The 58,296-nt window shown below is 43.3% G+C and overlaps 2 protein-coding genes across 2 annotated transcripts; one reads left to right on the forward strand and one right to left on the reverse strand.

Moving 5' to 3' along the window:
• The first annotated feature begins 5,763 nt into the window (after positions 1-5,763).
• Positions 5,764-12,899, forward strand: XPA (XPA, DNA damage recognition and repair factor). Its single transcript, XM_064642497.1, has 6 exons — positions 5,764-6,014; positions 6,421-6,549; positions 8,658-8,763; positions 10,358-10,523; positions 11,164-11,281; positions 12,647-12,899. The coding sequence occupies exons 1-6, from the start codon at positions 5,837-5,839 to the stop codon at positions 12,793-12,795; spliced, it is 846 nt and encodes a 281-aa protein (XP_064498567.1). The 5' UTR covers positions 5,764-5,836; the 3' UTR covers positions 12,796-12,899.
• Positions 12,900-17,392: 4,493 nt separating this feature from the next.
• Positions 17,393-49,049, reverse strand: NCBP1 (nuclear cap binding protein subunit 1). Its single transcript, XM_064643290.1, has 23 exons — positions 48,431-49,049; positions 48,210-48,295; positions 47,529-47,629; positions 46,203-46,359; positions 45,022-45,129; positions 44,507-44,628; positions 43,934-44,003; positions 42,200-42,415; positions 41,192-41,289; positions 39,922-39,985; positions 36,808-36,918; positions 35,517-35,581; positions 34,716-34,778; positions 32,998-33,072; positions 31,817-31,920; positions 30,866-30,988; positions 29,579-29,681; positions 28,147-28,240; positions 25,526-25,629; positions 25,084-25,198; positions 21,105-21,248; positions 20,598-20,711; positions 17,393-19,776 (listed from the first exon to the last, which is right to left on the reverse strand). Exons 1-23 carry the CDS (start codon positions 49,032-49,034, stop codon positions 19,663-19,665), a joined length of 2,955 nt encoding a protein of 984 aa, XP_064499360.1. The 5' UTR covers positions 49,035-49,049; the 3' UTR covers positions 17,393-19,662.
• Between the last annotated feature and the right edge of the window lie 9,247 nt (positions 49,050-58,296).

Consider the following 58,296-nt stretch of genomic DNA (forward strand, 5'->3'; position numbering starts at 1 on the left):
TCTTGCTACATGAGACTTTGTCAGCTGTTTTATGGTTCTCCCTTCCAGCTACTCTCACAAGGAACAAGTCAGGCTGCCTTGGAAGCAACAGTAAAAAAATAAATCTCTTTATGGTATAGCTTAAAAATAAAGTATAATACACTGAATGATATAAAGCAGAAATTTGAAGAATTTCTTCGTAGATACTTATCTTTCCCATCTCCTTAAATACTTCAGGAAGGCCAGAATTTTACACTTTTCTCCAGAACACTCAGTCTTTCACCTTCAATACAGCTAGAGCTCGTGTCTTGGGGATTAATATAACAGATGATGTACCTATCTTCTGTCTCACAAATGCTCAACATCCTCTAAATAAAAAGACAAAGTGACAAAAGCCTTGGGCAAAGTTTCTTAATGTTTCTAGTTGCTACAGGAAAGTTCTTGCATGGATTAAGTAACTGTCCGGATAGGAATATTGAGAGGGAGAATAAATCTGCCAATATATAGATTCCTTTTACGTGATATGTGAATATTCCTACACATGATAAGCCTTGCACGTTTGAAAAAAAGGCCCCAAAACCTGAACAGTTCGACTTTATTACAGTTGAGACAGGTCTTCAAAGCCCATTTCTGGTGGGGCAAGAATAATCCCAGTACCTTAGTTTCAGAAAAAAGGAAGTATTTTCCTCCAGTGGTTTTATGCTTTGTATTGAAGATACCAAATCGTCAAGGCTGCCGTGCCACAGTTACAGAACTTGTTTGGTGTTTGGACACAGTTTCCCACTCTTTGTGTGCATGGAAGAGAAAGATGAGTCTTTTCTGGTAAAATACTGAAAGAGGATATCTCTTTCTGGATTGCCAATCAACCACAAAAGTGTGTAGCCAGCTTTGTAGCAATCTCTGAAGCAGTAAAAAGCAGCACTTTTTCATCATGCCTTGACACTTTGCTGTTCACAGATATGAAACCAGTGTTTTTTATTGATATTAAAAGCAAATATATTAAAGTCCTATTCAGTAAAGAGAATAAAACAGAAAAGTCACGTACAACGCTAGCAAATAAAAGATATTTACACTTTAATTTCACATTCTGTCATCTCCTGTAAGGAGAAAATGATAACAAACTTGCATTAAGATCTCCTGTCAGAGAAGAATGCCGATTTTTGTCTCTAAACATTTGCACTTTGGTTCTTGCCTACCTGTTCTTTTCAGATCTGTTGCTCAGGCATTCAACACTTTAGGTGTTTACCCCATTATCTGTCTGTTCAACCAAGATTACATACATCAATTGGGGTACAATAAATGGAGCATGAAGACAGGTCACATTACTAAGAAAATCCCCTCCTACAGGTAGTGAGCAAAGGAGAAAATCTCACGGAGATATGACAAACTTAATTTACTCTGCGTGTCCCATTCTGTCCAACAGGATGATTCACTGTGTATTTCCTGATCCTCGAGCTACAGCATAGGTGAATTCAGAGAGAGAACATACAAATCCAAGCAGGTGCACTGTCTGGTTTTAACAAGTTCACTCCGTTTTTCATAGGTCACGTGCTTCTTTTTCACCAAGAAGCCAGCAATACTTCTCCATTTATTTATTTAAGGTAACGTAAGAAATGGGTGTATGAAACCAAAAACCTGATGAGAGTAAAATCACAAAGGGCATGGTAGTTTTTTGTCTTACATCCCTAAGGACACAATTGAACTGTTCTCTCCCATTCAAAAAGCATTTGAAATCACTGGACAAAATCCAATGCCTTAGTCATGCTAAGAGGCAGCAGCCCAACAGCCTGTGTGTATTAGCTGGTCAGTTGCTGGCTACTGAATTCAAGTGTGGCTAAAACTGATGCTATCACCTGAACCATCAAACAAAGGGAGAGGGAGAGGGGGGGAGGGGATAAAGAGATTTTTCTTCACAGCTGCTCCTTCAAAAGGAAAACTCACAGAAAAGTAAGACCGTTAGGTCTGTTCCTTGTGGAACAAATGTTTTCTACTGAGGAAGGACAAAAAGATGGTTTGGTTGTAGGTATGCAACTGCAATGCAACTGTATGCATATTGCCACTAAGACTTTGTGGACACAGAGATATAAGTGTATCGTGAGGCAAAACAGAAATATGTAGCCCAGCAGTTGCTCTATAATACTCTGGGTACAGATGAACATTGAGTCTGGTTTGAAAGAACCCCATCACACAGGCTTAATGTTATTATGTGGCTCCAGGTGTTTCACTGTGATCCTCCATGAATACAGAGGAAGAGGTGCATTGCCTCGGATGAAGAACTCATTCAGTCCAACATCCTGTTTCCACCACAGGCCACAGGCCAACGTCAAAGGAAGAGGAAAAGCAAGGCAAATACATGATATCTTCTCTGCAACACTCCCACAGCTTCCAACTGCTTTTAGCTCTGGGAATTTCCTGAGTGTGAGGGGGTGTTCATTCATTAACTCTCAACACAGCCTCTTCCTAATACTTGTCCAATCTTCCCTGCACTGCACCCCAGAGAAACACCCTGTACCCAACATGCCATTCAGAAACACACTGCAGGAAGAACATCTCCTTTGTTTATTTAAGGCCTGGCTCCCATTATCACAAATCTGGTGGTTTGTACTCAAAAAGTCAGTCACTATCCAACCTCTCCAAGTTACTTAGGATGTAACAGGCCTCAGGCATCCCCCCCCTTGAGAGAGAACGCCAATCCTACTCAATTGTCGCTTTCAAGGAACACAAAGCCAGACAGCTAAGCATCCTTGTTATTCTTTTCTAGTTCCAGCATTTTCTTTCTAAAAAGCAGGAAACCCACCGGGGAACAGTGCTCATCATGCAAACTCAGCACAGACTTCTGGACTGCCATAAATATGGTCCTTCTTTTGTTCTCTGTCCCTTTCCTTAAAATGTGCTTTTTCCAAACACCAAGCTGATGTTCATGCAGGCCACACATACTTAAAGTCTCACTCCTGGGTGGCAGCAACCATTTTAGGTATTCCTATCTTTTACGTGAAGTTAGGACTAGGTTTCTGCACACACATCATCTTGCACTTACCTACCCTGTATTTAATCTATTTTTTACTGCTTAATCACCCTCAATTCTTTACAAATGACCCTCAATCCTGCTAACTTAAAAAAGTTTTGCAGAGTCAGCAAACTTCTCATCTTGCTGCTCGCTGTTTCCTCCATGGGAGTGATGAATTGTGAAGCACTGCTTAGCTGCCTCCTTGTGCTCGACTACTCACTGGTGCTGGTCTCTGTGGCTATGAAATAATGCATGTCTATGCTTGCCAATTAACAGTCAACCTTTTAATATATGGCTACCAGCAGCCAAGCAATACTTGGTATTACTTGGCATACAGCTCCCGAAAAACTGTGTAAAACACAGACACCATTATGATTATTAACTCATGGGCACCTGTGGCTACGTGTGCTTAATATTAATATTGCATGACCAGAGCAGTGCATATGAAATAGTTTGTAATGCCTTGCTAATACATAACTATTAGTTTTATTACTTTCTCATGACCATGAAAATTAGGAGTGCTGTATTTGATTCATTCTGATCAGAAGCAGAGCTGGGGAGAATATTCTCCTTTGATTGCCCAGTCACACTGATCCCGTGAAAAAGAAAAAATCTCAAACGTCTAGTATATGTTTCTAAAACAGTTTCACTTAATAAAGCATTAACTGCACTGCTTAGGTAGTTGCAGCCCACAGCCAATTTTATTTGAATGCCTTGCCTCTGAATTTGTTTTTGTTTATGTATTCTGATTTCCTTTTAATCCTAATTCCAGTTTGGTTGCATAACAACAATGTCCTTCTGCCCTTAAAAACCCTTCCACGGGGTCTCATACTTGGCTTTGCTTTAATGCAGTTTTAGTTCGTGAATGATACAGAACTATTTGTTACCCCAGAAGCACAACTCAAAAGTTCACTCCTCCCTAAATGTCTGCTCCTACAAAACAAGGAAAAAGAAATTGACATCAGAATAATACAAGGAACACAAGCATATGCGTGTTTGCTTTTCGAGCAAACAATCGCATTTCCAAGTCATCTAGTAAACACTTTTCTTGAATCTTTTTATTTCACTTATTTCTAATGTATTTATTAATCTGTTTGTAACTCCACTGTCACTAAGTCCAAAGGAGGGAGTGACGAGGTTGGAGAAATGTATGCTCATACTGTATAATTGCATAAGCTACTTCCTGTAGGCTGGGGTAATGATTTGCATTTTCATCTATTAAATACCTTGTGTTCTAGATCCTTCTCTCTGACTGTGAAAGGTATTTGGACATCTCCATTGTGGCACTTTTCCAACTTTATACAAACACTGGAAAGCAATCTTGCTGAAAGCAGACGGTTTAGTATGACTTGGCTATTAATTTTTAAGGAAGAGGCTGTGTGATCTGCGACAAGAGAAGTATTTTAATTGATGGGAGGAACTACATACCACTCGTGCAAGTATTAGAACCACTTAAAATGTCTTCATCTGCATTTCTGTACATATATGTAAATACATAAAAATTTCCCAGAAGCAGGATATTCTTTACACAGCGTTCACAGCACACTCTGCTGGCTGTTGCCTAAAGTTAATGCCAAGCGAGGACGACATGCTAAAAGGAAATAAAATGTTTCAGGACACGGGAGAAACCCAATACGTGCAGGTAATTACCGGGCGTTCGAACGGAGAGGAACAGGGGACACTATTCTGGGAGCAGCAGGGAAAGGCTGGCAGGAAACTAGTTTAGTTTCGCGGAAGAGAGAGACCTCTGGGGTGGGGGGGGAGGGAATGGGAGGCTTCTCCCTGCGCTGTGAGGTCATCCCGATTCAGCATGGAGGCAGGGACCGTGCATCTGTGCCAGTGCCTCCATTTCCGTTCCTTCAAGGACAGGGCAGCGCTGCCTGACGGGCGGGCGAGGATCACTGGCTGCTCGGCATTAAGTGGCTTTACAAGAAGGTGGCTTAGAGCCACATTTGCATGACAAAGCCATTTGCGCGCCCCTCGTCTATAGGGAAGGCTGCAGCCTCCATTTATCCTGCGCCGAACACGCGCGACCATGAAAGGCAGGGACGGGGATTTCGGTCGGAAAGCTCTCTTTCCCGGTGCCGAGCGAGGCTGGGATCACCGGGGGCTGCGAACAGCGGGAGCACAAACGGGGACAGGGATCCAGCACTTTTCTGGGCAGAAAACGTGGCCGGGGCCGTTTCCGGCCGGGTACCAGCCCTGCGCAGGGCTGTGGCGGGGCCGGGCCGGGCGGACAAAAGGGGCATTGCTGGGTGACGCTGCTGAGGAATTCCTGCCGGGCGGGGCGGGATTTATGGCTTTTTTTTTTTTTTTCCACGGGGCCGCTCGGGCCCGAGGCGGGGGACGGTGCGGAAAGCGCAGGGTCATCATCGACTCCCCTCCCCCAGTCCCCCGCCCCCCCCCGTCCCGTCGGTCCGCCATGCCGGTCCCAATCCTGACCCCGATCCCGATCCGGATCCCGGGGCCGGTCCCGCCGCCCCCCCCGGTCCGATTCCGGGCCCCCCCCGGCCCCGCGCGCGCCCCTGGCCCCCCCGTGCGCCACGCGGGCCGCGTGCCCCGCCCCGCCGCCGAGCAGCGCGCGCGCCCCCCCCTCCCCTCCCCCCCCGCGCGCCCTCCCGGCGCGCCCCGCGCGGCGGCGGCGGGGCGGGGCCCCCGCCCTGGCGGCGCGCGGGGAGGGGGCGGGGCGGCGGCTCCGCGCCTGCGCGGGCGGCCTCGCCCCTTCGGTGGCCACCCCCGCCCCTCGCCCTGCGCAGGCGCAGTGCGGCGGCGGCTCGGCGAGGGGAAGGGCGAGAGCGGCAGCCGGAGCGGGGGGGACCGCGGGGCTCCGCCGCTCCCGCCGCCGCCGCCATGGCGGGCGCGGCCCCGGCCCCGCACCGCGACCAGGACCACGACCAGGACGCTTCGGCGGCGGCGGGCGAGCGGCCGCACCTCTCGGCGGCGGCGCTGGCGAAGATTGAGCGGAACCGGCAGCGGGCGCTGGCACTGCGGCAGGCGCGGCTGGCGGCCCGGCCCTACCCTGCCGCAGGTCGGATGGCGGCGGCGGCGGCGGAACGGGCGAGTCCCCGCGCCCCTTTTTCTCCTTTTTCAGGGGGGATTTCGGGAGGGGAAAGGCGGGGGAGAGGTGGGGGTGGGGGGGGCGCCGCTGTGCTTGAGGCGGCGGGGGCGGCGTGGTGGTGGGGGGGCGGCGGGAAGAAGGAGGAGAAGAAGAAGGTGGTGGGGTGGGGGGGGGAGAATCCACCGCCGCCGCGGCGCGCGAGGGCCCCCCCTCCCCCCCACACGTGTGGGGGAGGGGGGGGGCCCTCGCACGCGCGCGCTCTCCGCGCGGCCCCCCGCCTCGCGCGCGCGGCGCGGCGGGGGCGGCCGCGCGCGCCCCCTGGCGGCGGCGGCGGCGGCGCTTTAACGCAGCGCCCGCCTCGTTTGTGCTCCCGCAGGCGGCGGCGGCGCGCGGGCGCGGGCCCTCCCCAAGGTCGTGGACACGGGAGGGGGATTCTTCCTGGAACAGGAGGAGGAGGACGAGGAGAAGAAGGAAGAGGCCGGCGAGAAGATCGTGCACACACCCGGTAATAAAAAAAAAAAAAAAAATTAAAAAAAAGCCTATAGGGAGCGGCGGGCGTTTGGCGGGGAGGCGGCGGGAGGAGGCGTCGCCACCGCGTGCGCGGGGCTGGCGGGGGAGGGCAGGAAGGCGCGGGGGCGACAGTGAGCCGGCTCCGGCCGCGCCAGCAGGGCGGGATGGATGGATGGGCGCCCTTTTTTTTTTTTTTTTTCCCGGGCTTTTTTACCCTCCTTTCTTACCGTCTTTTCTTTCCTTTTTTTTTTTTTTTTTCGTTTTTTTACCCTTTTCTTTTTTTCCTCTCTTCTTCTTTCACACGTTTTTCTGGATGTGCTCGATTAGTGGCGCGTCCGATTCTTTTCAGCATTAAATCGGCTATAGCATTAAATCGGCTCGGTAATTAAAAATGAAGAATTTTAAGCCGCGGAAGTGGGACACAGCCAGTGCCCTTGGGTATAGCACGTTTTTAATTTTTTTTTCCCCCATAAACGTTATTTCCATTATATCTTTCGGGGAATTAGAGAATTTTTAGACCGACATTATAGTAAACCTGCGCGGCTTCGTCGGTTCTGGGAATTTTTGGGTTGATGTGGTTTGTGCCAAAACCGGAGCGCTGCTGCAGTGCCAGCTTTTATCGTTATAAAACGTGCTGGCGCCAAGTTACCGATCGTTCGGTGGAGAATTTCAGCACATTGCCTTGCGATATTCTCTCTTCCAAAAAAGCAAATAGAGAAGTAAGGGTCCCAAAATAGATCCACTTTCTTCTCTGGGATTGTCTTTGTCTTGCTTTGTTCTGCTTGAATCAGCTGCGGGGCTGTTGGTGCAGTGTATCTCTTTGTTAGAAATCAGCACCAGCTTTCATTAGCAGTGTAAACAATTAGCAGCCCTGCTTCTTTTGATGGGCTAACGTTTAACAATAAATTAAAGTAGATCTGGGATGCCTTTGCACGGGGGGTATTTTTTGCTGTGTAATTCATAACGTCATTGTCTTAATAAAATGTCTTCGTGTTCGGGAGCACTGCCTTAAATGATGGAATGTGATGTAAGAGGATGAAATGACTGTGTGAAGTACTGAGCATCCGGCTGTCGCTAGTAGGACGGAATTTACATAAAATGTCGACTTTATTGGATCGGATCTGCTATAAATGCAAACGCAATTAAAATGTATGGTGCTGCATGTCGACCATTAATCTTCTGCTTCAGGTGTTCTTAAAATTCCACAGCATTGCCTTACTTTTGGATCTCAAAACTGTATGGAAATGTGAATTTTTTGCTAGAACTCCAATGTTACCGTTCAAAGAATGTTCCTTATAGCTGTTGTTCTGTGAATCGGTGTTTCTTGGTGTCCCATGGAACATAAAGCAGATGGTGATGACGCTGGAGGTGATCCGCCCGTTGAGGATGCGCCCAGAAGTGATGGCTGGCGCTGAGATGAGTCTGGGCTTGGAGCAGTGCTGAGAGGGCTTGGGGAGAGGATTGTAGTGGAGCTCCATCCCCATTCCACTCCTAGCAGCTCTCTGGCCATCCACCTCCGTTTCTGCCAGCTGGAACGGACAAGAACCTTGCCAACTGCCCCAGGCCTCCACTGAGCACATTTAGGGAGAGGCAGGTGTGGCTGAGCTAGGAAAAAAACTGGAGCAGGGCTGAGAGAACTACAATGCCAGCGCAGCTCCTGTAGTTTCCTGCTCTAGCCACCCTCTTTAAAATGCATCCCTTTCTTTGCTTCCTCATGTTCTTACCCGCATGTCCTCTATGAATGAGGACATATTTTTGGGAGGGTCAGAACAGAGGAAGTGGAAGGAGGGGATATGAAGTACTTAGTGGGGAAATGGGATTTTTTTTTAACAATGGCTAAGTTAAAAACAAATGTGTGCATTTGAATGTTGAAATCAAGTTCTTTAAACTGAACTCCCGAACGAGAACAGAAACGTACCGGCAGAGATGGGATTGTATGGTAACAGGTTTGAATTTGTACTGTATCATTCTGGAAAACTTATTAGAGTGAAACTAGTCTGTAACATGCTATAATGTGAATTTTAGTAAAATTGCCTGTAATACCAATTCTAGATGCTTGTTTTTATCATTGTAGTCCCTTTAAAAAATATTTTTTTCCATTAGCACCCGTACTAGAATTTGACTATCTCATCTGTGGAGACTGTGGCAAAGAATTCATGGACTCCTACCTTATGCAGCACTTTGATTGGGCAACATGTGATAATTGCAGGTATTACAAATAATCAGGAGAGAGAAGCACTATTTTACATAAAGATTTCTGGCCATAATTCAGTGAGTTACGGTCATTCTGTTTATTAAAAAGGCTGTCATCAAAAAAGACATTTCGTAACTTGGATAAAAAAAGTAAGGTTGACTGATGCCCTGTGTATTTTCCATTATGGAATTAAATCACAGCAGTGTCTTGTAAGCCTGCCTTAGGATAGGGGAGATCAGTGGCTTTTCATACGACATGTCTTAAGAACAGCTGGTGCGTTTGTCAGTGTGAAAAGTTATGTCTGCCTGCACATTACAGCCAGTTGAAAATCTGATGGAACACAAGTACCTGCTCTCTCAAGTAAAACATGGATTAGGAGGAGCACGCTTGTGGTCCTAGTGATTTAACCTGAGTGGAGTTGGTACTTAGTCAGCACGAGCTGGCCAGGAGCACAGCAGCCAAAGGGCAGAACCCCTGTGCGAGGTTACTGGTTGGCCTGCAGGGTAAGCAGAAGTTCGACCTTGAGCGGAAGGTAGTCTCTGTGCTCTTATCTTTAACACAAAAAATGCTCCAAAGGCCATCAAGATAACCAGGGCAATGAAACCAACTGCAGCAGCGAGCCATCCATGTGTGTAAGAGTGAATTGGGTGAATGAAAAAAAAAATGCAACTTGGAGTTGGTTCTGGGAGCCAACCCCTTTACTGCAGGGAGTGGCTGGGCGTGTGCACATGGTGTAGACAGTTCACAGGCGTTGCAGGCGAAGTGGTGTCTCTGGAAGTTACAGTGTAAAGGACAGGACTTAAAGCCTTGGGAGTAGTTTTCCTTCCGACCTAAGTTCCTGCAGCTGAACAGCTGAACACTAGAGTCTCCTTGGTGAAGTAGCTGTTACTGTGAACTTTGAATTCTAGTAAAGCTACGTTTACAGCAGTACTTCCTTGATGACCGTTGTTAGCACTTAGCATTTGGCAGCTCAAGCAATTCAAGTTGCACTTCAGTCAGGATTGCGTAAAAGTAATTTTTTCCATGAACTCATAAATGCTGCTGTGGTTACAATTTTTCATTATCTGTCTGGTGAAAGCTACAGTCTTTTAAGGTCTTTCTGTTATGGTTCTTCTGCCTACTGTCTTGCATTATAGAAACAAGTGCTCTGTGTTGCTAATCAGTTTCTAGGATCTAGAAGCATATGGAGTGTGTATATTCTCAGGTGATCTGTATCACATTACACATTCTTTCTCTCTTGACCATGTGTCAGGCTGATACTTATACTTTTGTCCTCTTGGATTGCGTCTGGGTTAGGTGAATACCTAAAATTATTCATACCGATTTTACGTTTAAGTTACTCCCTCTCGTAAGAAAGTTGAAGAGCCTTTCTAGAAGAGCAGGCTTCTCAGCCTGCGTTTGCTCAAATGGGAGAATTTTTAAACAGTTTCAGTAAATCTAGCCTGGAGTTTAGCTAGACTGTTGGAATCCAAAGTTATTTGCATGCATAACAACCAGAGGGAATTAGGGCTACCTGTATTTCAGGAATGTTGAAAGGGATGGGGACTTAGATGTTAATAACCTGTGGTTTTAGGGTGTAGCTTTCTCATCATTATTTTACATCTTACAGAGATGTTGAAGATAAACATAAGCTTATAACAAGGACAGAAGCAAAAGAAGAGTATCTCCTTAAAGACTGTGACTTAGACAAGAGGGAACCGGTGCTCAGATTCATTGTGAAGAAAAACCCTCATAATTCACGATGGGGTGAAATGAAACTTTATTTAAAACTGCAGGTATAGAAACTTACTGGATTTTAGACCTCTTTTTGCTTTGTACAACTTTGGTAGCCAAAATGGTGTTACTTGGTACCTGAATGATTTTGTGAAAGCTGTGTGTTATGCACAGCTTGTTAGAGTTAGATGGTTGTGGTCCAAATTTTTGAAAATGTCTGCGTTTGAGAGCATTTTGAAAATGCTCATGGAGCGCAGCTTCAGTGGGTTGCACAATTCCAAGTCATGAAGCACGTGGCCTTTCGGTGCTACTCTGAAGTGCATGGGGCAGCTGCTGCTCCCCTTGTAGCTGTGCTCACAGCTCTGCCCTCAGAGGCAGCAGGAAAAGCAAGTGGATTTTCGGATTTTCCCGGACTCTTGTCATTTCTTGTTTGCTACTTTTATAGGAATGCTATTGCTTTAGTGAAATATGTGCTAAATTAGAGCTGGGTTTAACTTTATCGTCAGTCCTGCCTAACCGGGGAGGTCCCAGGTTACATCCAGCTGACACTAAAAATCAGTGTTGCCTCTTCTTGTGGAAGGAAGGCGGTATTTTGTTGGTCAAGAGCAGAGGCAGAAGAAGATTGGGTTGGCAATTTGCAAGTTAGAGTAGTTTACTTTTATCATTTCGGGGGGAAAAAAGACATTTATGTCCATCCTGTAGGTAATCAAGCGTTCACTTGAAGTGTGGGGTAGCGAAGACGCGTTGCAAGAAGCAAAGGAGCTCCGCCGTGACAGCAGAGAGAAGATGAAACAGAAGAAGTTTGATAAGAAGGTTAAAGGTAAAGGGTTAATTTATATACTGCAGTACCTGAGATTAAGTACAGTTCTGTTTGAATCTGTGTCTGCATCTGATTAAGGTACTGAGAAAGTCTTCAGGGTGGCAAAATGGAGTTTTTCAAGAACTAGATGAGACTAGAGCAGTCTGGTGTGAGCTCATAGCTGACTATTTTGGGCAGAGGGTTGGACTGTAGGATTGAGATCCCTTCCAACCTGAATTACCCTATCGTCCTGTGGACGTGATGTGACAAATCAGTTATGATGGTTCATTTTGGTGGTCTTCTAATTTTTTGGTATGACCCAGAATGTGCCATGGATTGTTCCTGTTTCGTTTGACTTGTGGAGGACATAGGTTTTTATGGCATTTCTGTCATAGATAGGCCCTTGGGTGGAGTGACCGTAAATGAGAGCAGAAGATGCCTTTTCCCAGCATTGCTCACTTCGTTCCCCAGCGCTGTCTTTACTGCACATTATCCTTGGTTTTTTCCCCGAGAAGTTAGTATTTAGGAGAGTATTTGATGGGTGGAACTTTTCTTTGTGACCTGTAGCATCCCTGTTTCCCTTTGGGTCCACACTTGTGGGGGCAGAAAGCTCCAGCTGGGTGTACTGGTGTTGTCTGGAGGAGGCAGAACTTGAGGCTGCACAAATAACCCCTCTGGGCCATTGGTGTTCTGCGCACAGACGCACTGGCAGCAGGCAGCAGGCTGTAGCCAAGGTGCCAGAGTTCAGTGCAAGTACAGGCCTTAACGTGACGAAGTTTGCAGCCTGAATGGCTTGGCTCAAAATGTGACCATGTTTTGCTCTTCAGTATGCTTGCCACCCGCTTGCAACATCCGGAAGATATCTTGGGCTCTGCTGCCAGCCTGTGCGCTCTGGAGAACCTGCAGATTTCACTGCAGATGCTGCAGAGGCAACTCATATTATTGGGCATAAAGCTTAGAGAATGCCAAGTCATTTGGGAGGCTCACTGTGACCTGAATGAAAATGACTCTCTCTTGGTCATGTAAAATAAATGAGGTGTTCTATAAAAACTTTTCCTTTGCATTTCACCAACTCCTTTTGGATACCTTTGAATGGCTTCTTGTAAAAAGGCAGTGAGCAACACGTCCTTAGTCCAGATGGAAAATCTTTGCCTGTGAGATCCTATGCCAGTGTAGTTCTTAGCCTTGAAAACAGCAGACAAGGTGAGGATTGCCAGGCAAGTCAGAGCTTGTTCTTGCAAGAGCAGATACTTGCCCAAAATTTATGGAAGACAGGCAGCAAGCGTTTTGTCATCTGTGGGCCTCAGAAAGGTGGTTAGCTTGAGTTTTATTAAACGTTATTTAAGATTTATTAAAATCCTAACATTTTCTTGTATATCTCTTTAGAGCTGCGCCGAGCTGTGAGGAGTAGTTTGTGGAAGAAAGCAGCTACTATCCATGAACATGAGTATGGACCAGAAGAAAACATAGATGAAGACACATATAAAAAGACATGCACTGTATGTGGCCATGAATTAACTTACGAGAAGATGTAGCGTTAATCTGGGTTTTGGGGTTTTTTTGTGTTTTGGTTTTTTTGTTTTGTTTTGTTTTTAATGGTATTTTGTATTAAAGTCAAATAAATGCTAATTATGACCAAGCTGTTGCCAAATTCTGTGAAGTTACATTTTTCAGTTGTAAGAAGCGCTGTACAGAACAGTAAGCTTAGGCTTTTAAGCTAGATCTTAGGGTAGAATATAACACATTTGCAACGGTTCAAAAATTGGTATCTCCTAGGCTAAAAGATAAGTTTGTATCATTGTACTTGATATGCTGATGAAATGAAGGTAAACGTTCCACTGCTGGTTTGCTCCTGTCAGAGGAGGAAGACTCCGTGCTCCGTATTTTGTCCTGACTTTTGTCTGTTTTTTCAGTTACTGGTCATGGGTGGGCAGAGGACAGTGAGCTGATAAAGCAGCACTTAGGGTGGCTGGAGACTGTTGAGGCAGGTTCTCCTTTAGCTTGGAGACACAACTCCATGAAGGAGAAAAGAAAGCTGCCTGCTCCTGGGGAGGTTCTGAAATGTGTCTACCATATTTCACGGGGAGAGTCCCTAAGTATATCCTCTACTTCCTTTTTTTCTTTTTCCCAGCTTTCAGACCAGAGACCAAGGCAAGGATAAATACCTGTCCTCAGGGGCAAGGGGGGGAAGGAAGTACCATTCCAAGGTGGAGCTCTCTAAGTGCACCTGAATAACATTTGCTTTCAGTAGAGGGTGGATTTACTTGGATTTACTTCCAAGTTCAAATTTTCATTCTTGCAGCTGTTGAGGAATGCATGTGGAAGTGGCTGAAGGGCAGGAACATGTTCTAGGTAGTGGCTCTGCATTTGTTAACCATGGTAAATATGGTGGATCTCAGGGAAGTCTTGGGAGACTTCTCTGGGGAGCATGGGCCACTGGCTGTGCAGAAAGCTGTGATGTATTTGCCATCACGGAAATGGGGGATGAGTCCCACACCGGGAGTGCTGCAGTGATGGTTATAAGCTCTTCAGAAGGGACAGGCAGGGAAGGAGAGGGGTGGCGTGGCTCTGTACTTCAGGGAGTGTTTTGACTGCAGAGCTCAAAGACAGTGATGGTAAGGTTGGGTGCCTATGGATAAGGATGAGGGGGAAGGCTAACAAGGCAGACATCCTGGTAGGAGTCTGTTACAGACCACCCAACCAGGATGAAGAAACAGATGAAGTATTTTGGAAGGAGCTGGCTGACATTTTGTGGTTGCTAACCTTGGTTTTGTGGGAGACACTTAACTTGTGGGATGTCTGCTGGTGAGGAGGCAGTCTAGGAGGTTCCTGGAGTGTGTGGAAGGTATCTTCCTGATGGTAAGCAACTTGTCCTGATTCCTGCCAGGACAGGGTTCATTTTTGCAGTATCCAGGAGGGGCAGGACGAGGACCTAGACACCACCTCAGTCCATACACAGGGGGCGGGCGGAAGGGGGTCCCTTCCAGGTGGGATAACACCGTGTTCCTCATGGTGAGCACTCGTGGGGGAATCGCTCGTCTCTCCTGCACACTGCACACTCTTACTAATACTGGCGTGTTACTGTTCCTTTCAGTTGCTGTTGCTGGATCCAGTAAATTGTTCTTATCTCAGCCTATGATCTTTACCTTTTGTGACTCCAGTTCTCCTCTCCATCCCAGTGCAGGGGGAGGGGGAAATGAGTGAGCTGTGCATGGTTTGGAGCGTTTCAGTGGAAACACAATTGGGGAACATCATTCCTAAACCACAACATGAGCCTACCAGTGGTGCCCCACTTGACGTGCTGTCTATGAACAGAGAAGGGCTGGTGGCAGATGTGATGGTCAAAGGCCATCTTGGGCACACAGACCATGAAATGATAGTTTTTGATTCTTGGTAAACTAAGGAAGGGAATCAACAAAACCTCTACCTTGGATTTCTGGAGAGTGGACTTTGGCCTATTCTGGACACTGGTTCAAAGAGTCCTTTGGAAAACTGTCCTTAATAACAAAAGGGTCCAGGAAGACTTGATATGCTTTAGATAGGCTGTCCCTATGTGCTGAAAGATGAGTTGTGGAAGAAGACAGGCCTGGCTGAACAGGGAGCTTTTGCTGGAACTCAGGGGAAATAAAAGAGCTTATGACCTTTAGAAGAAGGGGCAGACAACTCAGGAAGAGTACAAGGATGTTGTTGGGCCATGTAAGGAGAAAATTAGGTGAAAGTTCAGTTAGAACTCAATCTGGGCACCACTGTGAAATATAATAAAAAGTGGTTTTATTACAACAAAAGGAGGGTGAAGGAAAATCTCCATCTTTTATTGAATGCAGGTCACCAAGGATGAGGAAAAGGCTGAGGTACTTAATGCCTTCTTTGCCTCAGTCTAAGGAGAAAGACCAGTTATCCTCAGGGCCACCAGCCCCCTGAGCTGATAGACCCAGGTGGGGAACAGAATAGACACCCTGCAATCCAGAAGGAAGTAGTGACCTGCTGTGGCACTTAAGACACTCACAAGTCTCTGGGACAGGACAGGATTTACCTGAGGGTATTGAGGGAGTTGGCAGAAGAGCTCGTCTAGCTACTTTCCATCATTTGTCATCAGTCCTGCCTAACTGGGGAGGTCCCAGAGGACTGGAGGTTGGCCAATGCGATGCCTATCCACAGGAAGGGCTGGAATGAGGATCTGGGGAATTACAGGCCTGTCAGCCTGATCTTGGTGACTACTGGCAAGTTTATGGAACAGATCATCTTGAGTGAACAACCAAGGGATCAGGCCCAGCCAGCACAGATTAGGAAATGCAGGTCCTGACTGACCAACCTGATCTCCTTTTACACCAAGTGACCCGCCTGGTGGATGAGGGAAAGGCTGTGGATGTGGTCTACCTGGACTTAAGTAAAGTCTTTGACATTGTCTCCCACAGCATTACCCTGGAAAAGCTGGCAGCCCATGGCTTAGACATGTGCACTCTTCTCTGGGTTAAAAACTGGCTGGGTGGCCAGGCCCAGTGAGTGGTGGTGAGTGGTGTCACATCCAGTTGGTGTCTGATCACTAGGGGGAGTTCCCCAGGGATCAGTGTTGGGCCCAATCGTGTTCAATATCCTTACTGATGATCTGGATGAGGAAATCAAGTGCACCCTCAGTGAGTTCGCAGACATCCAGTTGGGTGGGTGTTGATCCAGAGGTTAGGAAGGCTCTGCAGAGGGATCTGGACAGGCTGGATTGATAGGCTGAGGCCAATGGTGTGAGGTTCAATAAGGCCAAGTGACAGGTACTGCCCTTGGGCCACAACAACCCCATGCAGCACTACAGGCTGGGGGCAGAGTGGCTGAAAAGCTGCCCGATGGAAAAGGACCTGGGGGTGCTTGTCAACAGGAAGCTGAACATGAGCCAGCAGTGTGCCCAGGTGGCCAAGAAGGCCAGTGGCATCCTGGCCTATGTCACAAATAACGCAGCCACCAGAACCAGAGCAGGGATTGTCTCTCTGTCTTCAGCACTGGTGAGGCCACACCTCCAGTTCTGTGTCCAGTTCTGGACCTCTCAGTTCAGGAAGGACACTGAGGTGCTGGAGAGTGTCCAGAGAAGGGCAACAGAGCTGGGGAAGGGTCTGGAGCACAAGTCCTATGAGGAGCGGTTGAGGGAGCTGGGGTTGTTCAACCTGCAGAAAAGGAGGCTCAGGGGAGACCTCATCACTCTCTACAACTCCCTGAAAGGAGGTTGTAGACAGGTGGAGGTCAGCCTCATCTCCCAGGCAACTAGAGATAGGTCAGGAGGACATAGCCCCAGGCTGTATTAGGGGATGTTTAGGTTGGACATCAGGAAGGAATTTCTTCACAGGAGTTCTTAAACATTGGAATGGGCTGCCCAGGGAGGTGCTGGAGTCAACTGGAGCTGTTTAAGAAAAGACTAGACGTCAAGCTGACAAGCTGGTCAGAGGTTGGACTTGATGACCTCAGAGGTCTTTTCCAACCAAATTGATTCTGTGATTCTGTTAGAGGAGGAGACAAGGTGTCTGGGAAGGGCGGATGATGGTTCCAGTAATAGGTCTTTACTTCCCCAGTTCTTCATTTGCAGCTCCCCAGTAACCTGCCTTCCCGCTAAGCACAGAAGGCCTTTGGGGCCTTGCAAGGCCTAGGAAAGTGGCATGAGGGGTTAGCTGGAGGGCAGATCCCAGCAGGGCGTTTGGAGGTAGTCCTCCATGTCACGGTTTTGTTACCCAGTGTTGTCTTGGGTCCCTAAACTCCTCTCCGGGGCAGCTGGGAGGTGTGCACTGGCTACTCAATAACCTGTGGGCACGCTGCAGCCCTCCCCTCAGCAAGCACCACCAGTCCACACCTTCCTGACTTCCTGTAGCAGCACCTCCCCCTGCCAGAGGACAGGAGGTGGCAAGAGGGAGGGAGAATGTCTGTGTGAGCACCCCCTCGCACCTACCAGCACATATGTTTGCCTCACATGGCTGTGCAGGTGGGGCAGCGTGTCAGACCAGCCACGGCACAAGGAGGTGAAGGCTTGTGTGTTAGTCAGGATACCAGCACAAGTGCTGGGACAAAACTCCTCCAAACCCCACTGCATTTAACACCAGCATAACCCAGCATGACTGCTTTGTTTCAGTGCCCCCCAAAACAGACACGACAAACACACTCAGTAGCAACCTGCTTCACCTTCATTTATTTTTGTCTTTAATTGTGCATTTTTTTCCAACCACAGCACATTTCTACAGCATCTTTACACTACCCGCCACCACATGCTTCAGGCAGTTCCAAGTCAGGTGTACACCAATAGACCTTAAAGAAGGTGAAGGTGTCCAACAGGCTCAAGAAATGTAATCAAAGCCCGTGGTCAAACCTTGGCATGATTGGAAATTAAATCAATTTCAAAAGACATTCCTATTTGGTTTTATAACATACGATTACACTCAAGCATTTGCAACTGTATCCCCAGCATCAGTATTTGTCAAGGCTCAAAGAAAGTTACAGGTTTGCAAGTTCTAACTGCATTACAGTTTAACAGAAGTCACATTTATAGTCAAAACCCCCACCATTAATTAATATCAGAACTCTGATACTGACCCAAGCCAGTGAAAAAACTATTAAAATCCAATTAAAACTTCTAAAGTATTAAATGTTTCTTAAAAAAAACAACAACCAACAAAAACTCCTATTTGATTACTCAAGAACATTAACAGAGAAAGATCTGAAGCACAAGTCCGTGCATGACTGACAAAACTCTTGCATAAAGCAAATTTACAACAAATAACAGTATACTCTGAAAGAATGGAGGGATCAGTCAAGTCAGAAAGGGCAAGCAGAAAAAAGCAGAAGTAACAGATCTAAGTCTATGAGGATATATTTGATTGCTACAGGCCACACAAACTTATGTCAACAGTAAAAACAGAAAATTCTGGTTTTTACCCTCCTTGGTGCATCAGGAGGTCATTGGTCAATGCAATGAAATGCATTTCTAGGCATAATACTTGAAATAATAATTTGTACAGGAACAAAATTACTCAAAGCCTGTAATTTTCTAAGCTAAAACTAAAACAGCACTGAGTATGGAGTTCTTCTGAACGTTCATCTGCAAAATGAAGAGACCATAAACAGGATGGAAACACTGCACACTGACAGCAGATCCTTTGCCACTCACCACTGGCACAGACCACTCTGGTTTGGCCTTTAAGTACGTAGTGTTACTTGCATAACTCAAAACTAAGGCTACTCTACTTTCAGGTTGTGTTCTCCCAGTCTAAGTCTCCTGTGACATATCACTTAATTCAGCATTAAAATGCTTTCTCAAGACATGGGAGCAATGTGCTGTTGTCACATATTAAAGCAAGGGAGGCAGATGCAGCCACTGCAAAGCAGTTGTTACCAAGCCAGGTGAGGTGGGAGCACTCTCTTCACCCACTGTCACTAACCAGAAAGATTTCTGATGTCCCTGCAGGCCTGCAGGTCCAGCCCAGTGCAAATGTGACAGCCAACTAGTTACTGGCTGAAAGGAAAAAAACCAAGCCCAACACTGCACTGTCCTCTTCCCAGCATCTGGGGCTGGAGCTCCCAAAATCCAGGTAAGGCTTGCAGTATGGAATTCAGAAGTTTGTTTCACTCCAACTCTTGCTTACTGTCTATCAGTGAATACTGCTACCAGGAGCAGTTCATTATTTTTTGACCACACTGAAAAAAGGATTGCATTTTTCAGAAGTGGTCCATGAAGCTTATCTACTGTTTATAGATACTGTAATAAGACACTAGACAATACATTTTAAAAACAAAATTCAATTGAATTACATGTTCTTTTAAACTGTGAAAATCTATCTGGCTTCATAATAAACAAATCCATAAGCTACTCTGAAAATGTGTTTCACGTGCCCAAAGTTAAGACAGTCTTCCTATGCCATACTAGAGAATTTACTACATGGGTCACTGAGAAGGTGCATTCCCTTTCCTACTGACAAAACACTATGAATTGTTCTTCATTTCTGCAATTCCTTTGACCTTAAGGGGTAGGCAGAGGTTAAAAATTCTGTTGTTTGGGATTGTTTTTTTCCTGTTGTTCTGAGTTTGGAATTTTTTTTTGGGAGCAGTACAGGGGTTGTGTCTGATTTTTATATAGGCAAGAGGGGAGAAACAAAATTACTATCATGAAGCGAAGAGTCATACTAAATTAAAAGACAATAAAAAGAATTCATACATTACTTCACAAATATCCCCTATAGATCATATCTTTTAAGGCTTATGATGCTTACACAGTTCGTTGTTTTTTTTAGAGTACTCTATTGTTTTATATAGGAGCACATGAAAGCCAGTTTTACTCAAAAAATTCTTCCATCCCCATGTTAAGTTTTGCCATTAAAAAAAAAAAAATTAAAATTCATTGAAGTCCTGCAGACGAGACGCTGTCCATGAACAATCCCTCAGGCCTGCAGAGCGCAGAACTGCTGAAACACAGCCAGTATGTGGTGGTCCAGTTCAGCTGTAAACAGGAGGTTCTCTAGGGTCACCATGTACTGCTGGATTATCTGGTGGTGCTGGCAGATAAAAAAAAAAAACAAACCAAAAATAAGACACATACCTTTACTGTTTTCCTTTATATTTATATAAGAATAAGCAGAGAAGTCAAGACATGTAAGAATCACAAGCCAAACATTTTCATCCGAATTGTTTAGCACATCTCATTTCCACAAGACAGCATAACCCAGAGACACTACCAACCACAAGAACACAGCCTGGACCCAAATCCTGCCTTAAGCAGCACTGTGCTCCCTCCAATTCCCACATCCTGAGCTGTGTGCAGGGCACAGATGTTGTGTCACTGCATAGGAGAATCATACCCCCCCTCCCATTCTTCAACGTATCTTGTGCTCACACAGGTACAGCTTCCTGTATCTAATCACTTTCATCCTGTGCTTGTTAACTGAATTAATACAGAACCAAGCATTCAGAAATTATTTTTAATAAATGTTTATGCACCTTATTAAAAGGAATCCTGCAATAGTTTTATCCACTCATTTAAAATACATCTATTTTAGCATTCTTGTCCGTTCGCAACTTTGCCCTTACTATAAACACACAGCTAAGCAGAACTCGGTGAAATTTATAATCACATCTTGAAATATTTTTCCAGTGTGCTTTTGGTCAGGGAATTAGTCAAGGATCAGTCACTCCACCGGACTGTGGCAGAGGTTTGGCCAGAGCCAGCGCTATGACCTGGCCGCACACCAGCCTTCAGAGAAGACGTGCTGCTGCCACCTACTGCTACTCCCATGCAGCGCTCTGCTCCCCACCCACGGAGCTCTCCCATCCAGCACGGCCCTGCCCACAGCCTTCCAAACTGAGAAATGAGACTTACCTGCAGGAAGATCTGCTGCAATCTCTCTATACAGCTCTTGTACCAAGGTGTAAATACATCGATTCCACCAGTCTCGCAGCGCACCAAGTGCTCCGTTAACAACATAATGAAACGCTGCAGGAGAGGGAAAAATACCCAAACTTACTCAGTCTCGTCAATTGAAAGCAGAATCCTAACCTCAGGTAAGAGGATCTGGGGGCCAGACACTTTGAACACTTTTAACAGCAATGTGAGAATAATTATTTTGCTTGGTAAACACTGAATTTAGTAAGGAAATAAAATCTGGTTGTTCAGGAAACAATGCTAGCAGAACTCCTCTGTTCCTAAGCACTGCTCAGAAGCAGTCTTTGCAGAAGGATGGCCTGGATTGACTAACCCACAGTAAACCCAACAACCCCTTCCCATATTCTTATCCCAAGAAGATGCCCAAGATGCAAGTGATGCTGAAAGCTTATAAATCCAGTAACTTCAAAACCTAAAGTAAGAAGAGACTTTGCCCATCATTACCTGGAAAATAACGAGGAAGAGATTCTTCTGCTCGCTCTGGGCTGACTCTACCTTTTCCTGCAAACGCTCTATCTGCTCTTCTAGTGGTCCATCCTCCCGATCAGTGCTTCGGTCATCATCATCATCGTCATCATCACTGTCTCGCTGTAAGGGACAACAACACAGGATTAGCCACTAATCTGACTACCTGTGGATACTGTCAATGACCTCTACTTCCACACGTGAAAAGGTCTGCAGAGTAACTGAAGAGCAGCACAGAATTCAGGATAGAAATTTGGAAGGAAAAATGCCAATACTGGAAAGCCCTGGAAAAAATAAAATAAAATCAAGATTTCAAAGAAAGTAGAGCAAGCCTAAAGATTTACCAGAATTGAGGGGTGTTCCTCTAGGATGGTGACAGGCTGACAGCCCAGCTGCGGTGCCTTTGCACCAATGCATGCAGCATGGCAACAAACAGAAGGAAGCCACTATGCTGCTGGGAAGTTACGACCTACTTGCCATTACTGAAACTGAGGGGAGGAAGGAGAGGGTTGCCCTCTGCATCAAGGGTTGGATTGAGTGTGAAGAGCTGTCTTTGAAGAACAGCCATGAGCAAGTTGAAAGCCTATGAGTAAGAATGAGAGACTGAAGCAACAAAGGGAACCTTCTGATTGGTGTCTACATCAGGCCCCTGATCAAGAAGAGCCTGCTGAAGCCTCCTTGCTCCAGTCACAGGAGGCATCACACTCACAGGCTCCTTTCCCACTGGGGGACTTCAATCACCCCCACTTATGCTGGAAAAGTAGCTGCAGGCAATCCTTGAGATTCCTGGAATGCATGGAGGATAACTTCCTGACCCAGGTAATACACAGCCCTCCCAGAGGGGATGTGTTACTGGATCTGTTGGTCACCAACACAAGTGAGCTAACTGGGGACATCAAGATTGGAGGCAGCCTGGGCTGCAGCAACCGTGTATTGGAGGAGTTCACAGTCCCAGGGGATATGGGTCAGGCAAGGAGTAAAGTTGGGCCCCTGAACTTTAAGGAAGTAGACTTCAGCTCTCCAAGGAGATAGTCAGTGGGATTCCCTGGGACACTCCCTGCCCTTGTAGATGAGGGAGCAGAACAGAGTTGGCAGATCTCCATAGAGAGCAAGAGCTAGCAATTCCCAGGAGTAAGGAATCAGTCAAGGAAGGCAGGAGACCAGCATGGCTGAGTAGGGACCTGCTGATCAAACTAAAAGGAAAGAAGACAATGCACAAACAGTGAAAACAAGGACAGGTAACCTGGGAAGAGTATAGAGACAAAATGTAGTTATGTAGGGATGGGGTGAGGAAGGCCAAGGCAAAGCTGGAACTGAACCTGGCAGGGGACACAAGGAATAACAGCAAAGGCTTCTACAGGTATGTTTACCAGAAAAGGGAAGGCCAAGGAGCTGTGTCCCCCCAGTAAACAATGCTGGTAAACTGGTAACTATGGATGAGAACACTGACTGAGGTCCTCAACAACATTTTTACAAGTCTTCAATGGCAACACCTCTTCCCACACTTCTCGAGTGGATGTACAGCAAGATGAGGACTGGAGAGGCAAAGTCCCTCCCACTGCATGGAAAGATCAGGTTCATGACCACCTGAAGAACTTGAACACACACAAATCCATGGGACCCAGTGAGATGTCCCATAGAGCCCTTAGAGAGCCCTTAGAGTCCTGAGGGAATTGGCTGATGTAGTTGCCAAGCCACTCTGCTATATTTGACAAGACATGGCAGTCAGGTGAAGTCCTGGGTGACTGGAAAAGAGGAAACACTCTATCCCTTTAAAAAAGGTAGAAAGGAGGACCCTGGGAAATACTGATCCAACCCAGGCCATTCTGTGAATTCAGGATTTGAGGGAAACACAAGTGAAAGGTAACTTACTTTATCATTAGCATCTACCGCAGCAGGGCAGACAATTCACTGAATGAAGAGTTTTGAAGTCTCAGGGCTCCAAAAAATAGTGCATAAACTCAAATCAATCCAGCTGGTTAGCACAGAAGGAAGGCTAAAGACTGTTGCCAGTGTTGTTGAAGTGGGGACTCCCTATATTCATGATCAGAGTGTACTCAGACTAGAAAGGCTCAGCATGGACCTACCTGGATAAACTACATGGATATACTAAGAACATGGCATGCTCTCACTGTATCAAAATCAAAACACAACACCACCACTACCACCCACAGAATACACGAAAGTACCAGCCTTGGAACTTCAGGTAACTAAGTCTTAAACAAGACAAAAAGGCATATAGGAGGAAAGGCAGAATCTGATGCATTATTGTAAATTCAAGCACAGATAATGCCTCAGTCTCATATGATTGTTTCTATGCAAAAACATCCATAAATTAACAGCTCAAAACTTCAAACATTTGTAAAAGAAGCATGTGTAACTTGTGACAACTATAGGGCCGTGTGTTAACTCACCTACTGCATAGGAAATGCAGCTCACAATCAGAAGACAGGTATAGCTCCAAACTAGCATAGAAAATGAAAATTACTTACCATAGCAAGTGACAATTTAATTTTATTCTCTCTATGGGAACTTGCCTTTTCCCCATCTACAGAGGTTTACTGAACTCAAAACACTAAAGGTCCAATAGAACCCAAGAGAAAGGACCATAAGCCTTGGACTCATTCCACAGTAAAGCAATCCACCTCATGCTGGAGATATCAAAACTTGACAGCTTACTTCCTCTAAAAGGAATGGTCATGCAGCAGAGCAACAGCCTGCAGAACTACTCACTGTTGCATACAAATGTTTCTTCCTGGCATAATACTCAATTAAAGCACTAAGTAATATAGAGCTGCAGCAAGGGACGAGTACAGAAATTAAAACACTGGTATATTTAGAGTTGCCAGAGAAGCTCTTTGCCTCACAGTAAGACCAGTGACTACAGTTAGGTCTTCACTAATCATGAGCATTTATTAACTGCTCATCAATGCAGGCTGAGGATGCAAGCAACTAGGATGGTTGTTGCTGTTAGTGGAGGAAACAAGATGAAGGAGCTGGGATGAACTGACCCTGGCAAACTGTGAGTTATTAGCAATCTCTGAACAGAAGCTTCTGGACAAATGACTGACTTGTGCAGGTCTGTTCAAAAAACATCAGCCAGCCTCTGTCACATTTTGACATTAACCTCACTCAAAATTTTGGAGCTAGCTAAGGGTTTTATGCAGGTAATCACACCCGCAGACCTCAAAGAAACACAGAAATTCTCTCTTGCTTTCTGCAAGTCAGTATATTTATGAACTGACTTAATTCTGTCATGACTAAGTTCTGCATTCAGCCATGCTTCCTTGGGACCCATCTCTTCCAGCTGCCATAGAAGACACTCACTCACCCCACTTTATTGTCCCTCTTGGGACAACAGAACACAACAGCAGCTGCTTCCTCATCAGTTTGCTCTATATAGTAATGCAAGATCATGCAACTGTATTCAGAAAAATAAGTTGGAAAAAGGAAGTGACATGCCAGTGTCAGAATCCAGCAGCATCCACCAGAAGAACAGTAACAGCCAATTCTCAGTCGCAAATAGCTGTTTCTGTGCACTTCTGCATGGAAGCCACAAGAGCACTCTTTAAACAGAACTTACCACAAATAATTTGTAACTGTTCTTATTGTTATCTAATAAGGTAATTGGAATGCAGATTAGAAGGCAAGTGGACAACACACTCATATTGGAAAAGAAACTTGTGAGAGAGAACTTGAAGAGAGCAAATACATATGAACTCCCTTAAAAGATTTTACTAAATTCTTATGTTACAGCTACTGTTAGAAAGGTGGACTGAGAATATGCACCTGATTTTTGATATCTCAGTGCTGGAGATGAACACATGTCTGTAGACAGCCTTCCCGAAGAACCACGTTTATTTGGTCCTCCCCAGAACCAACTGTGTGTCTGCCTGTCTGCATGCAGGTTTGCACATCTGAGTTTAAAATTATTAAGATTTACAAACAAATTACTCACTCTTTTGTGCTGCCTGGCCAATCTTGCCTTAGTCTCCTCCAGTTCTTTGTGAATCTTCAGGACATGCTTATTCATCTTACGAATTGTGGAATGTAAGATCTCCCAGATATAAAACCTAGGAAAGACACAAAGCTCAAAACACTATACTACACACCACCCCAAGACCGTAAACTAAACATAGCTTCTTACAGAAAACTGTAACTGGGAGAACTTAAACTTAGTATCACTTAAGACATCTACCGGAGTGAACAAACACTCGGCATATAGAAAAGCACACTTGTAGTGCAAAAAAGCTTAACAGTTAAAGTATGTATTTTGTAGAAAGAGCAAAAGCTTAATTGCACCTTCTTCTGCTACTGAGTTTTCATAGATTAAACAATGTACTGGCGATCTCAAATAGCAAGTTAGAGATAAATAACAACCCCAAACAAATTCTTGTTACCTGGTAAAATCATGTGCAAGCTCTGAAGAAAAGATCCAGTTTGCTACTGCAGCACAGTCGACAATTTGTGTCCGAATCATCTTGTCCACGAGCACAGCAATCATCTATATTTTGTGAAAGACGATACACACACAGTCTGTGAAAATATTCCAGCCTCACACAAAACTAGAGATGCCTTGATGCAACTCTACATCAGTGGTATTAGTGGGTAATTTCAAATACTTTAGGAAGCTGGGTAGTCTACCCTAAAACATTTCAAATGAGGGGACCCACATCAATTACATAAAGCATTGTTACCTTGTTAACAACATTACCTACTTTTGAAAGTGAGCACTCTGTTAACATACATACTCCCATACAAAAACAAAAAATACAAGAATCAGAGTCGAACTGAGGACTTAGAGACACAAGTCTTCGCATTTGGCATCAAAGTACTCAAACCAGAGCATATATACCTATCAGATCACCATAATGAAGGAGCTACTGTTAGCTACTGTTAGCCCACTACCCTTGAACAGTGTCGGCCTTCAAACGTGACACTAGAGCTTTCCTCTGAGGAGCCTATTAATTTCAGGGTGGAGCCATTGCCGTGTATCAATGGAAGGGCTTACTTGCTACAGGCACTGCCATGATTCTGGGGGAGTTGCAAGCAATGCAGCAGGCAACTGCAGAGGAGAGTTACTGACTACAGAAGTTGCAAGCTGTTCAGAAAAAAGGGCTCATCTTAATTACTCATGTGATTGAACGCCACAGTATCTAAGAACTGCAGCCTGCACTGTATTTATCCTTACAACCACCCGTTGTCAAATAAGGAAGTGTAACAAAGTTCCTTTTAAGGAAGGAAAATTAAAATAACTGAATGAATCATACAGAGGATTCAGCACTCAACTTTCAAGTCCCAGGATAGCATCCTATGTTCTATTTGTCTTTCTGCATTGCCAGGAAGAATTTCTGATTACTTAGCCTGATCTTCCAAAAAACACACATCTAGGATTTTGAGAAAACATTTAATGTCAAAGCTTCTCTTCATGAAGTTACCACCACAACCTTGCTTATAAATCCAGGGACTACTGACTCCTGTTGTTAAATCACTACCTGCAGCACAGATCAGTCATCAGTGCTACATGCCTTGCGAGTACTGGTGGTTGTCTGAACCAACTCAAAGGACGTTCCCATAGACACGGGAGTGGGGTGAGCAGCCTAAAAACAGACTGCCTGCTGTCAAGGCACCATTCCTTCTGTGTGACAACCTCCTTCCTGAGGTTGTGGACTCAGGAATGAAAAAAAAAAAAAGGCAAGTGCTAGATCAGAAGCAAAACACTGGAGTGCGAGAGAAGAAAATTTAACTTCCACGGTCAAGTAGAACAGCAAGACCTCCCTTACTTTTATACTTGACATTTTTTAAAGTGATCTCGTTTTATTCGTAAAAGTCTAACATGACTATTCAGTCTGGGTTTGAAACCTCCATCTCAGTTTGGTCATGCCACAACACAAAGGAACGAAGAGGAAGTGGATACAGATATTAGATTGCAGTAATGAAATTTCTTCTGATCCAGTTAAATGGCAGTAAAAAGTAGGTCAGACTGTAAATGTCACATTTTCAAGGTCACTAAACTGGGTAGTAACTTAAATATATGAAAAAAAAAATCCTTTTTTGATGTTTTTAAGAGAGGTAACAGCTTGCATAGGTATCTTCTAGGTGCTAGGTTTTTTCCACTAGGGAATGGACCACATATCTAGTAGCAGATGCAAGGATTATCCCTGGTTCTCAGTGGCCTGGCTTCTTAAAGTCTGGCCTGTGCAGCTGCGAGGTACAGTACACTTTCCAGCACTGAAGTGGAACACAAACACACCAGTAACGAAGACATGAAATAATTAATGCAGGCAAATTCAGCCTGAGTTCCCTATTTATTTCTATTTATAGAAAAATGACAGCTGAGGGAAAAAGCAACTGCTGTGAAGAAACAGAACAGTTTATACAACTGAGGCATTTTTTTGCAGGTCTTTTAGGGTGTTATTTCCACTGGCTCAAGAATGAACATAATCACAGCACTGTCAGACTGATCTGTTCTGAAACAGCCACTAACTACTGCAGCTCTACTCACCCTGCCCACACACAACAGGGACTCCAGCATGAGCTTAGTGTAATAAGTGGATGGCTTTCACTAGCACTTGATGAAAAAAAAAAAACAACACAGCTCTAAAAAACTCTAGGTTTCCACATCTCTAGGAATGCAGCCTGCTTTTCATATGAGACCTACATCTTATTTCAATTTACATATCTACGCTGTTTTCCAATTTTGAACAAAAACATGATTTTGGCAGAAGTTATTCTCTTGTACAACAAACAGCATTGTATGAATCTGAGTCATAATGAGGCCTTTGCCCTCTCACAGTGAACTATTGAGGAAGAAGCAGCATCACTGATGGGATGTATTTTATGTTCAGCCTTCATTTTAGGCACTACTAACAACATTAAATACAACCTGAAATTTCCTTAAAATGACAAATTTCCTTAAAATGACAAATTAGAGGATATAAAGCAAATTGTATTTTTTTTATTTACATACAACTTCTCTGAGTTGAAACTCACAAAGATACTTGACATTCCAGCCTCTTACCTGTGGATGATTCTTCCAAACCTCATATACAACTCTCAGCACATGGAGTTTCCCCTCATCACTTTCAGCAAGTGTTTTGAAGACTTCATGAAACCTTTTAATAGACATAAGTAGTCTATTAGTGGAGAGGCTGGGATCAGGTCAGAAGAGCAGCAGATATAAGGCAAGTGGTTTAGATTGGCCAAAATAAAATTTTGTGACTATCTGCTGCATTTCTTGGACAACTGTTCCCAGGAAAACATAACCATCCTTAGTCAAACAGACTACAAAGACATGGCACCCCCTAAAAGTAACTTACATCTTAGTGGTGAATCTTCTTCCTAAAGCTGGGCTATGTTTCTCATGCTCTTAAAAGCAAGAGGCACTTTTCATGCTTCATGTGCTTATCTATACACAGCTGAAGCAAAATTTGCTGCCTTTTGAGCCCTTCCTCTTGACTTGTGTTTCCATAACTTTAGACACTTATCCTAAGTGCCTCTTTTTGAAGGAAATGCAGCTAAAAGCCTCCATTTTAGCAGTTACGCTGACTGCTAGAGAGCACTCACAGCCCGGCTTATTGTAATGAAACTGTAAAGAGTAAGAGGCTCTTTTTTGATCTCATGGCTGCCACTGATGCGTGTGCAGCAGTGAAAATACCATGGGTTCTAAGTATTCGTGTCACCCTGCCTCCTGCTCTCCTGACTGCAGGTTACTACCTGCAGCTTCCTACCAACATTGCCTCTGCAGAGCTCCCAGGAGCATGTTTTTGTAACAGCTTTATACATATTTAGGGACAGAAAGAAAAATACCTCATTAAGATGCATGAGACTACCTTTCAGGCAACAAAAGACTTGAAAGCAACTCCGAAACACACAGGATTAAAAATGTTATTTTATCTTATTTTGCTAAAAATGGTGCAGTAAATTCTTTACAAGTTCCAGCATATCTTTAAGGGATGAACTCTAAAGTATTTTAGGATGGATTTCACTTTGCTTTGGTAGACAGAAGTTTACAGCAGACTGTTTTGAAGTTTCATGTTTTCTTTTTCTTTGTTTTTTATACATAAGTAACTGTCCTCAAATCATATTCACAGTCCAAGATATTGTGATGCAGCCACCCAGTCATTCAAATGTAAGAAGAATCCCTTGTTCCTCACCGTAGTCAGCAAATAAGTAATTCTAAAATGAAGTAATTTTCCAAACCTGTCTCATTTGTTTGACTTACACCACACGGCTGTAATGTATACATTTCTGCTAATTCCATTCATATATATATAATCTAGGATTTACACTACCATTACTTCAGTAAGCAGTGTCATTAGTTCTCCTAATCATATTGTATTGTGGAGCACCTAAAACACTGCTAAAGCTTGCAGTCCATTTCTTTTATCGTGCATGTCACTGTCAGAATTAAACTGTTCCGTAAGCCCCAAAATAATGCACATCACACTTACTTTGCCAGGGCACTGAAGGAGTGGCTGAAAGACTTGGCAGCTAGATGGAGCAGCGTCTGAACAAAGACTTCTATTTTCAGAGGGTTGAAGGAAAATCCTTCACCTGCAAGTTATTTAAAGTTGAAACTAATAAGTACTTCAAGTAGAGCAGCATGTAAGCTACAAAAAAACCCTGTACAGATAACTTATGGTTTTAGCTCATTTCACAAAAGAGTTCCAACAACAGGGTTTTGGAGGGCTGAGCAGGGAGCTAGTAAAGAGTCTTCCAAAATGTGCAGGTTTTCAGGCTCCCATTTCACCATTTTCACCACCCTACCAACATATAGCAGTACTGATGGACTGCAGCAGAGAAAGTCAGCACAGGAAACTGCAGTTGTGCACCAAGATGAAGGCCTGGAAGGCCATAAAGAAGGAGGCATGGACAAGGACAGAAGAAAGTAAGGACATCTAACATACAGAGGCTGACCATTCGGGATATGGAAAGGTCCAGCAAGCATGTATAGCAAATGTGGGTATTAGGATGAATGGTGTCAAGTCCTCTCCTGTACCTCTAGCTACCTTGCAGCTGAAGACAGGTAGAAGGGAGAGCACTAATTGTTGGGTAATGCCCAAAGCAAATCAGGAAACATGACAGTGTATCCCAGGGCAAAAAAACTCCACCAGATGGTTGCTGCTCTCTGCCCGCATGACAGAACACTTGCAAATATTAAAGAAACAATGAAGTAGTCCCTATTGTTTAGATCACTTCTAATTCTCTCACACTCCCCATTCCATAAAATATGCAGCCTTTGGGAATCAGTGCTGCCCGTGGTTGCAAAGCTAAGGAGAATGTGAGTGGAGTCTCATTGTGAGTTTTTATCTATGGAAGATGACAGTGGCAGGCCGGCTGTCTTATCTGCTGCGGGACTGCACTGAGGGGAGGGATGCTCTCAGGGCAAAAGTACTGAACTTCAGGGGTGAGGATGACAGCATGAACTGCCCTCTGATGCTGAAGGCAAAGGGAATGTTAAATTCTTTCACTCTGTCAATACTCACAAGAAAACACACCCGAAGCACCAGGTTACTTCTGTTAGGTTAGAAAAAATGGGCCTGACTCACCGTGTAAGATGTTTACAAAAAAAACTAACAATGGTGTATTATCTCTATTCACTGACAAATTGAAACCAACTACTAGAAGGAAAAGCATACAGTTCTATTAACCACCACACTCACAGCTCCAAAGCATGGCAGATCAATCTGCCACAGGATAAATTACAGCCTGCCAGAGCCTAACAGAATATATCTTACCATCATCGTCATCCTGGTTTGGATTAGGCACATCTTTTAAAATGCTGAAGATTTCATCATTGCTTGCCTTATTTTTAATGGCAATTGTCAAACAGAGTGCCACAGTATATCCAGGAAGGGACCCTGAACAAAAACAGAGAGGTCAAAAATATGTCAAGACAAGTAAGTGAGCATTTTTAACATCAGTTTGCCTCTCAGAGAAACCAGTGTACTTCCCAGCTACACCTAAAACTAGCTGTTTCCAATACCATTGTCCACAGCAATATTCTATAAAATCGCTCAACAATTTTCTGGTCTTCACATTAAATTCAAAATTTTGTGCAGAACCTTCAGAGCTGAGGTCAGGTAACCACTTTCCTGACTAAAGCTCTACTTCAGTTTCCACCATTTTTCTAGAAATGCAATACGTCCTTGTTTTTCCTCACTGTACCTGTGATGATGACACTTTTATGTTTAGGTTTGTATTTACACCGAGTAATAAAAGGAATAATAAAGCATCTCTCAATCTTTATGTTGTCTGCTCCCTCTGTATGCTCCATTAAATCAAATTTACTGGTAAAATACTCTACTGCTTCATGAAGTTAAAAAAATAAACTCTCCTTATCACTTCATATGCTGCCTTTGGCATAGTACAGTGGCCAAACAGGGAAAATGGATGAATTGTCCAATTTTAGACTTCTGGTAAATAATACTGCATAATAACACAACCACCTCAGCAATAGTAACTTCACGTGTCTGGATTTTCTTTTCTTCATAAGTAGCAGAGAGGATTTCATTACAGTGATCAAGGCTTAATATATATCAATTGCCCATGTGAAGCATATTCACCCATATGAAAATCATGCACATTTATTTCAGCTCATTATGAATACAACTGACATTACAGTCAATCTAGTGTGCTCCCTTGCTCTGAAACACTTCAACTTGACCAGTAGTAACTTTAATACTTACTATTACTTTCATCTCCATATTTGTAAATGCACACTGGATTAGCAGGACTGAGGACAGAAAAACTTGCAGGAACGATGTCTATTATTCGCTGATGGTAGGAGAGCCTGCAAACAACAAGTTTCATAGCATTAGAATTAAAATGAGAATAATACCATGGTTAATTTTAATGTGACTGCTGTATAATCATTTTCCTGTACCTAACTTCCATAGAACAAGAATCAGGATGTTTACACAACAGAATGATAGTTTCTGCTAGATAGTATGAGCTAAGTAAACTAAACCTACTAGTAGATGCCTTCCATTTGAACTCCATGATGCTTGAGTTTCATCCTCACACAATTAATTTGCCTTGTGAAAAGGCTGCCTGGTAAGAAGTTTTATGCAAAAGCCTACAATGCACTGCAGAAAACTAACAAGATGTTGGAACTCAAAGCAGAAAAAATATTAAACTGGATGTCTTCCTTTTACTTTCCAGCTTCATTTCACTCCCACAAAGGCTTTATTTGCTACCAGAGTTTTTAGTGAAATGGAAGAGCACCACAGAAAAATTGCATTCATTTTGCAGCACACTACTTTCACATTTCCTATACAGAATTCACCCCAAACCAGATTGTTTTCATGTAGGATGCCGAGTAACAAACGCTTTCAGAATATTTTGCTCTTTCTCTCTCTTATACCCTCCTATCTCAACAACTTTAAGTCCAGATGCTGATTACGTAGTCTTGTTGTTGGGTTTGGAGATTTTGTTTGTTTGGATGGTTGTTTGTTTTTTTAAGGGAAATGAACATCAGAGAACACCTAGAAGAATCAAGACTAGATTCTCAGTTTTTGGTATATTTAATGGTCAGTTCCCTCTCTTTCTGTGAATGCTGAGTACTTTCCAAGAATAAAGCCTAAACTCTTATTTCTTTCCATGCCTATGGTGAAGCATGTCTTTTTGTAACTACAGGTGTGCATAAACAGCTCACTACCATCCATCTGCACTACCCGTTCCTCCCTCTCTCTAGTGTCCTACAGTGGGTAAACCAAGACAAAAAAATCACACAAAAAACAGATTCAGCTCTTAACCGAAAATGAATTGTAAGAACAGATGCCTTAAGACCAAAGTCAAGTTAAAAGGACTCTTACAGTATCCAGATAAAACTTTGCCTTGAATGCAACCATCAAAAGATCTTACTTACCGCATGCACTTTTCCAAAACCTCTCTCACAAATTTGGGTTTGGGTTTTTCAAGGTCCTGAGTAAGACAATCCGACCTATCAAAGAACAGAATGCAAAGGCTTTCAGCAAAAGAATTTGTGCTTTAGTCTCTTTTTGGCTTGGTCTAATAGGTACAAAACAATCACAGTCTAAAGACAATTGGAGCATTTGACATTTGAGAGTGCAGGCAATTTTAAGCCATTGAAGTAAGTTAATCACTACTTCCTTATTGGCAATTAGCACTCTTGGAATCTCCTCTCTCTGTGATACATTTTCAAGTAACTTCCCTTCCCCTACCAGATTAAAAACAATTTGTGGCTATGGTTAGCTGGCTTTTCCTTTCCTTAGAAAAGCAACCTTGTGTGATTTCATGGTCTCTTCCTCCCTCATTGGAATTTTTGAACTTCTGGCTGATTTCAAACGCATTCAGACAAAGAAAAGCCCCAAATACAGTCACGTGCAAGATCTGTGAAAGACAGATCTTTGAAGACTGCTGCCTGGTCAGTTAACATGGATTTAATAACAGGACAGCCATCAAACAACTAACTCCACATAAGGACAATACAAGAAAGGTAAGAAAAGCCACAAAACAGTATCAGAAGAAGGGCTGCACCCTCTCCACATGGATTCTTGGGCAGATCACCTATAGAAAGCATGCACACTAGCAGGCTGTGGAAGCTACTGCAGGGAGGACTTAACCTCAAGTTGATCTCCCTTGTTACATGGGTGCCTGGAACAGAAAGCTTAGGGAACCTGGGGTTAGACACTGATTGAGTCCAGGGAGCTCCTGCTAGAGATTCAAGTTCAAAACATGGCATGGTAAGAATGGATGGCAGGGCAAGCTCTGATGGAACTTCAGGCCCTAGGATTTGGCAGGTGGGAAATAAGACTACAAGGTCTCAAGGACAAAGGTTATATATAATGAAAGGTTTGGGGTAGGACACGGAGAAAAACTGCAGAATGAGCACAGGACACAGAGTCAGCACAAACATTAAAAAGGAAATCAGGGAGTCATTTTGAAAAATTTGCTAACAACTGCACTGAAAGTGCAGGATACATTAAAGAAACCACATTTCTGCCTCCCTCTTTAAGGAATACTTATACTGGCTTGAGATTTGTCACATGTTCACTAGGGACTAAAGAGATTATCAAGATAATCTACCGCTGAGTGCTGGCTAACAGATTAAGAACAATCTCTGAAGAGCTAGAGGAAAACAATTAACAGGGCCACTATGCCCTTATTCCTCCTGGATAAGTTTGAAATTTTAAGGGTTTTGCAATATCAGGTTTCAATCAAAAGGAGAAAAACTTACTAGTCATTTCACTCCCACAAAGGCTTAATTTGCTACCAGAGCTTTTAGTGAAATGGAAGAGCACCACAGAAAAATTGCATTTATTTTGCAGCACAATACTTTCACAGTTCCTATATGGAATTCACCCAATGGAAGATGCTGAATAACATACACTTTCAGAACATTTTGTTCTCTCTCACTCCTATATCCCCCTTATCAGCTTTTAGTATAACTAATGGTCGGATCTCTCCATTTCTGTGAATGCTGAATACTTTCCAGAGATATAGCCCACACTCTAATTCTTTCCATGCCCATGGTGAAGCATGTCTTTTTGTAACTGCAGGTGTGCACAGACAGCTCACTACCCTCTGCAATATCAGGTTTGAATTAAAAGGAGAGAAACTTACCAATCTTCCCAGCTCCAACGGAACTGAAAGTTGCTCAAGTGGTGAGAAAACCAGTTAATAAACCTTTATTAAAAGAAAAAGAAAGGTCCATTAAATGTCAGAAGTGCAAGAAAACTTTCACTTGAGCTTTTCTTATAAATGCATTCAACTTTTGAAAGGTAAGCCTAAACTCTTTAAGCTGTTACAGCATTAAACAGGCATTTATGTTGACAGATACAAAAGACTGAGTTTCGAAATTCAGAAAGAAGCTTTTATGGGAAAATAGACAGCTTGTCACGTTCTGTCATTTCATATAAAGAGATGACGTATTAAACTAACAATTAAAATGTAAACTTACTGTGAATATGCAACTTTCACATTTTTCATTAGTCAATAACTGCCTTCCTACACAATGGAAACGTCACTGAGAAGGCAAAATCGCCACCATTCTCCTCCTTTGGGTGGCACATACCCCATTAACTCCACTTCCAAAGTGCCCCCCAGACCACTATGGAGCAGGCACCATACCAGGCAACAGTACTATATAACTGTGGACAGCTCTGGACACAGAAAAGCTGCCACCCATCTGCACTGTCCTGTGTTGACAGACAGACCCCCAGGGGAGTGTTCCCGGCGAGAGGAGGCAAGCTGCCAATCCTCCACGTTTTCTTTAGACTGTTCTAAGCTAGAGCCCACAGAACATCTTGAATAGCATCGAGCGGTTCTAACAAGGGTTTCTGACTACTCTTTCCACAGCCTCTTCATTTTTCCTCTACACTGGACATTGAGGAATGTTTTCCATTATCTCCAAAACACACTTACCTGTCCACACACGTTGTATTCATTGTATCCAAGCGCATGTAGAGCATTTCCGTGGCTTGTGCAAGCTTAAAGTTTCTTATTAAGGTTTACAGAAAAGCACTAGATAAGTCAGATGTTATTCCTTTAAGGTTTTTAATAGAATGTCATCAACCTTTTGCACTGAAAGCTCCCTAAGTCTACTCCAAAATCAGGTAAATCCAAAGTGGAAAAAAAGAAGAATATTATGAGTTCCACCCTTTAATCCCAGCCTATTTTTCTTCCATCATTGCAACAAGACTGTTGGCTTCCTCCACAGAAAGACAGAATTCACATCATGCAACATTCACTGACATGAACAGACAGCAACATCCTTATGGAGTACTTCTGTAATCTCACCCACAGTTTGGCTTCACAGGCTTCTGCTTACATACACTCAATCTTTAATCATCATTGAAGGCTTGAGAAAGTATGTCTACATGGGCTCTACCCCACAAGGCCTTTATCTTTCTTACAGTGTCCCTATTAACATAAAAAACTTCATGCACGGACATATACCCAATTCTAGGAAGAGACTTGGCTACTCTTTGAGATTATGTGATTTTTCAAACAGTGGGTGGTATCATGAAGTAGAACGAAAATTTTGGCATGAAATTACCAGTGGATAGACATCTTTTGACTGTCCTCCATTCTCAGTCTATAGCTTTATCTAAACCAATGACCTAAGGTGATATAATGGGATGATCAGAGTTAGCTGGAAGCCATGTCTCTTTTCTCAGCATTTAGCCACCCTTTCTGAGCTCACAGATGATTATTGACCTTTTGAATGCTCCAGTGTGAGCACCGAGTGGGAACTCAGGCAAGTTCTTTTAAATCACCTGCTACACTTACTGCTAAAAAACGACAAGGAGCACTCACACAGCTGTTAGAACAAAATATCAAGCCTGTCACTTTCTTTCCTTCTCAGGCTTTAATGTGTCTGTGACCATGCCACAAGCTGTCCAAATCTAAAGAGGCTGCAGTGACAAACAGAAGTATTGTATTTTACCCCCTTACCAAGACAGCATTTCTTGGGAAGGTTAGAGGAAGTGCAAGAACAGTGCAGAGAACGCTGAAGAGTCTTGCCCACTTGGCAAATCTAGATCTCTGCTAAGTGGGCTGTGTTATTCTCTTATGCTCATGTTACAGGCAAAGTTTCATGCAGCTGCTGCAAAATACTAATACAGCCAGTATTTACTGATATCCCATCAGCTACAGAACAAACAAAATAAAGGCTGCATTTCATAAATGCTCTTCAGCAGCACAGAAAGGATACAACTTGTGGTAAAGAGCCAGGCTGAAGTTTGCACAGTTCAATCAGGAGCGTTGTGTACATGACTTCAATGTGTGGTGGAGATGGAAGTTGAAACAATTCTGCAAATATTACCTGTAGGAGGGGAAATCACAGAATCAGAGCACAGTCAAACATGGCCTGCACAACTCTCAGCTTCACAATAGTGGCCATCAATCTTAAACAATTATCTATCCCAAAAGACCCATATTGTTCTGTCAAATGCATGTTCCAGGAAAATAGAACCATATAAAAGGTAGTGGTAACCCTACACTGTACTAATAAAGTCCACTCTAACTGCCCTTGCCATTTCATACTAATACAACACCAGTATTATACATCTATTATGCCTAACAGATATAGCACATAACTGTAGAAATGGAAATAGTTGTAATGTGACCTATTGCAGTGATACCACATGATCTGAGAAACACACAAATAAGCTGATCCTGTTCAATAGTAAATATCAATATCAAATATATGAAAGGAAGCCTAAGCATTTAATATGAAAGACTATTTGCATTAAAATTACATCTCTATCTTTTCCATCATGTCCTCTTTTCTCCTATGCAAAACCTTATATAAATAAAGCCACAACTTTAAACTGCAAATTACAATCAGCATTTCATACAACAAAAATATATGCTCAATACTTCTTGGTGGAAGGTCCTTCCAAGACAACTGAAAATAATCCTGCCATCAGTATCTGTGCTTTTATTCTAAAGTTTGCCTCTAATAACAGCATGTCAACCCCTTAAGGGCTACAATAAAATCATCTCTGTACAACATCCACCTCTGGGTTTCTGTTTATTTTGCATTCCATTCTCAACTACATTTAAATAACATCAAAGGAATTGGGAATCTTTGATTCATTATAGTTGATCAGTTTCCTCTTTAAATAAAGCTTAAAGAAGTAAGCTTCAGAAAAATCTTGTTTAAGAAATCAACCTCCATTTATAGACTCCAAAAACAGCACATGAAAGCACATTGACTAGAACTTATTTATTCTAAGGAAGGACTTGAAAGCAGAAAGAGACTGCAAGATGCTGGAGAACCCTTCTCTGTCAGCATAATCTGGACATACTGTTAAGACAGATGTGACAAAAACGTAGGAACAACTTTGTTAGGTTAGAAAATGGCTCCACTTCTCAAGATAGGAAATAACAACTGGATGGTCAGTTGCTTTCTGTTTGGGATACTGCATAAAGCTGTATTTCTGATACCCATCACATGTTCATTACCAAGTATTCAGTTCAAGTATTTCAAACTATCATACCACACTTTGTGAAGAGTTCAAGGCCACAAGAATGATCAGGACACTGATGCCCTGAACGTCTCAACTGGGCACCAAAAACTGTGGGAGCACAGCAAGGCACAGCAATCCAACAAGCCAATGAGGCTGTCCAGACATCCTCTATTAACAGCTACCAGAAATACCCATAGGTGTGTCTGGAAGAAGCTACTGATGGAAAGGTGTCACATCTCAGTGTTTCACACGGGTTCCAGGCAGCATGGAACACTCCTATGCTCAGAGGGGCCCACGGGGGCCTTGGGACACTTGGGAAGGTACTGACAACTAGTTCCAGGTTAAATTTACTTCTGCCTAACTGTTACGTTCTGAACTTCAAACAACATTTTCCTTTATTTGTTAGACCACATTATTTCTACAGTTCTGTGACCTGCTGAAAAAAATCAGTAAAATTTCACAGATTAAACTATTGTTGAAAGCAACATAAAACCAACGTGACTGTTGGTGAGACACTGTCAGACAGACCTTACAAGGAAGTAGCAGCAAGCAGAATGAACAGAAGTATGAAAAAAAACTATGCTAAGCCTTACAAACACTGAATCTTCATTAAAAGTAAGCAGTCAGACTATTAAATAATAAAGTGAATATCCTAAAGTAACTCAAAATTGCAAGAAAAAAAGGAAATTATTACTGTTAGTCAAAGAATCTGTACATTAATTTTGCACTTCTTTTCAGGAATTCCACCACTTTTTACAGCACTTCAAGATACTGAAGGTAAAATCACTGAATATAGTTCAGTGTTAGGGCAGAAAATTACTTCTCATTTTAACATTCCTCTGTTCTGAATTCAAAGTGCAAGAAGAATAAGATGATCAAATCTCATGTAACTTTACAGCAATCCAAATATCTGGCATTTTGGTGCAAAAGGAATTCTCAATCCCACTTTTATGAAGATAAATCTTCTACATGACATTACTTCTTGTCAAAATTAGCTCTGAAATTCCTACTTGCAGTTATATCTTCATAAAACCTTTATAAGTTGCTATAGCTGAAATCTGTTAATCCCTTTCAACTTTTGCTGAAAATCAATGAAGTTTTACACAGTTCTACAACTTGAAAACAAACTTTCCAGAGAAGGCAGCAAAACAAAAACCTATGCTGCTCTTCTGGTACACATTACAGTTGCCTAAAATTCTCTAATATGGAGAATGCCCCAGAGGAAACACATGGCTATTTCACTGAAAGTTCTTCTGAGGGCTAGTTGAACAAAATAATTTAAAAGATCCAAACATAAAATGATACAGAATGGCAGGAGTCTAACTGGAGATCAAGTCAGCAGCCCCCTACATAAGTCACCTAGAGCAGGTTGCTTAGGGCTGTGTCTTGTTATGTTTTGAACTTCTCCAAGGGTACAGACTCCACAAGTTCTCTGGGCAAACTCTCCAAGTGCTCAATTACCTCTGAATTAAAAATAGATTTTTCTTATCTTTAAATGGAGTTTTTTTGTATTTCAATTTGCGCACATTTCCTCTTGTATTTTCACTCAAATTTGTTTTAAACTGAAAGTGACTCAAATGCAGCATCATATGTATAATTTTAAGTTTGAGAAATGCCACAACCCAGATTACTAGTGCATTAAGAAATTTTGGTATTTGGTCAAAGCCCCAACGTTAAAATGACAACGAAAGCTCAAGACAACCCGCTCATTTACAAAATGTTGCTTCAATTCAACAAGGTTCTGGCTGATTCCCAAATCAACCTGTAATTTAATGGATCTATAATGGAACTAACTGGGACATGTTACTCATGAAATAATGGAGCTACAAAGAGGTGATCCATAAAATCCATACCTCTACGATGTGGTAGTTCAACGGGATCTTGTTATTTCCTGGATAGCTCAACAGCTGTGCAGCGCTGCAAAACCAGAGATACATTCAAACATAACATAGCAAATGTCATGTAAAGATCAAGTAACATAATTACAGATAATGCTTAATTCTAGGCAAGAGTTCCCACAAAAACAGCACCAAACGCATCAATAATGCTTCTAAAGTCTGTTCATTAAACCATAGAGCATTTAAAAAAAGAAACAGCACAAGAACACAGTAGCATTGCCTAACCTATGATCTGTAAGAATTGTACTTTATGTAGTGGTTACACTGCTTTGCTTAAAAAAGTCACTGTGATATGCAATTCTGGCATAAACACATGAAAAATGGAAAGAAAAACTACCCAAACAATTGGACGTTCAGAATGACTTGCAAGCACAATTAAGCTAATGGGTTATGTAAGAAACTCTCATGTTTCAAATGCTTCATCTTTTAATCAGGTCGTTACCACCTATCATTAGTGCAAAGCAAACAACTAACCTCTCTGGTAGTCCTAGTCTTTTATCGTCTCTTGATAATTAACAAAGACTATCCCAGTAACTGCAACAACACTGAATTTCTAGTTTCTGCTGAACCAAACAGCTGCAACCAAAAAACTTTATCACATGCCATCACCAAATCCAACATTTCTGCCGATTTTTTTGAGTACTATATAGAGTTTGGTAGTTTTCGTACAGAAGTCTGACACCTGTGGCAAACCACCTCGGTTATCAATTGCCAACATCAAACATTGCCCAGGCAGAAATGAAGGAAAGTGCCCTGACTGCATCCTGAATTGAATTGACTGCACAGCTGAATTGAAAGTAACGAAATCTACTGGCCCAGCAATGGCTCCCCAGAGCTCAATTATCTCTGCCATGTAATTCCCACAGGAAGCCCAACACAGAGCTGTTCCATAAACACCAAAGCACTGTCAGCTGCAGATGAACGAGCTCAAGGCTCACTGCCCCACCCAACGAATCAGCCCCCTCAATACTCCGGGAAGCGCAACACAATCACACTCTCCATAGTGCTCCTGTGAAGAATAAGGTGTGTCTGCACACTTTTTGCAGCACATTCTATATTATCAAAGGATTCCCTTCTCAGAAGCCACTGTCCCCCTGGATCGTACAGACTCTGCTATGGCTCTTGCCTAACCAGTGCAGGACTCTATGCATCCCTGCTGGCACCAAAGCCATGGCAGCATTTAAAAAGTGCCAGGGCCCCTTAAAAAGTGCTGAGCTCCTCCTACCAAGTCTTTCTCTCCTTCCAGTGTGATTTGATGATGCAGTGCAGGTTCTCTTCTATTACAAATCGTTCAACGGAGTGGCTGCCAGGCATGACAGGACCCTAGTGAGAAAGAATGAAGACTCATGAAGATCACTGCTAATGCAGAGGTACAACAGGTAGCAAGGTACCTTAGATACATTTACAGGTGGAAAAAAAGTGGTCCAACTTCCACATAAACTCAGTGGGGTCTCAGCTGTCCTTTATCCTTCAGGACTGAAAAGTTGATGTCACACAGTTCAACACAAACGTCAGACTCATGTTTAAAACAAAATGAATACTAGGACTCATTACAAGAAGAAAGAGGAACAAAACTAGAGAACATCATTCTAAGTTCATAGAGCATCTGCTTCTTCCTTTGCTTTGTGGAGTCATTGGGCAAGCTACCACCATGCAGCCCAGAAAGAAAAATCACAGTTGAGCTAGAACATGATTAAGAAATAAAGCCATAGAGTAGAAAAATGTATATTCATGTGTATTCTTTCTTGTTCACTGCAAAAAACAAAGGCCAACAAATGAAGGTAAAAGGCAGCAGACTTAAAGGAAATGCAGGTATAAAAGCATTTGGGGAAGGCAGTACATATTCTTTTCCTGCACTCCTTTGTTCCACAATATGCATCAACAAATTTTAACAGACGATAAACATTGCAATAAATACCCAGCCTGGAAAGACTCCAGTCACCAAACTTTTGGAAGCAAAGTCTAACCCTGTGAATGTAGTTTTACTAGAGACATTAGAGAATTCAGTCAATATTGTCATTCTAAGCATCACAACATCTAAATTGTCCTCCCCACAAACTTGGCTTTTACAGTAACTTGGTAACTTCGTTCATTTCTGCAGAAATACCAAAGCAAAACTGTCTTCAAACCACTCACTACCCTGGGAGAGGGGACATCACATTTTGACCAATATCAACCAGCCCAGCAATCTTACAGTGAAATCCACTTGCCATCTCCCACAGCAGTCACATACCTCAGGGTCATCTGTGTAGTCAAACATCCTAAAAATAACCCTTGGCATCGGGTATACTGAATCTTCAGTATGAGGTGGAGGGGTGAACGGAGGAAGATTGTGTTGCAGAGCTTCACAAAGAACGCTGTCAAAAGCCAAGTAGGGCCTCAGAATGTGTCGCTCCTGCCAACGGTCTTTTTTCAGCTTCTGAATCTGAGACCAGAGGCAGTCTAAATACTGAAGGAAAAGAGTGAGAAACATCAGATGAGCTGAATCTTGCAACAAAAATAGCAGTTCCCTGAGCTATCCGAAATGTATTCCTTAAATTCCATACCCCATTCTGAAAAAAAACCAGTTTCTTAAACTGCTGCTTCAGTAAACCAACAAATAATTTAAGAACTCTAAATACTAGAGCTGCTCCTAGTTTCACACAATGTTGTGTTCAGTAAAATTTAACTGCTGGCAGTTTTTTAAACACCAGCAGGCAGCTCAGGAGTCCCAGTGGAGCTACAGCAGTGAACATCATGTCAGTCATTGCTCTTTGGTGGTATTAAAACAGACATATCATCATTAAAATGAGAAAGACATTCTGTAGGACTGCCATGCTGATCCCAGAGCAATCAAAACTATCAGCTACTGCACATTCAATACATATACAATATTATCAAATATTAAATACCTTTGCCATGGTTTTCAACACAATTTTGAGTCCCAGCATTCTCACAGAGATAGCACAGACATCTGTGCAACTGGCAATAAATAGTTTGCTTTGTTTACTTACTCCAGGAACTCTGGAGGCCTGTGGCCTTACTGAATGCAAGTTTAAAATTATAACTTCTACATGGAAGTCCTTTGCATTTACTGAAATCATCACACTACAAAATGTGAACATTACAAAACTGGTAACAACTAGCACTTGAAGTGCACAGTCATGTCTGCAAGTATGGGTAACACATGGTCTCAAATGCAGTCAGCTAATCTCTCTACTGAACTAAACAAGAAAATTCAGACACTGGGCAGGCAAAATACTCATGTAGACAAATTAATCATAATCAGAAAGCCCATCCCTCCAAATTATGATTAATAATATAATTGTTAAGGCTGTGATTTAATCGGAACAGTGAATACAGCTTAAGAGGGCCATGCTCCAAAATATCCCAGAAAATCAGTTTAGATACCCAACATTTGTCCTGAAAGTTAGGGGAAAGAACAACCCTCAACAATATTCAAAAAGGCAAATCCCACCCTAAGCTAGCCAGATGCCACCTCTCCTCTCCATATTTTCAGCTTGATTGTGAAAGATGGCATGGTAACTGCTGCACACAGTTTCTATATATGTGTTTAGCATTCCTAAGGTTGAGAAAGCAAAGTCACTACAAAGGGCTGTTTCTCACAGATGGAAAACATTTAGGGATAAGTAAGAAATTACATTCTGTTTTACACAGAAAATCTTTTAATGTGTCCTGCAACCTGCAGTTCCAAAAAAACCCCACTACAATCTACAGCCATTCCTCACTTCATAACACTTCTTCAGGGGCCTGTCAGCACACAACAAAACACTTCTTACTCCATACAACCTCATATTCTGAACCAATACTTGGAAAATAATCCCCCCCACACAACTTATTGGAATTAATGTCAAACAGCAGACAATTCGTACTTTGAGAAGTGCTTTTTAATTTTGTGATAAAAGAACACCTTAGTACAAGATTATTTTTCAGACTTTCTGAAAGAAAGCATGTAAAGTCCAATCACCTCTTCTTGTGGATGTGGTTTATCAGCTGTCCACACCTGCAGCATGGGTACATGAATCTTCTGGCGGCGTCTGTTTAAACAGGAAAGAAAACCTGACTTTTAATGGACTGATTTAGGGCAGCAATTTTGTTTTTCTCATGAGTGTACTACTACTTGTTCTTTTCAGCTGATGAAGTCTACAGTATATAAAAAACAGGTTTCTGATTACTTAAACTATCAGTACATCTTGACAACAGCATTAACCTGAAGCACCCAGACAGAACGCAGTGACACTGGTTAGCACTGATGCAGCAATTGATCAGTGTTCACACCACACTTGCAACTCCAGCTGCTCCAGCACGAGCAGAACAAGACCTATAACATACTCTAGAATTAGACACGACAATAAAACTTTTCAAATTCAAAAATGTCTCCACCTCACGTATTTTCAGGGCTTCCCCTCCCCCCCAGACAGTTCAAACCTAAGGCTTTAGAATACTTTTAAGTGAGCAATAATCAAAGCTATTAATTCTTACTTACTTAAATATTTAAACAGATATTTAAACAGAGCGTTTCTAATGGGTTACAACTTACTTCAAATAACTTTCTGTCTGAGACAAGAGACGATCCATTTCAGCGTCCTTTTTCTCATATAACTCCTTTCCAACCCAAGGCAAAGATGACAGAAATGCAAACATATACCAGTCACATCGCACCTACAGGAAGGTAACATACCAAAATCTGAGTACACGAGTGAGCTCCAACAGATTTTGTACGCGCATACATTTAAATTTGAAACATCGGCACATTGTTCTGGGGGGACGTAAAGACCAGCAGTTGCAGATTGAAACGTCCAATCTTTTGCTTGAACTGTGATAAGCCAACTGCCAAAGTAAGGTAAAATAAATTCACTTCAGCCACTTCACTGGAAAGGACCATACTTTCTTACTGTACGATGTATTTCCCAATTGCCACGGGCTCCTTTTACTAACGCTCAGGAATTCAGTTTGCTGTCTCTAAAAACTTCCTGTTCTAAGCATAAGTACAGGAGACACGATACAGACAAACTGTGAAAACAGCCCTAGAGAGCCCACAGATCTTTTGCTTACCTGGGGTACATCCTCCTCCTGTGTCACGCTCACAAAGTTCTCGAACATAGCTACCATGGAAGGTGCAGCTATTACATGACAATTCACAAGATCAGACAAAAAACGAACCTAAAAAAAGAGAAAAAAATTGTTTTAAATGAATACTTTTTAAACTGGCTGCACAAGAACGAATAAACTTTACTGAAATGATTAAAAAAGCCCATCAATAAAAGTATAATACCCACTGAGTACCACCAAGACCGAAATACTGCACACTGTACAGACCCACCTTGCAAAGCTAGAAAACAAGTATCATAAGTGCTGCCTAATATATTGTTTACTATAATGTCTGTAATCTGCTCCACTGCCACAATACTACAAGGATAATATTCCTGACTAAGGAGTGATGGGGAACACGAGTATGCATTCTAAGACATGCAACCTGATATTACAGAAGAAAACTCTTGCACTTCTATCTACTCTATACCGTATCAGATCACTAAAACAACAGAAATTCCAGCAATTAGGTCTTATTAGAAAAGTGTCCCACAGTTGAACAGCAGTCTCTTGACTGGAATCTTTATTTTCACCAGTGAGGTTCAGAAGAAGCTGGGAACTTGCCCACCAGTGGGCTTCTAAATCAAATGCTGCTGAAGTTCTAATATCTTTTAGCAGACAAAATCTGTAAGCAGCAAGAATGGAGCCAATGGTTTCAAAGACAGCACTTAAAACTGCTTGTTTGATCTTCATCTCTCATAAGCAGAATGAAAACAGCCATCAAAAACAGCTTTTAAGAACCAAATTGTTCATTTTCCTTTCAGTTTTTTTCCAAGAGAGCCACAAGACCATTGTATACCTCTGAACACAACAGAAGCACAATGACTTTCATTCATCTTTTACATTTGACTGAAGAACAGGTGGAGAGAAGCACCTCTTTACCACAAATTTAATTTTTCACCGGAAAAATATACAGTTGGAAGTAAATTTTGCAACTGTAATATGATTTGCTCTCCCTTGAGGAAGGAAATACTTCTCAATTAACACAAACTTCCTCTTGGGAGTATTTACAGTGCACTGCATGTTGATGGCAAAAGAGACTGTAACATACACTGCAAGGCCCAGCTCTTCTGGAACGAAAAGGTAAAGGAGGAGAGGAAAAGGATGAGGAGAAATGTAAAACAAATAGACAAAATTCCACTTACCAAATGCACGGCTTCGTTATACATATTTACTTTCAGACATTCTTTAAGCTGACGAATCATGGCTTCCACAAATTCTCCACCAAAATTGTAGTTCCTGGCATTCAGCAAGCCAACCAGTGTGGTGTAAACAGTAAGCTTTTCTGGTAACAGACGTGCACTGACACAGAAAAAGAAACACTCTGATAGCTGTTTATTCATCATGTGCCAACTGCATTGCATCTTAGAACCTCCTTCTCTTATTTCATGAGGAATTAAGAAAAGATTGCTAGCACGATCTTACAGTTTTATCCCACAGTTAGTATCTTACAGATAATCTTTTTTGTTTTAACTGCAGCCCCTTAAAAAGGAACGTGCCATTTTCAAGTACGTTTATGGTATTTGCTTTTTATTTTTATCTAATTGCTGAGTATTCCAGAGGGTTGGCCAAATAATGTATGTGATGGAGTTTATGCAAGGACGTAAGAAGTTGTTTTAAGTTCACAATTTAGAAAGAATTTTATTACACAACACAGGGAAAGCCAGGCCCTGCCACAAAGAATTAATTTTCCTCAGCCATTTTCGTATGCATGAAAGCTAACCCTGTACTTTCAGAAGTGTCTTATTGCTACAGTTTAAAGAAAAAAAAAAGGCCCTATTTGCCTTTTATTAACAAATATTGCTACAAAAATAGATTTTAAATACCTGCAAAACCAGATACTTTAGTGTAGGCTACAGTCTCCCCTACACCCTTCTTTTGTACTTGTCTCACCTCCTACCTTAGACACTGCACAACCCTGCCCTCAGACACCACTCAGTAACCCTGACATAGGGCACCTCTGCTCCTGCACTTTGTAAGGGAGAGTAAGGAGAGCTGTCAGGCAGCAGAGAGGCTACTTTCTGCTCCTCATGTTTGGGCTTACAAAGACATGAGCGAATCATTGTCAGAGAAGAGGAGAAAGCAGTGAGAAAACATCACAGATAGTAAGAGTAAATAAGTGTTGGCAGTCAACAGCTTTGGTGGTCATAAGCACTTCATCTGGATACAGGAAACTGCCCAGCATTGCTGTGTTCCCACAGCTACTGAAGAGCAGCTCTGAAGTTTCTTCTATCTCCTTTGAGCCTTGTACACATTTCAAGTCAGAGTAATGTAAACTCATATTTTACTTGAATTACGCCTACTACGTAACTAGCTTATTCCTCTATTTCTTTCATTTGTAGTAAGACAAACTCCATGCTGTGACAGCAGCAAGGAAGTAAAGCCACTGTTGGCATTCAAACTACCCTAAATACTTAAACTTAGGCACAAAGAAAACACTTCCCATATTCCCAGACCTCCCCCATACGTACACAGTGCACAGTATTCTTAGTATCTTGCTTTTGTAATTCGGCAGATCAGCTTCCAAAACGCCAGCTAGGCCCTCCAAGTTGCTCTCCAAAGATGAATTACTCTAAAATTAAAATATATAAAAAAAAAAAGTTTCATCATCATTAACCAGGCAACACAAACCAGCCTGATGAGATGTCACCTCTTTTTTCACGGCAACAAGCAGTGATAAACTGCTCTCCCATGCCTCAGAGAAGGAGCAGCTACTCCTCAGAAGAGCTGCACCTCACCAACCTCCCCCCCCCCAGGAACTCCAGTGACCCCCTCTTCCACTAGCCCCAAATTCTGTCAGGACTGGAAACTTGTGCCACAGGCAGACCAAGTTTATTCCTCCACATCCTTGGTGGAGTGGGACCACCAATACCCGCAGGCACACAGGTAACAAACTATTCGCTGGCTGTGTATCCCTGCTCGGGAAACACCACGCTACAATTTAAGCACTTGCCCGCCACGTGACTTTTCAAAAACCCAACAACTTTTAACGTATCTCACAACACACGTGGTTTGTATTTTGGGGGGGAGGGAGGGGAACGGGGGGCCGGGGGGGCATGGGGGGGCTACTACAGACGAACCGCTACCACATGGCGCACCGAAGGGGAGGGGGAAAAGGGGAATAAGGCTTTAACTCTCCCGAGCTCGCCTACCTTCTCTCCCACCCTGCAGATGAGCGACTCGAGCCTCTCCTCGATCTCGGAAGGCTCGGAGGTCCTCCGCCTCTTGTGGGGCTGCCCTGCTCCAAGAACACACCGAGCACAGCGTTACCAGCGCCGGAGAAACCCCCCCCGCTCCCCCATTCCCGCCCCATCCACACTCCCGGCCGCCCTCCCCACCCGGGGGGATGAGGGCTGGGGGAGCGGGGGCTCACCATCGCTGTCGTCGCTGTGCCGCCGCCGCGACATGGCGGGGAAGAGCGGTCGGAGGGAGCGCTGGAAAGCGGCGAGAAGCCTCGGGAAGCGTCGGGAAGCGTCGAGAAGCACTGGGAAGCGGCGAGAAGCGGCGAGAAGCCCCGGGAAGCGGCGAGAAGCAGCAGGAAGCAAAGGACCAAGACGCCTCTCGCGGGCCCAGAGCAGCGCGCTCCTTCCCCGCCCGCGGCCGCGCTGTTTCCGGGGCGGGCGCGGCACCTCCCACCCGCTTCCGGTCCCTGCCCGAGCGCTTCCGGGGCGGGGCGGAGGAGGAGCAGAGCGGGCGCTTCCCGGCGGAGAGGCGGAGATGGTGCCGGCCGAGGCCGGCGCGGCCGGCAGGAAGCAGCGCGCCCTCGCCCGCAGGAAGGTGGGTCGGTGCGGGGCCGCGCCGGGCCTGGGGCGGGGGTGGCGCGGTGACCTCGGTAACGCGGGTCCTTGCGGTGCCTTCCAGGCCTTTTCCCTGTTCGTCAAAGCGAAGGAGGTGCCGGCCGCGTCCCGGTGTCCCGGCGGCGGAGAGGGCGTGCGGTGGCGGTGCTGCCGGCAGGCGTTCGAGGAGCTGCCCGGCATTCACAGGCACGTCGCTCTGCACCACTCCGGGGACGTCGGGCGGCAGGAGGGGCTGGATGCGGAGCCGGCAGAGGCCGGAGGGAGCCCCGCGGACGGCCCGGCTGCTGCGGGCAGCCCAGAGATCTCCTGGGCGCTCCCGGACACGAGCCGCATTAACCACGATGATCCGACAAGGTAAAAAAGCCCCTCGTCGGTTTGCAGGCCCAGGAATGGGCTTTACGTGCCCATCTTTATGCGGTCATCTGCCAGTAGTGCCTTTTGTGAAATTCAGTCAAGCAACACTTTTAAAGTACAAAAGTGGTCTCCCCCGATATTCCTTTAGCTCTTCGAAGTCTTTGGATGTCTTATATATAAAGATTTACTTCAAAGTATGATCTTACAGTTTTTTTACAGTAATAATAAAAAAGTGCATCTTACAGTAGGTGCACTGCAGGTTTTTTGGTGGTAGTTCAGTCTATTTAGGACACTCTCAGAGCTTTATCATCCCATGCTGTTAAAGCTGACCTATACAGGTGCTGCTGGACAGCTTGGATCTGTAAGGAAGGAAGGACCATAACAGAAAAGAGCAGAACAGCAGGATATGCTCTGCACATGTTCCTTTTCTCTGCTCATTCAGGTACATTAAGGGCTTGTTAGTTATAAAGTAGGTTCACAAAAAAGTTCCTGGCTGTGAGAGAGTATGGCCTGTGCTGCACAGAATGCAGGCACACACAGTCTCACTAAAGGTTTTGTCCTTTTAAATTTAGGTAGCTCAAGCACTTGAATTTTCAAGTGCCAGTTTGGCAAATTGAGCATTTAATGGGACACCTGTGCACGCAAAAATGAGCAATTCTTGTGTCCTGTGTTAAGAGAGCACATGTAGGCCACTGGCAGAAATGCCCCATGCATCACAGATAAGTTCATTTTGTACCCAGTCCTGAGAACTAGAAGTATGAGTGCTTTTTTTAGTTCTTTCTCTTTGAAATAAATCAAACCCAGTAGTGCTAATCCTCCAAAGTTTGATTGGTTTTTTTTCTCCATATAACTGCCAGAACAAGATCGTCTGCTTTTTGAATGTTCACTACTAATAGTATGTTTTTGTTCTTTCAAACCCTAACATCCTTTCTCTATTTGCTCATCTTTACCATGCTATGGGCAGCAAGGTGGGAGAAGTACTTCTGTATTACTGTTATTGTGAGGTGAAGGATCCAGAGAAACTCTGTGCTTGGCAAAAGGCTCTGTGCCAGCATCTGCGTCTCACTGGCAAGGTAAGGTTTTAAGCAATGAGTGTATTCTTTAGGAAAAAATCTTTGCTTACTGCAGGACAATGGGGCATGTGGAGAATTGGGTGTTTTGCACCAGAAGATGCTAATCTGTTACAACCCCATTAAGAGAGGTAGTCAGACTGTCAAATCTTTTAGAATTCTGCCCAAGAGCTAAGGCTATAAAGGAAAAAAATACAGATAATCTTATATTTGTTTTGGTGCAGGGAACCCTTGGCTGTGCAACATCCAGCCAGCCTCTGATCCACACACAGTACATGGTGCAGGCCCTGTTCTTGCAAAGGTTACCCCATTTCTGTCATTTGAACCATTACACATGGAAGCAGAAAAACAAGTTCTTTTATCACTCCTGCTGTCAAACAGAAAGTATATTCACATGAGACCTCCCTGATGCACTTTTAGATAAAGGCAGGGAGACAGAGGTGGCATAATCACTGATGTCAACAGAGAGCTGCATGCAGGTGTCTCAGTTAGCATTACTAGGCTGGTTTTTATCCTGTGGCTAAAGGGTACTGCAGCACAACACAGCCTGAAGGCCAAGCTGGACATGCAGCACTGTGTAGTGTGCAACTGGGCTTGCTCTGCTTCATGGTTACATGTATCCTAACTCCTCGGGGCACAGTGATCTTCCAGCCCAGTAACTACCTGTAATCCATACTGTCAGGAATTAGGTGAGAGCAACTGACATCTTAGACCACACCATGGGAGAGCAGTGCTCATTCCTGCACAGTCTTTGTTCTCCTCATTCCTGGCAGGCCAAAAGGATGTGAGTTGCTTAACTAGCTGGCCTCTTGAGGCTGTGGGCAAAGATGAGTTTTAGCCTCATGAAGCTGATGTTGCTGTGGGGAGAAGGAGGACAACTCAGAGGAGGAGACTCCTTTTGTCTTGTCTTTGACTTGTCTTCCTAAGTAGGTTCTTTCTCTCTGCCCATGGTAGGCACCTTCCCTGTTGTACATCAGCACAGGAGATGTGGGGGTGAAATGTCCTGATGCATTCACTTCTTTTTCTGCTCAGCTCTCTTGCCCCTGGTGGTTGGTATTTTTCTCAAATTTCTTTTCCTTTCTTTTTTTTTTTTATGTCATCTCTGAGGCGGGTACAGCATTGAGCTTCTTAAACACTTGGTTTTTTCCTTGCCTCTTATATTCAGTCTTCCCTCCCTCCCCCCACTTCAGCACTTTTGTTCATTTGTCAGTGCTGAAGATAAAATGACTCACCCTGAAGTTTAATATTAGATATGATATTATGCATATTCACATTTTCCTTTTAGCTGTGTGAGTCATGGGGCACAAGCCTATTGTTCTTACTGAGGCAGACTTCCAGTGGGAATTTTAATGCTGACTGCAGGATTTGCAGACAGCAATTTCTCTGTTTAGACAGCATTTCTGTTTATTGCACAGACTCTTCTGACCATCTTGTTATGATTCTTTTGAAATGGCTCAGAAGTGATTACTGGTGGTTTTTTTTCCTATTTACTGTCTTCTTTATGTTCAACTTCAGTATAACCATATTTTCCTTCCTTATTCAGTAGTCTCTTTTCTGAACATACTCTTGTGCCTGCCTTTTTCATCCAGTCATATTTTGCTAATTTCGTTGTGATCTGCTTTGCTGTTTCTAAGGCTCAGCCCCAGCTTCTCCTCTTGCCTCCTAGGTACGAGTTGCTTCAGAAGGGATTAATGGGACAGTTGGTGGAAGTAAAGTAGCTACCAGTCTGTACATTGAAGTTATGCTTTCCCAGCCTCTGTTCAAAAACATTTTGTGTCAAGAGGATTTCAAGGTATGAAAAAATAATTTCTGCCTAGACATTGTTAATGCAGGTCATTTAATTTTTAAGAAATAAGCACATTCTTCCTGACAGCATTACCTGTGCTGTAGCACCTCTGCTCTGCCAGCACTTACCTAAGCCAAGGGTTCTTAACCATACTTTGTTTAGATATCTTTGCTGGCTTTTGCCAGTGTTAGCAGTTATCATGAGCAGTGACAGCAGCTGCTACAAGCTTTGACAGCTATGGGTGCAGCTGCAAAGCCCCCCATATAGGTGAATAAGGGAGAGTGCTTCAGCCCCATCATTCTTCAACAAGCATTTTCTCCAGCTTGAGTAGGCATCACGACATACTGTTAGGCAAGGAAAGTATTTCCACACTGTCCTCTTCACGCTGATTTGAGATCCTTGACTGGACGCCTACCGGTTTAGGTTCGTGGAGGTTTTGGTGTCTGCATAGGTGCACTGTCAATTCCCTGAACTGGATATCCTCTAGAGAAAACACACAGGCGCAGTCAAGAGGTTTCTTCCAACTCCACTTAGTACCTGGCTGGAGGCAGAGGTGCTAACTTATGCTTGGGCCTGAGCATATGCGCTGATGGCTGTCCTGAGATGGTGAAGGCAACTGTGGCTGGTCCACTCTGTGGCATCCTGGTAGGCTTTGGCTGCCCCAGCACTGTAGGTGCTGGTTTCTCTGTGAGGGAAGAAAGCTGTTGCTAAAGCAGAAGCTATTCTTCACACAGTTTTATTTGCAGGGAGAGCTATTTTTTTTATTTTCGTAAGTAACTAGACCGAAGGAGTCAGTGAAACTGTGAAACTCAAATTCCACATAGAGCTGCAGTGATGATTCAGTCTTAGCTTTTTAACTGTCTGTTGTGCTTGGCTGAATTTCAGGAGGAATTGCATTAGGTACAGTCATATGTAGATGCTAAAACAGAACAGGGGTGGAATTTTACTCTGATCTTCAGACTCTCTGGGCATCAACCTTCATGCATGAGTACATTACAGTATTTTCTGTATTTGCCTCAACCTCAGGATTTAAATATGGATTTCAGCAGGAGAGACATTTCTTTCTCTCAGCCACCAAGACATTTTCATGTTCTAATGAGTTGTAGAAATTAAAGTGAGTAGCTAATTTTAATCTTGACACTGGCAAATGTTGGTGAATTGTTTTTGTGTTTGATTACGTAGAGCAGTGCAGGAGGAGCTCACTGTTTCCCAGACCTTCGAGTTGGAGTATTTAAAGAAATTGTACCTATGGGCATTGATCCAAAGATAGTGTCTTATAAAGAAACTGGTAAGTTTATTTGATGAAAACTAAAGCCTCTCCCCCAAGTGAAGCGTAAGTGAAGAATAAAGGAATAAACGTTATACGTTTCCCTCTGCACAATGGCCAGGACACAGGAGAAACAGATACTGATTTCTTACTGGTAGTCGAAAGCTACTAGTACAGAGAATTTTCTGGCCCAGATTTTAGCTTGCTAAGTGTTTAGCTGCCTCAGAAAACTTAATATTAAATATTAAATTCCCATTTTGTGGGAAACAGTTCAGATGACATCAAACTGTTACCTTGTTGTGGGACAGGGACATACCTTGGCTTTAGTTAAGGAGTAAGTCACTGGACATCTGCTACAGGCAGACGTAAGAGGAAACTACGTATGATGGTTAGGAAAGACATTTCTATGCATGAATATATTCATACTTGTTGTAAGTATTCTGTAGGAGTTTGAGACTGCTCAGAAAATAAATCATATAAAGAGCTCCAATGCTCTTGTTGGGGTTGTCTTGCAGTAAGAACCAAGCTGTATAAAAAGAGATTTTTCCATGGAGTTGCCTTGTGGATCCAGTGGGCTCTGGTGTTGTGGATGCTGAGAGCTTTTTCTTTTTTAGAAAATGCTAGAATCGCAGTAAAGCTTCCAGTTGAGTATATACATGTTCCTGTGTTGTGGACTGCTGACTTGGCTCTGCTCGTTTTGAAGCCAAGCTCTTTTAGTGTCTTTTGCACTAAAGCAAAGCCAAGTTGTCCATGAGGTCAATGCCACTCCCCTAAAGCAGACTGCATTTGTTTTGTGCTACCCGTAGCTGCTTAGCATTGATTATGCCTGATAAGATATTCCTGGCTGTGCAATTGCTGTGAGGATGCTTGTATAGGTGGTGAGCAGGAGCACAGCAAGTGGCAATTAACAGAGCAGTTTGGGCTTTTTTTTCCACTGAGAGGTTTTATTGGTGCCAAACTTCTACAGCATCTTTTTGTGTTTTTGGGAAAGGATTATTTTTTATCCCCATTATTTTGTAGTTTGTGGGATGTATGTTTGGATATGTCTTTCCTTTTTTTTCCCTTTTCCCTCCTATTTTACAGCATTTTATGGAGATGGTTCCTGTTACTCAACCAGGTTGCTTGTAGGGGGTTTTAAGATAAGGTAAAGGATTTTGCTGGGGGATTTTTTTTTTGTTTTCATTACATTGGGAGTCTTAAGTCCTGAGCAACCTGAAAGCTGAGAAACTTTCTGTAAATTGAAGTTGTACTGAAGTTAATACGTCCTTATGGAAATTTTCTATTTTTAATCAAGAAGAGTTTCACTTAAAAATTGCATTTCTGTGTGCTTCTGCACCTCCAAATATAACAACAGATAAGCAAAGGGAAGTGAAACATTTTTCACTCTTTCTTTTACAACAGTAAGAGATGCCAGGAGGATGCAATAAAAGACCACAGAGACAGGCTTCTGCTGCTTCTTTGTCACGTGGGACAGTGTTGTGTTTTCTTTCATTTGCCAATAGGAAGCCAAAGATGGATAAACTTGGCTGATTGAGTTGGGATGAAAAGGCTGTGAACAATCAAAAAAATCTTTTGTTTGGAAATCTGAGGAGTGTCTGGATCAGTGAGATCTTACGTAACATTGTTTTGTAGTTCTGCTTCTCACTTTTCTTCTCCCTTTCTCTCCCTTATTTTTTTGTGTTAAAGGAATCCATTTATCCCCTCAGGAATTTCATAGAGAAGTAGAACAATATTTGTCTCAGGCCAGTCAAGGACAAAGCGATACCATCTTGCTGGATTGTAGGAACTTCTATGAAAGTAAAATAGTAAGTGTTGTTTGCCTGTTTCTTGCAAGGTGTTGCAAGTGCTGGCCTGAAGCATGTACTGTTGTGAGGGTGTAACCTTAGAAGAGATGCCATATTCCAGATTGACTGTGATGTGTACCAAGTTTAGTAGTGAATATTAGACACAAGCAGTAGAGGACTTGCTCACAACTCAGCCTGGAGCTTGCCTGGCTAAGTGCTTGTACAGCTTGGCAAGAAGAACACAAAGTGATCCATACAGCATTAGCAGTGAACGTTTCAAGTAAAAGTAGCATAATTTGTAAGGATGTTTTTCAGCATTTTTTGCCTTGTCCCATGTGTAAAAAAGAACAAGGGCATCCTGCTGTCACAACCACCACCCCTCTGCGTTGTGGTTTGTCCTCTCTCTGACAGTGCTGTTGTGCTTAGCTCAATCTTTTCTGTTTGGATGAGGAGACATGCTGTGTCCAGAATCCTCCTACAGTTTTTAATGTGTTTTAATGCATAAATGCATCTGAGTAGCTTCCTAAAACGGCTGCAGTGAGATGAGTGTTCTGGGCCAAATGTTTGTTACTTCCTCTAGTTTGAAGCACAGACCTTACCAGTAATGTTGCTTGTAACCAGTTGCATGGCCATCTGTTGTTATTGCAGGGGCAGTTCCAGGGCTGTCTGGCTCCAGATATCAGGAAGTTCAGCTATTTTCCCAGCTACATAGATGAAAACCTAGAGCTTTTCAAAGACAAGCGTGTCCTGATGTACTGCACAGGAGGGATTCGTTGTGAAAGAGGCTCTGCTTACCTAAGGAGCAAGGTAAGATGTTGTTCTGAGGCACAAGTGTCAGGGAGTTAAGACTGCTCTAAAGGCACCTGTCTGTTGTTTTGCTGGTAAATTCTTACTGTGCACGAACTGCCTAAAGCACAGGTGGGGAAATAAATGCCTGTAACTTGTGCTTGCCTCGTGCTGTCTCTCAAGAATGTGGATAGTTTAATGCAGCTCAGTATAATCTGTGTGGTCTAGTGTCACAGCAGTGATTGCTCTGTGAAAATAATTATATAACCCATTTGTTGATAAGAGGTATTTTTATGTCCACTGTTAGGAGTGTTTTAGGAGGGCTTGAGACCATTCTGCAGTGTTTCCACAGACTCTGTCTAGGTTGTGCTCTGTGGTCATTACTGCACAGCTTGAGCATTTCAGAGTGACGAAAATCAGCCAGTCAGTGCTTTCCCAGTGTTGTGGAATTAAATCCAGCACATTGCATTGTTCTAATTGTGCTTTCCATCCCACTCTTCTCCTGGATCCTTCCCTCAAGGATCAAGGGAACAGAACACATAAATGTTCTCCAGAGACTTAAACCTTGTTTGTTTTTTCTCTGCTGCATCAATGTGAACCCTGAGAAATTCTGCTTCTGATAGCAGTTAACTACATAAAAACAGAATAAGTGGCAGTTCATGGAGGTTTAAAAGCATTTGATCTGTGATGCAGCAAACCCCCCTCAGGTGAGGAGGTTACCAGCTTCTTTTGACTGTACAATTAAATGCCCAGCCGGGTTCATGTCAGCAAGCCAACGTTGTGGAGCTGCCCAGTAGTCCCTGATGGCATTGCCTAGAGTTGTGGGTGCACGTGGTGCCATCTGATGGTCATTGGGAAGCTGCTGCTTTTCACTGACCCCTGGCATTTACGACATTTGCTTTGGGAACTCTGGCACACCACCACTGCTGCGGTCTCCTTCAGCTTTTCTGCTAATATGCTTTAAACAGGCAGTGTGCAGAGAGGTTTACCAGCTAAAAGGTGGAATTCACAAGTACCTGGAAGAGTTTCCAGATGGATTCTACAGGGGGAAGCTGTTTGTATTTGATGATCGTTACGCCATTTGTTCCAATGAAGATATCATCTCAGGTAGGACTAGATAACGTAAGTGCAGAAGGCTGGGAAGCTATTGCAATCATTTCCAGAGGTGTGCAGGACAGGGACAGCCAAACTGGTCTACGTAGTTCTTCCTCATACTTGGTTTGATCTTTTAGTGCTATCACTTTTCATGATGACTATAAACTCTATGGCTCTAACATATAAAACAGAAATGAGAGAAAAGCGGGTCACTAAAAAGAGTTCACTAAAACCGGAGCAGTGAAAGGAAGTATTCCCTGCAGAACAGCTGCTGTTATGAGCCATCTGCACCTATGGAGAGATATATGTCAAGCACCACTGTTACCTGCTTGTTGCCCACAGTGCTGATCAGACTGTGGTTGGCCAAATGACCCAAGTTTTAAGTAGTTCTCGTGCTGCCAGCAGTTCTCTGCTCCAGTAATTTCACAGAATATCAACACAGGCTACCAGCTCTGCAGGCACTGCAAGAGTAGTGGCACTGTGCACTACAGCACTTTGTTATTTTCATGCTTTAAAGTTTTCTGTAGCTGGTAGAATTTCAGTGACCTCTAGTAGAAGTTGTTAAGAACATAGCTTGGTCTTCTGGCTGGGATTGCTCCTCAGTTACTGCAGATGAAATGATCTGCTATCTTGCTATCAGTTGCCAGATATAACAAATAGATAGAATTTGGTTCTAGTGGTTTTTTGTTTGTTTTTTTTTTTTAGGAAGCAGTGCTGTTTTTTTCTCTGAGTTAGTAATTTTTCAAGCATAACTTCTCATTCCTCTGCTGCAATTAGTCTATACATCTTGAGGGAGCCTGACTTGGTGTAGAAACAGAACACACTCTGGACACATCACAGCCATCCCTCCAGAAGTTTCAAAGGGAAGTGTGGTGGTGCAGCTAAATTGGGCTGTAGCTTTCAGTTAGAGAGTTAAAAATTCTGATGTTGTGGAAGGACTCCCCCAGGACTGCAAATGACACCCTGAACAAACCATTGCTTATAGATGGAAGGAAGTTCCATGGCACCCCTTCCCCAGAGGCAACATTTCTGTGTACTGGCTTAGTTACCACCTGCATATCTTCTTCTCTTGGCATTAAGAACATTAAGAATCTTTAAATCTGTCTATTCAGAACTAGAGGAAGGACTAGTGAGTACTTTCCTCTTTTCCTGAGAGAAAACAGTCCTAAGTTTTTCACATCAAAAACAGAAGTTTGAAAACTAACTAGATTCTAGAAGATCAAGCTAAGCAGGACTTAAGAACCTGGAAGACAATAGATAGCCACTTAATGAGAGCTGGCAGCCCCCTGGTGCCATAGCA

This window comes from Pseudopipra pipra, chromosome Z (genome assembly GCF_036250125.1).
Source record: "Pseudopipra pipra isolate bDixPip1 chromosome Z, bDixPip1.hap1, whole genome shotgun sequence".
NCBI classification, from domain to species: Eukaryota; Metazoa; Chordata; class Aves; order Passeriformes; family Pipridae; genus Pseudopipra; species Pseudopipra pipra.

Bases quoted from the DNA above. Each gene is read 5' to 3' on its own strand.
- XPA (XM_064642497.1), top strand. From the start codon at position 5,837: ATGGCGGGCGCGGCCCCGGCCCCGCACCGCGACCAGGACCACGACCAG. The intron at 6,015-6,420 runs GTCGGATGGCGG...GTGCTCCCGCAG, and splicing joins CCGGCCCTACCCTGCCGCAG to GCGGCGGCGGCGCGCGGGCG. The intron at 10,524-11,163 runs GTATAGAAACTT...TCCATCCTGTAG, and splicing joins AACTTTATTTAAAACTGCAG to GTAATCAAGCGTTCACTTGA.
- NCBP1 (XM_064643290.1), bottom strand. From the start codon at position 49,034: ATGCCGGGCAGCTCCTCGAACGCCTGCCGGCAGCACCGCCACCGCACG. The intron at 46,360-47,528 runs GTACGTATGGGG...TTTCTGTGTCAG, and splicing joins CTAAGAATACTGTGCACTGT to TGCACGTCTGTTACCAGAAA. The intron at 41,290-42,199 runs GTATGTGACTGC...CTTTCTCACTAG, and splicing joins ACTACACAGATGACCCTGAG to GGTCCTGTCATGCCTGGCAG.